Source organism: Folsomia candida, unplaced genomic scaffold (genome assembly GCF_002217175.1).
Source record: "Folsomia candida strain VU population unplaced genomic scaffold, ASM221717v1 Fcan01_Sc004, whole genome shotgun sequence".
Classification (NCBI taxonomy): Eukaryota; Metazoa; Arthropoda; class Collembola; order Entomobryomorpha; family Isotomidae; genus Folsomia; species Folsomia candida.
Window position 1 is genome coordinate 2,982,678 of NW_019091196.1, and position 57,238 is coordinate 3,039,915.

At 36.9% G+C, this 57,238-nt stretch overlaps 4 protein-coding genes and 2 long non-coding RNA genes across 6 annotated transcripts; 2 read left to right on the forward strand and 4 right to left on the reverse strand.

Annotated features, from left to right (window-relative positions):
* Positions 1–9,778: 9,778 nt before the first annotated feature.
* Positions 9,779–11,443, forward strand: LOC110848907. The gene is made up of 2 exons (XM_022096257.2): positions 9,779–10,031; positions 10,896–11,443. Exons 1-2 carry the CDS (start codon positions 9,808–9,810, stop codon positions 11,353–11,355), a joined length of 684 nt encoding a protein of 227 aa, XP_021951949.2. The 5' UTR covers positions 9,779–9,807; the 3' UTR covers positions 11,356–11,443.
* A 4,999-nt stretch (positions 11,444–16,442) lies between these two features.
* Positions 16,443–18,994, reverse strand: LOC110848346 (maltase-glucoamylase, intestinal). The gene is made up of 9 exons (XM_035851555.1): positions 18,883–18,994; positions 18,671–18,795; positions 18,458–18,589; positions 18,137–18,364; positions 17,974–18,061; positions 17,773–17,890; positions 17,404–17,689; positions 16,828–17,332; positions 16,443–16,744 (listed from the first exon to the last, which is right to left on the reverse strand). The coding sequence occupies exons 2-9, from the start codon at positions 18,692–18,694 to the stop codon at positions 16,479–16,481; spliced, it is 1,647 nt and encodes a 548-aa protein (XP_035707448.1). The 5' UTR covers positions 18,695–18,795; positions 18,883–18,994; the 3' UTR covers positions 16,443–16,478.
* Positions 18,995–26,159: 7,165 nt separating this feature from the next.
* On the reverse strand, positions 26,160–29,887 carry LOC118435464. Its single transcript, XR_004834767.1, has 3 exons — positions 29,648–29,887; positions 26,469–26,520; positions 26,160–26,385 (listed from the first exon to the last, which is right to left on the reverse strand). It is a non-coding gene; the product is annotated as an uncharacterized LOC118435464 (long non-coding RNA).
* A 545-nt stretch (positions 29,888–30,432) lies between these two features.
* Positions 30,433–31,536, forward strand: LOC110848349 (chymotrypsin B). Its single transcript, XM_035850967.1, has 3 exons — positions 30,433–30,609; positions 30,657–31,042; positions 31,122–31,536. Exons 1-3 carry the CDS (start codon positions 30,433–30,435, stop codon positions 31,375–31,377), a joined length of 819 nt encoding a protein of 272 aa, XP_035706860.1. The 3' UTR covers positions 31,378–31,536.
* Positions 31,537–34,555: 3,019 nt separating this feature from the next.
* Positions 34,556–35,383, reverse strand: LOC110848351 (protein ALP1-like). The gene has a single exon (XM_022095546.1). It carries the CDS (start codon positions 35,381–35,383, stop codon positions 34,556–34,558), a length of 828 nt encoding a protein of 275 aa, XP_021951238.1.
* A 6,602-nt stretch (positions 35,384–41,985) lies between these two features.
* Positions 41,986–44,103, reverse strand: LOC118435360. Its single transcript, XR_004834728.1, has 2 exons — positions 43,801–44,103; positions 41,986–42,243 (listed from the first exon to the last, which is right to left on the reverse strand). It is a non-coding gene; the product is annotated as an uncharacterized LOC118435360 (long non-coding RNA).
* Positions 44,104–57,238: the final 13,135 nt, after the last annotated feature.

Here is a 57,238-nt window from a genome sequence, read left to right on the forward strand (position 1 = left end):
AAGCCACCCTGAGGTCGGTTACCACGCCGACTCTGGGGGAGGAGGCGGGACTGAGAGTTACGAGCAGTGCTTGTTTATGTGGTCGGTCCGTGGGCCTTGGACTGAGTCCTCACCCCCTGATATAAATACACACGTTGTGGTGGATAACGTGGCGTAGTTGAGTCCATTATTGGTGGGGGCTCTGCTGCACGGTGGTGTGGCCCGGGGGACTTTCTCTGGTGGGGCTGAGACCCACTGAGTTTCTCAGTAGTTGGTCTCAGCGTAGGTGAACCACTGGGGGAGTTTTTCCTTGGGCCTGTCATCGTGCGGTGGAGGATTCACTACCGTAGTTGGACCATCACTCTGGGAGGCGTAGCAATACGCCACCAGTACTTCGTCGTTTGGTGGAGCGACCAGGTCTCTTTCTGGTCCTGACTCAATTCATAGTCAGGCCGGAGGATTTTTAAGTCAAGGGGGACTTATCTGTCTTAGGGGAGGTTTGGAATCAGCACATTAAGGCACGTGCCGTGTATTGGGGAGACTGCAATAAGCAGCATTTGCTTTCGCAGCTGATTAGTCCTGTCCAACAATGGCAGGATCGTCACCCCACCAAATACATACAGGTACATACAAATATAAAGGATTATACAATTCTATTTGCCCATATATTGGAGTTTATTGTTGTCAGTTCAAGTAAGTTAAAACTACGGGGCAAAGGTGGGACTACTACGGTGATTGAACGTGACTGTGGAGCATGTGTAAAAGAGTGTTTATGGATGGCAAACTTAATTAGGGTTTTATACCCTTGGAGTCAAGACTGTTCAAGGTGGGCAGTCAGTTTCATAGGTCAAAATTAAATAAGATCAGAACATTTAGGAATTAGTCAAATACATAAATACAGGATATAATGAACATAATTGAATTATTTAATTAGTCCACTCTAAAAAAATCAAGTAAAATTTGCACGGATCCGAGTAAAAAAGGGGATGACACAACGGTTGGAGTAAAATTCACTCAACTAGGTAGAAAATCTGCCCAAAGTTGAGTGTAGTTTCTGAAAATTTGGGTGAATTTTACTCCAACTGTTGTGTGATCCTCTTTTTTACTCAACTTTATTTAGCGTGTCTGGACATTAAATTAAGGTAAAACAAAGATAAAACCAACAATGCAATATGTAAGATTAAACCGAGACACTATGGGGCGTTAATTTTACATAGTTAATTCTGCACACTTTTCAATCACGAGGCCATAAATTTGCCGCCATGTTTCCCAACCTGCACAATTTTTGGATGAATAAACTTAGAGAACCGAGTACGTCCAAGCCTAAATATCAAACACGATCAGTTACCCGCGATAATAGACAATGACTATCATGAAAATTATAGCACAATAAATCCGGCAAAAGTAGTTAAGCCCGTAACCCAATTGTACACTCTCCGAAATGTGGTATTGAATTTTTTGGGATCGTTACCGCTCGGAGTATCTTTGTGACTCTACCGGGCTTCGTAATAACCATCGTTACTGATTAGTAATTAAAAATTTACCAATCATAAAAAATCATTACTGCTCCCGTAGTAAATCATTACCAGTTTGATACCAACACGGAGTATCTATGTGACTCTACCAGACTTTTAACAGTGTAGGGTTTATTCAATTTGTAACTTTTTCTAGGTTTAGTTTTCGAAAGAGAATTACTTATTTACAATCTGTAGAGCAAAACCTGCTTCCAATTAAACAGTGTTGCCAAACTTTTAAAGGGAAATATGATCATAGATCTAGATTTGTGTATAAAGCAAGAACGTTAAAAAAAGTGTCACAAGGCAATGAAATCATTCAACAAACAACTTTTTGCCCGTCTTTACCATTCACAAACGTATTTGGATTGGTGGTAAAAAGTTCATTTTTCCCACTTGCCAAAGAAACCTTGACAACTTACGGGAGACATGGGTAACAACTAACAAGACACAAAAAATATTATGTGGAAGGGTATATAAAATATTAAATAAGTGTAAAAAACTTCATATCAGAGCAGAGCAATCACACTGCAAATAATTTGGTGTAAATCCCGCGGGGTGAAGCCACATAGTCACCCCGAGCGGTGTAAATAGAGTAAATTTACACCGCTCGGGGTGACTATGTGGCTACTCCGCGCGGTATTTACACCAGATTATTTCCAGTGCATGTCTAAATAATTGTGAATGATTCGTATCCTTATCGAATCTCTCGCGTTCGGAAAAGTCTTCACCAACCGATCCAATAAAGCAGTCCGAGCTTCCATGTGATCCTTCCTTTCCACATCGTAGGGAATATTCATCTCAACTTTTTTCGTAGACCCGACCCCTCCAGAACCTTCTTTACCCATCGGAACCAGAAATCCATTTCCTCCATTTCCCATAACCTAACCTAACCTGGAAAAACCCTGCCATGAGGTCGAAATCACATGTAAACTTTCCAAGACCGGGAAACACTTGGTGTAATCAATCCGACCAAACTTTCCAGATCCACAGCAACCCATCTCAAATTTAACCCTGTTATTCATCCCACACTCGATGTGGATCCGTTTCATGGCCTTGAATATTAGGAATTTCCATTCCATCACCTTTATCCAAGGCCGTAGGGAATTGGACCGTTAAACTTTCCAGGGTGGGGGAATACGTCCTCAGCAAAGTGTAGAGATTCTCTTGCAGGTAGTCGCCATTTTGGAACTAGGCATCGCACTGAATCTCAAACTCTAGGTTTCTCAATGAGGTAATTCTAAGGAATTACCTCTTTTACAATATAAAATTTCATTTAAAAAATTTTTTTTAAATTAAAATCTTTACCCAAATTTTGAATTTTGAAAAATAGCAGCTCTTACAAAAATTGTAATTTTTAAAAAATTTTAAAAATGAAATTTTATATTATAAAGGAAGTAATTCTAAGCATATATGGTTTTAGTTTTTTAATTCGCGCTAAAATTCAAAAAGTTACAGCCATTTTAAAATCGGACATTTTGGCTGAAAGAATATTTGAACTTCCCGCCACGCGCTCAAATGCGCGCATTAAGAAAAAAGCAAAAATACGGGTCTGCTTATTTTTGGGTAGGAACAAGTTAAAATTAGTCCCATCAAGATCCCAGTATTACATGAGAAAACCCTGCATTGTGAGTTAGTCATTGGTGAGGAAATCGTTAAGGATTTGGAGGGATTTTTAATTGAAATTTTTGATTAGTTACATAGTTGGAATACATCATTCAATGTGTTAATATTAACATACAGTCTGGCAATTCAAATACTGGCGTACTAATTCTGAAATGTCATATCTAAATGCAGTCGTGTCCCATATGCTTCTTGTGTATACGCGTCACTTCAGTGATAAAAATCTTGTTGCAAAATTATTTTATGATATGCATAAATCTAACTACAACTTAACTTTGTCATGAATTAGGTTACAAGTATTTCAGATGAAGTATGTAGTTTAAAATCATACTTACTAGGTATACTCGCGAGGTGTCGTCTGGACCTAGCTATCCCACTATGATTTTTTAGAATCTACTTAGGTCCCATATGAAGGATCCAATCTTATTTCCGCGCAAAATTCATATTTGGCGCCGTGGTGTGGACAAGCAAAGTTAAAGGTATGAATAGATTCATTATTCATGAATAGATTCATCCAATATTAGTAGATTCATTATTTGCAAAATTATGTATATGCACGAGATAAATATGAAGAATTTGAGTGAAAGGGTAGGATGATGAGTGTATTAATTCAGTATTGGCATTTAGCGGAGGAATGAAGCTGGATGTTTCCTACCTCCGTCTCCTACATGCATTTGTTTGATTTTTACCTGGTTTAAATTTTGGTATTCCAGCAACAACAAACGCAAAATTGTGTCGTCTTCAGTAGCAGGAAGAAGGAAGTGTAACTGGTAGCATTGATAAATATGTGAGTTTGTTTACTAACTCCTTCACCACGTACATAAGTTAGCACATTCGCAAAATTATGTACATTTACATATATACAGATACATAAATAAGTAGAACCCCAAGTTCAAGGTTGATCCAAGGCCATGGTAGGGAGAACTAGTGACTGCAACGTCATATATAGTTGACCTTTGTGTTAGACAATTTAATTTGTATGTATATACTTAAAAATTACACTGCTAATAATATTGATACCATTTTTAGAGTCATATACGTTACGAATTTTGGTACTAACGTGATACATATTGGTAATTTTTATAACCAACTCGGTGAAATTTATAACCAATTTGGCCAAGTTTATAACCGGTTTGGTAAAAATTATTACCAAATCCGTACCATATTGTAGTACGTGTTACTACCATATGGCAGAGTCATATACGTTACGAATTTGTAGGAAATCATTACCAAATTATTAGCAGTGTAGTCATCCAACAATAATGAGTCTCAAGTCTCACGGTAACTTGGACAAATCTCTTACGTACAAATCTCTTATGTATGTACATACATTTTCATGTATGTACATAAGAGATACTGTACTGATAAGACATACTGTTGCTCTGGAAAGAGACCTATTGTAAAATGCATAATCAGTTAATTCTTTTGTTCTTCCACTCCAAACATTTACATATGTATACTCGAAAAATAAAGTAAAACAAAATTACGACCATTATTATTTAATTTGGGAATCTCTGAAGGATATCAATTCTCAAAATTTAATTCACTAATTCCTACTGTCCACATCAACTCATTGAGGGAATCTTTAAAGAGAACTTATTAAAGAGGTTGATTGTGTGATTATACACCATTTCGTTGGCACTACCTCCATGAACAAAATCAATATGGGAAAACGTTGGACTAGGAATTGTGTAATAATCGATCATATTTGGCAGAACATTTACAAGCCTTTGATACCCAACAGAATTGGCGAACCTGTAATTTCTAGCAACGACCAAACTGATTGGAGCTGTTATTAATTTTAAATTATACATATTCTGGAGGGTTCATGTTTCCATAAATTTGTAGGTTTTGTGTCTCCCCGTAATCGTAACAACCAAATCGATCCGTGATCATAAACTGGTTCAGGTGGAGGAGCTGGGTGTCATCAAGTGGCCAAGGACGCTTGGGGTTTGTTGCTACATGGGTTTAAATTATTAGTTATGAAAGCAAATATGTAAATAAGTGCTAGAAAAAGGTTAAATTAAAGTGTGAGGTGTTTGTACATGTCATATACTAACCACACGTCTCACTTCTCCCCATCTTAAGAAACCAGCAAAAAAGCAAAATGCTGTGAATTTTTGCTTGGGAGTACACTGATTCATTGTTATAATAATAATAATCCGATTGATTCAGATACATAGATACATAGATCGGATATTTTGCGTACTCCGTACTCCGGGAAATCTCGCGTACTCCGTACTCCGTACTTCGGCAAATCTCGTGTACTCCGTACTTCGGCAAATCTCGTGTACTCCGTACTCCGGAGTACTCCGGCAAATCTCGCGTACTCCGAGTACTCCGAGTACTCCGTACTCCGAGTACTCCGTACTCCGTACTTCGGCAAATCTCGTGTACTCCGTACTTCGGCAAATCTCGTGTACTCCGTACTCCGGAGTACTCCGGCAAATCTCGCGTACTCCGAGTACTCCGAGTACTCCGTACTCCGAGTACTCCGTACTCCGAGTACTCCGTACTCCGAGTACTCCGGCAAATCTCGCGTACTCGGTACTCCGAGTACTCCGGCAAATCTCGCGTACTCGGTACTCCGAGTACTCCGGCAAATCTCGCGTACTCCGTACTTCGGCAAATCTCGTGTACTCCGTACTCCGGAGTACTCCGGCAAATCTCGCGTACTCCGAGTACTCCGAGTACTCCGTACTCCGAGTACTCCGTACTCCGAGTACTCCGGCAAATCTCGCGTACTCGGTACTCCGAGTACTCCGGCAAATCTCGCGTACTCGGTACTCCGAGTACTCCGGCAAATCTCGCGTACTCGGTACTCCGAGTACTCCGGCAAATCTCGCGTACTCGGTACTCCGAGTACTCCGTACTCCGAGTACTCCGGCAAACCTCGCGTACTCCGTACTCCGGAGTACTCCGGCAAATCTCGCGTACTCCGAGTACTCCGGCAAATCTCGCGTACTCCGAGTACTCCGGCAAATCTCGCGTACTCCGTACTCCGAGTACTCCGGCAAATCTCGCGTACTCCGTACTCCGAGTACTCCGGCAAATCTCGCGTACTCCGTACTCCGAGTACTCCGGCAAATCTCGCGTACTCCGTACTCCGAGTACTCCGGCAAATCTCGCGTACTCCGTACTCCGAGTACTCCGGCAAATCTCGCGTACTCCGTACTCCGAGTACTCCGGCAAGTCTCGCGTACTCCGTACTCCGAGTACTCCGGCAAATCTCGCGTACTCCGTACTCCGAGTACTCCGGCAAATCTCGGGTACTCCGTACTCCGAGTACTCCGGCAAATCTCGCGTACTCCGTACTCCGAGTACTCCGGCAAATCTCGCGTACTCCGTACTCCGAGTACTCCGTACTCCGGCAAATCTCGTGTACTCCGTACTCCGTAGTACACATGTATAATACATGATAGATTGTGTGTACTCCGTACTCCGAGTACTCTGGCAAATCTCTTGTACTCCGTACTCCGGAGTACGGAGTACGTACTCCAAGCCCGGAGTACGCACTCCAAGCCCGGAGTACGTACTCCCAGCCCGGAGTACGTACTCCCAGCTCGGAGTACTCCGACCTATGCAGATAGATCCAATTTGATTACATATATACACCGGGCAGTAATTATTTTATACCACTTTTGCGAAAAACTCGGCCGTGTTTGGCCGGTGATAAAGTTTAAAAAAAACGGTACAACTAAGTTCTGTTAATTCGGCCAGTTTTAGAATTTAACCTTCTTCTTTTGTTGTAGCTTCGTTGATACTGTTTCGGGTGAGCCATGTAAAACCCTCGTGCAACTGTGCGTATTCCAGTTGCAGCAATAACTCTCAAGTTTAATATGCTGTGCATAAGCAGACTGAATGATGACCATAATGCATTTCCCGTGGACCACATACAAGACAACTATAATATATTTTTCTTTGTTCATCGTTTTGTTCAGTTTTACATAGATCCACCAACCTGCATAGGAAGATGAAACTTTACCACCCACGTTTGCGAGCTAGTCAACCCACCCACAACTCCAAGTTCCAGCACGTCATGTCTTCATGATTAAATTCCATATTTCTTATCTATGCAAAAGTGTTTAATGTTTTTCAAGTCATATTTCTCGGAGTTATTTCATTTTTCCATTTCATGACTTTCTCATCAAAATTTCTCATCAAAATTTTAATTGTCAAAATTTGTAGTTTGCTGACCTACCTACTCTTTCTGATTATTTTTCAGGGGAAAAAGTTTTTGTCAGAGGGTATAGTTAGGTATATGTATGCATAGAATAATAAGACTGTAATCACTCATTTGTACAAGACTCCATCTCCAGCTCTCTTACTATTCACACTATAAAATGGTGTAAATTTCCTTACCGACTTGTTGAACTACCTTTGTATAATAGACAGTTAGCGCAACGACATATCGCATAGGGAATAACGACTTATGACTTAACTCGGGCCCGATAATCCTTAAGTCTGACTTAAGTCGCACACCAATAAGTCATGCATAACAAGAGAGCGATATGTTGACGTATCCCGTCTCACTCATCCCGCGTCTCAAAATCTCAAGAGAAATGGAAGGGGAAAGTGAGATGCCGTTTATGCCTTATGTCAAGTGCGCAAGCTGTTTGACGTAAAACATATGCGTACGACTTATCCCGCACAATAAGTTATATGTCAGGGGAGGATATGTAACTTGCGCTAACTATCTAATAATTAGAATAATTTGTATAATAATTTGACTAATTTGTTTTATAATTTTCATATTTTCAATAATTAACTAAAAACTTCAACTTTCTTTAATATTTTGCGGTACTCAAATTGTCGGACAAAGATTGGAGCTGTAAATGCGGAATAAAATTGCGAAACTTTTTTTTAATCAGAAGTACATAACGTATGTTCTATGTTACGATATTAGTATGGAGAAGTGGATAGGGTGAGGCACATATTGACGCATGCAATGAGTGTGCAATCTCATCCTCAGCGCACGAATTACGGGATCTTGCATAACGTACGTGATGGATGAAGTTGTAGACACAGTATAGTTTACCATGTTATAGCAAATTATGTATGTATCTTATTCTGGTCACTTTTGAAATGTGTGGAAGATGGTTGAAATCCGTCACATGAGGTATAAACTAATCTATGTATTTCAGACTGATTTAAGCGGAGACAACGATTTCTATAAATGTATTTAATACACCTGGAAATTGTTTGGTGTATGTCAGGTGGCTAACACGAAACATAACGTAGACTTATCATGTCATGGTTATTGTTGGGTATTATACATACATACCGTGCAGTCGAGGATTTATTCCGAAACAGAGTTGGGACAATCCCCAATTAGGATTAGTTGATTAGGGATTAGGGATTGCTAATCACTAATCCCCAACCCCACAAATTTGGACTTGTAAAACTAATCCCTAATCCCCAATCCCATATTCCCAGCTAATCCCCAATCCAACGTGGATTTGTTTCGGGATTAGTTTCCTAGCTTCTGTTGATGAAGTAACTTAAGACCAGCAAAAATTAAAATCTATTGGCAATTCTATGCTCCGATTAAACAAAAGTCATTTAAAAGAGATCTTGCTTAAAATTAATTTCTATTCCCAAATCTAATCCGGATTGGTTATATTCTAATCCCTAATCCCTAATCTAATCCAGATTTTATTATATTCTAATCCTTAATCCCCAATCCCGACATATTTAATAAATAACTAATCGAGAAATAATCTAATCCCGCGAATTTAACTAATCCCAATCCTTAATCCCAAACTGGTCTAATCTCCCAACTCTGTTCCGAAATGACATATGTGCACAAGAATATGTACCATGCAAGGAAAACCATTGTATTAAAATGGTTGCGCCCAGATATTCCTCTTTCTCGACTACCTATCAATGCCCCGTGACCAATATTTTATCTTTCTACATACTTGTATAGAATTCATTGCATTCAGTTTGTACACAAATTATATAAACTTAAATTCCATGCTTGATAAAAAAAATTAATGTTGGCGTTTGAGACGTTGTCATTGATATCAGCGAAAAACAGCTCTATCCAATATAAAGTATGTATACAGATAGGTAATTCCATCGTAAAATGGTCCATGTACGTGTCTGATTTCTGTCAGTTCAATCAATTCCACTTGATAAACTTCAGGCTCTCTCTAATCTATTGTAAATTTAATATTGGTATAAGCTCAACTGCGAATGAATGTTATATAATGGCGCGTTGAGTGTTTTCAGATAAATACAAATGATCAGGGTGTAGCGAATATTTGTCTTGTGTTGCTATTAGATTTGTTAACAAAATATTTATCTACGAATTTAGAAATCAGCGTTTTTAACTTCTTGACAATATAAGACTGACATATTGCATAATTCGAATTGTCAGCTTTATGCGATAATTGATTCGTAATAAAATAATGTCTAAATTACGATTTTTATGATTTATCAGGGCACCTTGTAACAATAAATAAGATTTATCAGAAGGCAACCTTGAATTTATCCAGTAAAGTAGATACTTGGAAAACCCAACAATAAATTATTCTGTCATATTTTAATTAAAAAGCACAATCAGCACTTGACATCAAGATTTATCTGACCAAGGACATATTTATTTATATAATTGCGAATAATTTCGCCGAATTTTATGCCAATGACGAAACCAAGCATAAGCATAAAATGCAACCCGTTCTTGAAAATGTCATCATTTAAGTTTCGGACAAGCGTTATTGAAATGTTGCTGCCACTACTTTGGTTGGCCGCCTGTTTGAATTTTGCGGTCGGTTACGTGCAGGAGATAACACTCTACACGGAACCTAACCAGGAAGGGAATGCGTTTCGATTCCGTACAAAAGAGCCAGACCTCTCGCCACATTACTCGGTCCTGTTGGGAGAAGTGAAATCACATTGCTATATGGGATTGTAAGGATTATTTATAAATAAATACATTATGTGTTTCTTATACTTGCATAAACATAAAGTATGGGCCTGCCCGAATTGTGTACCAGCTTTTGTCAATATGAACAACAATTCTATAAACTATGAAAAGTTATTCCGTAAACTTGCTCGAATTCTACTCCCGTTATGTAATATGCAGGTCAACGTGTGTGATTTTCACAACAGAACATATAAATGACATATTGTGTGAACTGAATAATAAGTTTGGTATAGGATAACAACATCAATGATACGCATGATACACGTTAATGAAACAGAATGTTAACTCTATTTTCCCAATGTTGTTTGGATATGTATCCGTCTTATATCGGCGTATTTTATTTTATTATTCTATTATTATTTTATTACCTTTTTAATCAACTACGATATACTGCTTGTAATGGTTTAGTATTAGTATATTTTATTGAAATATTTTTTTTGCATCACTGCAAAAAAATTTGCAAAAAAATTTTGTGGAAGAGCATTTGTCATTTATGACTATGAACTTGCTAGACACTTGAATAAGGCTTAATCAATCAATCAATATTGTTAATACAGAGGTCGGTGGTGGGATAGGATAGGTGTACGATGTCGGTATTTTTGTAAGGTAGCGAGGGTGGAGGTTATATTTTACCGAAATAATTTTGGTCGAAATTACCATCCACATGCTTACGTCTGGGTTTGCATACATATTAAAACGGCATCATGCAAAGGCCATAAGGATGACACAAAATGTTCCCGTTTAACTAAGTCAACTATATTAACTAACTTGTTTTATATGATAAACTGATTATTCATTCTCAAGATACATTATGTTGTCATGATACAATTTGTTTAACATTTATACAGTTGGCGAGCATTTGAGCAAAGAAATTACACTAGTTCATTTACGTTTGGCGGCGGTATCGCAAATGCCCAACCCCGGTGCGGGAATATTGCATTGGCAACCACATTATCTTTGAGGTATATGGGACCCCTGGAAACAACAACACCGTCCGTTTCAATATACAGTGGACCTACTCCTGGTGCTCAGCTGGATGGGATCGAGCTTACTTATACATCCTTGGCAGCGACAAACTTTGGATTTATTCCTACCAATTTGGTTCTCACAGGTAGATCGAGCTGGACAGGCTTTGTGAATGACGATTTTACTGGAAATTCGACATGTTTCTCAACCACAGAACTTATACGATACACAAATTTAGCAGGAAAGGAAATAAGGTCTCTAATCCAAGGATGTAACGCACGATACAATAGCGAATACTATGATATCGATAAGTTTTCTGGACAAAATATGTTGAACGAATGAAACTCATTTGTTGATAGCTAGTATTGTTTAAGACATATGTATGCATTCAATGAAAATCATGAGTAAATAAAATCCGGCATGTTAATAATTGCTTGAAGTATTTACTTGTTAAAAACACCAACAAACTAAAAAGAAATGTATGCAGTTACATATGTAGCCTGCTCAAAAACCCCATCCTCCTTGAATATTTGACTTCACTAAGTACGCCAAAACATATTCTATAAACATAAAAATAATATATTATGAATGGTCTTAGGGGGGGAGCTTCACCACCTGCCAATCACCGATCCCGTTGCCCTTTGGATATGTTGCAGTACCCGATGAGTGTACTAAAACCCCCAAGTGGTTTTATTCCATAGCGCCATTTGCGCCCGCCACACCCACTGAAAGGGGCGAAAATACTAAAATCGCCATATTCAAATACCTGCCAAAAATTCAATTTTGGTCCGATTTGGATAATTTTTGCATTTTCATGATCCCAGATAGTTGTTCTGTCATATCCAACATCAAACTCAAGTTTTTAAAAACTTTGCATATTTTTGATATTTTCCTGAGCAGGGGTATGTGTTCGAAAAAATGAAAATTTCAAAAAAGTTGAGCTTGATATTGGATTCGATAAAGCAACTATCTGGGATCACGAAATTGCAAAAATTTTCCAAATTGGTTCAAAACTGGATTTTTGGCGAAGGTTGAAACCACTAAAAACAGGGCATTTTAAGTGTTTTTCGCCTATGCCAGTGGGTGTGGCGGGTGCAAATGGGGCTATGGAATAAAACCACTTGGGGGTTTTAATACACTCATCGGGTACTGCAACATATGCAAAGGGCAACGGGATCGGTGATTGGCAGATGGTGAAGCTCCCCTCCTTAGTCCAACCAACACACCGACCTGCGCCCCATTGAGGCCGAGTTGTTTAAAATGTAAGGCCGAAAATGGAAATAATGAACCAAACGCCGCATAGAAGAGGAAAAAGAATAACTGCAAGATTCCGGAAGAAATTTTTTAGTTAACTTATTGCGCTTTTATTTAAAGAAGTAAATATGTATAAACATCACTACCTTAAACACAACAAACTCAGAGTTCATTCCATCCGCTGCAGTTTGTAATAAGTTATTAATTGTAGAAACTCTAGGGTTGGAATCTTTCAGTTCCGAAAGGATCCCGTCTTGACTGTACGGGTTAAGGTAAACAGTGGTTTTGGTGATCCATCTAAAATTTTCAACTCGGAGTAAAAATGAGGTGTGTCCCAGAATTTGGATGGCGTCCAAGAGAAGATGAGAATGACACAATTTACCACGACCACCTCCCACAAGGCGATGGATGAGGTATCAACTCCCTCAGATCATAGGCCTATTTACAAGTAAAGCGACCTTATTGCACTTTTTGATTTTCTACAAACGGCCAGGGGTAGACAAGATACTTTGTCCATAAGATACAAGATACAAAATGAAGATATTTTTTCCGACGAGATAAAAGATACAAGATATAAGATACTTCTTGTTTACGTACACAAGATAAAAGATACAAGATACTTTTCTCCAGATGAAGTAGTTAAGATACAAGATACAAGATATGTATCTTAAGATACTTTTAATATTTGACAAGATACTTGCAGTTTTTCAACATGTACATAAGGTGGAACAATCGAACCCTCAAATAAATTTAATGCAATTCGAATGTAAAATTCAAAATATTTAGTAATCACAGTTAAAACTTCAAATTTTTTGAATCAAAAAATTTTTTAAATTTCGACTGCCTATATTTACATAGATGTACTTGAGGAGTGCATAATGTTTTTTGCCACATCCTACTCTTAGATTGTGGACCTGCGTAGTATTATGTAACATTTTTGCATAAATTGGCAACTATTATTTGTATGTATATATGTACACACTATGCATGCATGCATATATGCATTTGTATTGTAATGTTTGCAAAATAATAGTATTATGTACATGTGTGTAAACGAATACTTCAATTATATGTTCTTATTCAATAGCAAATACAAAATTTTGGGTAGATAACATTACTTTAAGTTGGCTGACCATTAGTTGTCGTGAGAAAAAACTTAATTTATCGAATAAATTCCATAAATTCAACAATTTTCACACATTTTTGAAAAAAGTATCTTGTATCTTGTAAAGTATCTTAAGATACATTTCTGTCGGGCTTCATGTAGATAAGATAGTTACAGACGATACTTTTCATCTGCAACAAGATACAAGATAAAAGATACAAGATACTTTTCGATCAGGTGGTCAAGATACAAAATAAAGATACTATCTTGTATCTTCTATCTTTTATCTTGTATCCATGTTGTTTTAACCAATGTTTTCACAAACTTTTAATTTAAAATTATTGTCTTCCGATAAGTCTACTCTTAAAATTGTTAAAAAATTGTAAACGTGCGAAAATGCCTTCACAAAAATCACAAACTGAGATATTCATCCGGAAGCAGTTCAGACGACTCAGAAGATTTTCAACCCCGACCAGTTAGAAAAAGAAAAATCGTAACTTGGAGAGTAGAGGAAGTTTTTGATTGCAAAGACGACGCTGCAAAATTTGTAAAGTCAAAAAATACCTGGGTGTATAAATCAAAGTATGAGGCAGTGCACAGTATAATATTTACGTATGTTTGCCGAGATAAGGATTCTTGCACAAGTAAATGCCGAATCATGTTGCCATTGAACAATTCAAACGCAATAGTAGAAAGTACATCTGGAGAACATGACCATGCTCCTAAGGACAAATGTGGCGAGTTTCTTCGGTTAAGACAGTAAAAAAACCTATTCTACTTATCGGCTATTTATTTGCTAGGAATTTACAGTGGAATAAAATTTGAAATAAGCAAGCTTCTGCGAAGTGGGATTAACCAGCCAAAAATGATTCGACAAGCTCTAATAGATAACAGCATCAATCCTCCAACCAAAACACAATTAGCAAATTTTTAGCCAAACACCGAAAAGTGCATTGTCCAACCATTGTTTCAATTGGTCTTTGGAAGCAGAATCCACCAAACTGTCAACGCCTCCTGATGACCAAGATAAAGCATTCGTAGTCGCCAGTAGTTTTGATTATGAAGACAAGTGGTTCGGCGTCTTAATGTCAAAGCCTCGTTCGCTACAACTGTTGAGTTAATCTACTGGTATTCATTATGAGACGACCTACAAACTTTGCTGGGAAGGATTTCCCCTAAACGTCATTGGAATATCTGACAAGGACAAAAAGTTCCATCCTATATTCTTTGGTGTAGCGAAAGGAGAAACTCAACAGGATTATGCATTTAATTTTAGTGCAATCAAAACCACCTTGCCCGGCTACACCCCCAACGTACTTATCACTGATTCTGCTGTAGCTATTACGTCAGGGTTTGAAGAAGCATAAGGCTCAGAATATATCAGAGTACACTGTTGGTTTCACTTACAGAAGAATGTAGTTTCAAAACAAAATCTTGTACGAGATAAAGAACTATGGAGAAACATGAAGAATGATATTACGCAGTTACAATTAGCAAGGTCAAGCAAAGATTTCGAAGCTGCCAAGTAGTTATGGATAAAGAAATATGAGTCTATTGCGGGAGGTTTTGTATCATATTTTAACGACGAGCACCTACAACAAAGGAGTGGCGGGTACGAGGGAAGAGCAATTGGGCATCCATCTACCAACAATGGACATGATGCTACCAACCGATGGATAAAACAACAGGGTACATTTCGATAGCGTCTACCTATGGGCCAATTGTTTCAAGTCATGTTAAAGCAATGCCGAAATTGGTCACTAGAAAGGTCCCCGGAATTACCGGATTGCAAATTATTTTCAAAAACTGTGACCATCAATTTAGCAATTCAGACGGCTGCATTTAATTGGCTTCTAAAAAAGCCCGATATTAAATTTCTTAGTACTGATGATAACATAGTCCACTTTATATCCTCCATTGGTCAGCCAAAGTTAAAGGAATGTGACATATATAAGTATCATCGAATGATAGAACGATGCTCTTGGAAAAGTTTTAACACGCATACCGAGACTATGAACCGGCTCTGGATGCTAAAATTTCAACCAAATTCTTGGGAAGAATCTATATGTAGCTGCCCGTTCTTTCTAAAATCATATAGTTGCAAACATATTGTAGGACTCGCTTCAAAATTAAATCTTTTCGAATTGTCTGCGAAAGCCAAAACTGTGCCCCTAGGAGAAAGAAGAAACCGAGGAAGACCAGCAAAGTGTTCAAAAACCCTCCTTACTGTCTAAAATTGAAATTGATTATGAGTGTTTTATATATTTTACTATTTTCATTTAAATAAAAGCTAGATGTACATAAATGTTAATCAGTGGCTAGTTATTTATTTAAGGGGAATCACTTAATTATTATGGGGTAAAAAAATATTATTTTGGGGCAAAAAGTATATAGGGCAAAACACATATTTTTATGGGGCAAAAGGCATCTCTTTATGCGGTCGAAAATTTAATTCCTATACTATCCCTATGGAATTTAAGTATACGTATTAATGCAGAATATTATGTTTAAGGTCATTCCCCTAAAATTCGTAAATTTGAAGATTTTTGTCAATCGGTCGTTTTCCCAAATTGCCGATACAGCACTTTGAATTGAAATAACTTTACATGCTTGTAGTTCACTGATTAAGGTGAAATAAGTACCTGATGTAAATCATAACCTTGATGAGTTTTCAGATTGGCGCAGACAACTCGGCCGACTGGCGACTGAACAGAGTGGCAGGAACGCAATATTGGACAGTTTCCAACCCTTTTACCGCTCATCTTCCGAATGATACAGTTCAATACACCGGGTATGTGAATAAATATGTACCGATTTTGAGCTAAGGAATAAAATAATGAAACATGTCGTTTTTCTAAAAGTGTTGAGAATGATATCGGAATCGATTTGCTGATTGTTCACTTGAATGAGCAGGACACGGCCCTATAGTGGGAAATCAGTCTATGCTGAGCATCGCATCAAAATTGATTGTCCTAACCCCTTCAACATTTGTGAATGTTAAAATACTTACAACTTATCAATAATTTTATGAGTGTGTGAATAAAGATGAAAATAAATGAGCAAATCAATGATTTATTAAAATGATTTATTATGTATGCTTAATGATTCATGACATCTCTACAATAAAATCTTCATTAGCCACCAAAGCCAGGTTGTAAATGTTAAGTTGACTTTCTGGTGTCATGAAAAATTCAGTGTGATCAACACCATTCACACGGATATTAGTCCTTGCAGGGCCACCATTCACGGTTATATTTCCCATAACTTGACGATTCATATCCGCATAACCATTTACGGTTACGGTGTAATTTAGGACAACAAATCGATCCTGCGTAATTTCGGCCCAGAAATATTCTCCAGAACCGATCGGATCTAAAAAAATATTTGAGCATTGTTTTATAACATTCCCGCCAAAATGTCAAGTTACACGTGATCCGAGTAAACTCAAATATTACCTAAATTGTCTCCCGCGTCATAGTAAAAGCTTCCTTTTGCTTCCATCAGGTCGTCCAAGGCAACAATTAAACCCAGCTCATTTTGCCGGGCAAGATTTGTATTTACAGCAGGACCTTGCGTGGGAAGAATAGATCCACCGCGGATGTCCAAAGCAATTGTTTCCGGGGTAATAGGAAATTCATCCCATGCTTTCCTAACCGGGACTTCCCAACCCGTGAAGTAATCAAAGAAACGGGCATCAGGGATATATATTCGTAGTGTGGTTGCACCTTCATCTAGCACAGGAGTTATAAGTAGACCGGAACCCCACATGAATTGTCGATCTATCCCAGCTGTTTCAGGATCGGTAGGAAATTCCGCCCAAAGGGCGCGTGCCACTGTGCCGCCTATCATGGAATGTTGGGCGAGAAGGGTGTACAAATATGGGAGGAGGTGGTAACGGATGGACATTGCTGTTTTCGAAATTTCAATGATGCTGCCGTTAAATGCCGCCGGGTCTTGGTCCTAGACTCGATAAATTGAAAACTTAGAATTTAAATTCAGCGCTTAAATGCAAACTGATTTGAATTTCGTACCAATTTTCCATACGCGTTATGATTTCTTGAGAAGGGATAAAAAGCACCAAGCTGCATCCATCTTCCACACAGTTCTGCTGTAGCATCCAATTGATGGCCACATATATCTGGGCCATTAAATGGTATCCTGAACAGATTGAACTGTAACATTCCTATGATGGAGAAGTGCAGATTGTCCCAACTGCTCCAATTGTCTCCTAACCAGTGCGTTACCCAACGGCCGGAACCAAGGAAGGTGGCTCGCGAAAGGGCAAACGTCCTTTTTCCTACGGCTTGCGTAGTTGCACTGGTAGAATGAATTAAAAAGTAATAATTTGGTATATGTATTTAATTTTCAGCCGTGGTGAAGTTTAAATTTTGGTTATTTACGTAGCTGTGGGTTCCGACTCTGACCAACCGTACAGATTGTGCGTGTTGTAGTGAATACCGGCAGAATCAATGTGGTCAGGGCAAAGGGTGTGATCATACAGTGAATTTTGCCGAACTCCTTCAAATTGAATGAGTTAGATAGAAGTGTATTATAGTTCGGTTATCAATATTTAACAACTTTGCAGGTCGCCTAATACTTACGAGGTAGGTATGGAGGTTGATTTATAGAATTGGTGGGGCAACCTTGCACAATATCGCCGTTAACAAAATTACCGGGTTCATTCATATCCTAGAAATATCCGAAATTTCAAATATGGAGGAAATTTGATAAAATACTTTTACACAGGCAATCCTGAAATCTTACAATCCATAATGAATCAAAGTCCAATTCCTCGTGAAACTGTTTAATCAAGTAAATCCACCACTCTCTAGTGGCATTTTTATGGAAGTCGGGAAAATATACGTGGTCTTCAGGCCAAACTCGACCCCGCATCGGGGTTCCATCCGACTTTTTGATCCAGACGTCCATTTCCTGACCAAGATCGAATGCTGGGTAAGTACCGGCGGGTTCTCCAACACTGATGGCGGGATCCTAATATTTTGAATGTCAGTGGTTGTATTCCATTCGGATCCCAAATGACGAAATATATATATGCGGAAAAAGTTTATTTTTAGTCCTCCATACCAAAATAGTCATGAACTTAATCCCTCTTGTTCTCAATTCCGTCACGTATTCGGCAAGCCCTGCAAAATTAATGGGGTCGACGGTGAAATCTAATCGTCTATCCATAATGCCAATGTCGCCATATTGTACGTCCTAGAATTTAAAATAACAATTGTTAATCATAGCAACGTTTCTATTTACTTTGTATTATCAATCACTTTTTTTTTTACTCACGTAAGGAATTTCGGAAGCGATCATCCGATCCACGACGGTTCTTAGGTTATCAATGTGATCATATCCAAAACGACAGAGCTGAAATCCAAGAGACCAATACGGTGGGAGGGGAAATCTTTCGACCGCTTTGAATGTACAGTGGAGCATGAAAATTTGGTCAAATGCTTATGCCGACCTATACAAGACATGTGTAGTCTAAATTGATCAAATACCTCGGTATACTGTTCCACTGTATTTTCTGGAGTGGGTCCCAGAAACATGTATATGTCGAAAATACCACCTATCGTCCTATACACAATTCCGGGATGTGGGTGCATCACAAACTCTGGAAGAAGTATGAAAATTAACATTGTTTAGTTTAACGACAATATTTTACCAGAATAACATACTAGCTCAAGAATAATTTGAGGAAACCTTACCTTGAGCATTGCTATTGACGATGACAACAGAGTGAGCATTTCCATCCTCTTCCAGAACCGTGTAGTGGGGATGAACTCCGTAGAGAGAGGCATCATACTAGATACCGAAACCATAACCTGTATTCAAATTTAAAATCTACTGTTTATAAAATAGTCGAAATATTTACCGAAGGTGGAAGACCCTTAGCCCAAAGGACCCATCTCGGCCACTTTTCGAAAGAATGTCGGAAAGTGGGTTGTTCATTTTCCCCAATTCCATACACATTTCGAGACGGGAGTTTAATTCCCATTTGAAGAAACTGATCCGCAAATGTGAATCCTCCCAGCGAAGTGTCAAACAAAGTTGTGCCTGTTGCTCGACGCAAAATTTTAAAAGAAAACGCGGGGATATTAGTGAATCGAATGCCATAAAGGGGATTTTGGTTTCCACCAGATGGTGGATCTATCCGAAGTGGAACTTCCCAACGGGGAGTTCCATCCGTTATCTGGAGACAGGGGGAACATGTAAGTTAATACGGATAAACGGATAACCCGCTAAAACCACATATATGAAAGATAACCTTAATGCGTAGTCTGTAATCCGACTGGAATTCAGCGATGAGAGTGAGGTTGGCAGAGTCACCCCCGAACATGGTGTCCGTCGATCTTCGAACAAGATTCACTCTGAAAGCGAATTTAATAATACGATTTGTGATGAAATATATCGTTTGTAGGTATTCACTGAGGGCAATTCTGGACATAGTCAATGAGTTTGATTACCTGAACCCGTCTTCAATTTGTTCCGGCAATCCCACCATAAAGTAGCTGTAGTCTCGTGGGAGATAGCAGATTGGAACGTTTTGGTTAGGGACATGAGCATCACAGTAAATGCAACCTCGGGCAGCGCACCGTTCCGGTGTGTCACCCATGTCGGGATGACAATCGATTCGTTCCTCGTCTGGGTAGCATTCTTGGGCGAGACCTGAAAAAAAATTATTTTTTTTTGTATTTCTAACGTTTTCCAGGAATTGGCCAACGCAAATTGAATTCATGTGTTACCCATTGACGACAAAAGTAAGAAACCAAAAAATTTCTGACACTTCATTTTACAAAGTTATTTAACAATGCTGACATAAAGTTGGGTAAATATTAAAAAACGACATCAAAAATCGTACTAATGCAATCTGCTTCAAGTACAACTGTCCAGGTTGTACCCAATTTTAGGCTATTTATTGTTCAAGAGCTGCCTGGCTTTAGTGAAAATAGAGATTGCAATGTTGTCAGTGGGATTATTGTCATTAGTGGCGCTCGCATTGTGCTGATGCCACGGTAGACAAATTACTTAATTGAGGCTATCTCTTGCATGTTAAATGTTAGTTGTAAATGGGTACACGATTGATTACGGGGAAATCCAACTAATCATTTAAATCTCGCCTCGTTTGTAAAAGGTGAGTTCCAGCTTAACAAGGCATTCTGTAATAAATGATTAAACGAGCTTTAATCCCGTTATCAACTCCATTGTCAAGAAGGCTTTGGAAATTTTGATAATAGTTAATGGGTTGAATCGAAAATATGTGACTCACCGATCTAAATATGTATACTCGTACATTTGCACAGAGATGGGTAATATCAACAAATGTAAAAAATCGATATTCTTTCCCGGGCCCAATTTCCATCGACATCCATATTCTTAGGTAAAATGGATTGACATCGGTATCAATAAGCTGTGCGGAGCATTGTTCCTTAAATTCTCGATTTTGAGTAGCAAGCGAATTCCTTGTAACGCCCCCTGTCTTTTTATGGGGTTGCAGGTCTCTGATTCACACCCACTTTTGCGGATGCCCCTTATTTTGTGACTTTTATGCAATAAATCGCAGATTATTGGGTTTAATTTAAAGAAAAGTATAGAAATATTTATTTACATCATTACCGACAGGAAAATAATGATTTATCTAATACCTGAGTTACATACCCATGCAACGTACTGTTATCCCTGAGATAACCTCAAGATGTAATGTCCGGGATCTAAGTTGGTACCAGGGATGTCAGAATCATGACATGTTTTGTCCAAACTCGATCCATAGGAGCTCCCTATTTCGCGTTAGAAGGAGTAGCAGTGGAGGATCCACCAGACGTCCACTGGTTGTCCATAAATTTAAAAAAAGCCAGACGTGGACTTCCTGGGGATATCATGTGGATATTTGAGAAGACATGCTCTGGAGGAATAAATGTCGCAGTTTTTAGTCACATTATGGAATTTCATATTTATTGTCAACGAATTCAATTTTTTTAGATTTACAAATCAGTACACATAATTATTATTTATGCTTCTTCTGCTTCTCCTTCTTCTCCAATTCTGCTTTAAGACGATCTCCAGAATGACGCAACCATTCACCAATTGCGTGTTCCACTTTCTGCTCCGTAACGTCAATTCCGGATAACAACATGCACCCTTCTGTAAATAAACAAGACGATTACAATGAATTAAAAACAAATTTGAATTATCAAATTCATCCTTTACCTTTGATGCACTTCATCATATTCGTGGTAGAGAAATTGAAGTTGTTCTTCCCCATTCCTTTTAGAGAAATTTTAGTTCCGAGTTCATTCGTCACAATTTTCTGCATAATTCTTCCAACTGCATCTGTAACTGATGTTCCACCGCAGCCTTTGAATTTAATGACCTAAAAATACACCAAATATTTGAATGGACAATTAATATTCAATTAATCAATATTTTCCATACAAATAATGTACCATTAAATTATGCTGATCTTCATCTATGGTTGAATCAAATTCAACAAACGTTTCCAAATTAAGCAATTGAGATGGCGGTGGATTTGGTACGTGCATTTTTGACGCCTTCATAGCTTCTATGTGATCCATTTTATTTTCCAAATTCGCCATCATCCCCTTAACAATGACCGTCACCCGTCAACCACTTTTCTGGAAATGCTTCTACGTAGACTCCATTCCTCTCGTGAAATTTCCCGATACAATACATTATTCTCTAAAACTAATGTAGTAGAGGAAATGCAGCCAATCCTTCTCCAGTATCAAACACTTGGACTTTGGAATAAATATCTGAGAAACGAACCACCTCAACTGGCGACGAGTCTATAATATAATCAAATAAATAAATGTTGAGTTTTCCCGACTCACAGGGGCAATTGAAGAAATCACTTTTGTTTAATTGACGCTTCACTAATAATACTTGTTCTTTACAAGTATTACAATAACAAATAGTTAGAACCGTAGCAATTGATATATCTTTGGTTAAAATATAACTGTCTTTGCTGTCTGATTTTAACGTAAACTGTCCATTCACTACAAGCTGACGGAATTGAGGGTTAGATGTGCCATCAATAAGTGGACCGGAAGTATGTTCCACCATGGGTAAAAATTCTGGACAAATGTATTCTTCATTAATTTCCGCAATTTCGGCTTCACATAGTCTGTTAATGACTTGCTGAAGAGGCATGTAAGAGTTTCTAAGCAATTTTTTAAGACTTCCAAGTTTTGACTCGTATTGAAATGCACCAAATGAATCTAAGGGCCCGAGCCTTCTCCCATCCTCAGCCAGGTGTAAAACACAATGGATATTGTAGGAGATGTTTTTTTTCCCAAATAAACTTTCAAATTTTTTTACAAAATAAGAAAGGAGATCTTTGGCGTAATTATTCAACCTTAGATGAAATTCTTTTGATGCAAGTATCCTGATTGCAACGGAAAGTGACATATAAATAATTGATAACTATCTGGCGAAACCACGTTTCTGAGAACAACTGGTCCAGTGTAAAGAAGGAACTGACGAAATTCTGTGGCTTTGTACCTCGCTAGATCATCGAGCGATCGAGGTTTTCTTGAAAATTGACATAAAACTTTATTTTTAAGATTATCTAGCCGGTCGGAAATTAACGAGATTTCTGAAGCTCTGAGTTTTTCATGTGACGCTTTACCAGATATCCATAGATGAAGCAATTTTTTTACTACACCAAGGCAAATTAGATGCATATAGTCCTGAGGGAAGCCCAAAACAAGGTCAAGTGAAGGGATATTTTTTAAAACTGTTTCTCGAACATGATCGTCTTCGTCTTGTCTATTTCGAAAAGTCTGATTGCTTCTTAAATTTTTAACTTCACTACAAAATGTCATACAATGTTCAATATTTTCACCCTCCACATCACACCGGTCACACCCGTGATATCCCGTGTGACCTTTGACACCTTTGACGAATGATCTGGCAGGAGCATCACAAACAATAGAATGAAATTTAATATTATAAACTGACGAGTTGTTGATGCGATTAAATTCTTCTACAAATTCTTCAAGCATATGATCACTTAGTTCTGGTTTCTTTTTTCCTCCAAATATTGCGATGACAAATGGGGTTTTACTTATCCCAACGAAACTTCCAAGAATGGGCCAAAACTGTTGTGAACTACTTTTAAATAATGGGAACCCATCAATATTAATTTGGAGGCTAAGTTCCTTCGGGGCGTTGATTAAATTTATTTGTCTTTGCAAACCAAAATACACAAATTCGCCCGGTGGCATTGGCTTAATTGTTGGCTTATCTCGAACAACTAACAAGTTACGGCAGTCAGAAGGAAACTTTTCAAAGCACGCATGAACTTTTAATATTTTTAACAGAGATGTGAATTGCGCATTATTAACTTTAAATTTTACACTCCACGATTTTAGTGCTTCCAAAACTGAAAATTCCTCTGGCGTTGGAACTGAATGAGATTCGGGGGGCAGGACGCTATTTACGGTGTGATAATCTGTTTCACTATCGACATGGTCATGCTGCTCATCGTCCGAGGATGTAAAATGCTGAACTTCGTCGCACTGATCAATATTTACTTCGTAAACTTCCGGTTCAGGTTGAAAATGTTCAGAATGTTGATATTGTTGTCTAGCTTCTTCCTTAGCAATTTGCTGCAGCCGACGCTTCCCAAGAATGGTTTTTCTCATTTTATTATAATTATTAAAACTGGCAAATTATTTAGTGAAATCGTAGAACTTAAATTTTATATATTCAAATTCAGAAGTACCAAAGTAACTAAGGATTTACCTTGCTTTCCAGAATTATGACGTTATCCTGAAATTATCTTAAATTGTTAAATAGTTGACTTTGGACTATTTCAATTTAATTGAAGTAAAACTATAAATCAAGATGACAAGAGTATGTCTCTCGGTCAAAAATGTGTGATTGAAATGAAACGTGGGCTTGATGAGGACAGCAGGAATTAAAGGGTGGCGCTGCCCACTGTCAGTGATGGACAGGAAAATTACATCCTCAGGATGTGCAACTTTGTCATGCTTAGGAAGCCTAGATTATCCAAAAAAGAGTTCCAAGGGATGTCCCTTGGAAAGCTTCATTTGGATCATCCAGAACCTCCAAGTATGGAGCTAAATATTACAGCAACGGGATAAATCGCGTTGCATGGGTAATAACTATGTTAATTTTTTCTACTATGGCTTTTATAACTTATCTTGATTATACGGCCTTGTATCATCATATGCTTTGCTGACTTTAATTTTGTGCCTCTTAAGACATTCATGTATTTCCTGTTTACAAGGTATGAATGCTCTCATTTAATATGTAATATTCAAAAATGCTGGGAATAAACTATTAAAAATTAAATGCAACCAATTGTTTGCAAAATTGTTGTATATAGGCTATATACATACAACAATTTTATGCACATGTAATATATTTAGTATAGCTGCATAAAAATAATTTTACCATCAAGTACATAATGGACTGGCATCATCATGTATGTCACGTATTTTTAGTTGGGATATAAAATCAGTCAATTATAAATATATTAATTTAATCCCTATACTTTATTACGAGCAGTAAAAAAATTATTTTGTATTTCCAAACCGAATAATATAACAAAGAATGTTTGCAGCACCAATTTTTCCTCGGATTTGCTGTTGTGTTTACCAAGGTAAAGGCAGTGATAGAATTTCATGTAGCCAAAATTAGTCCTGCATATCTGCAAAATGTCACATTTTTTAAATTTAACTTTTACTTTGCTTCATATTCTGGAGATTGAATTTAGCCATAAATCAACAATGTGATATTTTGCAGTCATCACTTATTTCATGATAAATCACCACTACTTTTGCCATAATTATCCTATGCATTTTAATTTATCGCGTAATAATCTGTAGCTTGGTAACTTAATGGACTCACTTAGTTATTGTTGTATTTTACATTTTGTATAATAAAGAGGATTATTTATTAGTATGTGATCGAACCTGCGTGGATTCAAGGTATACTTACTCACAAATAAATTAGTAAATACATTACCGTGGGACAACTCACGTTAAGTTTGTAACCTATTCACCATACATAACTTGTATCATTTATAAGTCTGCAAACGTTTGACATAATATGTAAAAAAAACAGTAAGCATTTTCTGTATTATTTTAATAAAAGTTTTTTATTTATTTCGCATAAGTAAATTGCATATCGCAGAGTTTCCCTTATTGGCATTACACAAAATTATTGATAAAAAAAGCTGACTACACAGGAGTCGTACATTTATGACCCTAACCTTAGAAAAACCTCAAAAATAATTAGTCTGCGAGAAAATACTACGAGAAAATCGTAGCAAAATCCATAGGAAAAAATCGCATTATTATTGTATTATTTTTATACTTGGTTGGAAGATTTTCAGAGTGGTTGTCATAGTGACAAGTTGTCACTTATAGGGTTGCCGTTTCTACGAAGTAGATTTATCCTATCGGATACCAATATTTTTTTATCCTATCCGATCGGACTCTAGTCATTGACGAGATATGTATCAGGCACTTAAATATGTAAATTTCCGAACGAAAACCATGCTGCTGTTGAAGTCCGTACATTTCGTACGACTTGGAAAGTCTATTTTGCAATAAAAATATAATATAAACTTTTTACGAGTTCGCCAACTATATGAACATGGTAAACTTTGCCACCAAACAGCATGCTTGTTCAGAAGAGCATCAAGTATTTTATTAAACACGAACAATGCTAAACTACAAAATTACGCAAGGTTAATATTTATGTTATCATTTTCATAATTAGGATTGTGACTTTATTTATGTACGTAAATAAATAAATATTTACAGTTGAGATTATCCTGTCGATAATTTATTATCTTGAGGAGTTCAAGATTTCTAATTCTGCTGATAAGGACGATGATGAAGACTTGAGGTGATCAGATCAAGTACACTCGGCTTGCGGTTTAACTCAAAATCAGCCTCTGTGAACTGTAGTGGTTTTTCCCATTCATCATATTGGTCAGGGTTAATTATGTTCTAGAGTTAAAAAGAGGACAAAATTCACTCATAAACACAACTTGTAAGCAGGTATTCATACATACATACATAAATACACTTACAACGGTCTCAGCAACGCCTGGAATTTCTTCAGTAAATCGCGGCCTGGCTGAACTATAAGAAAGGAAAGTATCGTTATAAATTTCACTTTTTAGTATTATTGGAGCTTCATATAATTATTTATTTAACAAGAAACGGGAGGATTTAAGAATGTATGTGAAAATATAAATTTTAGAAATGATGTTAATCGGTAGTCATATGTAATAGTAGTCATAGTTAGTAGTAGTAACAATGCGATGACGCCAGCGGTCTCGCTCCAATTTTGATGAAACTACATAATTATGTAGCTTTACATAATTATGATTACATTAGACGAGTAGATTTGCCTCCCCCGGAGGATTTCCCAATCCCATTAAACTCCGCGGGTGAGGTGGATTTTCCCCTGAAACTGACCTCAGGGGTTAATTCCCTCGTGGGCTTGTCATGAAGTCGAATTTTTTAAATAATTTCCTAAAAATTATTTAATGCGCCTTTTTTTACCGATTTTTTATTTTTCTTTATTCTCAAGTAGATTAGCTTTAAACGCACCATATTTACTAATATTCTTTTAGAGCAATGATAGAAACATGCTGTGATTCCTATGTTTTTAGTCATAGTTATAGTTTTGGAATCCGGTGTGTAAAAAAAATTTTTACTGAAAATAAAGGGTTGCAAGTCCCTAAATGATTAACACGTGAAAAAAAAAATTTGCATAAATAATTAGACACATGTTTCGGGTTTTTTCATAATGCTTAATTTAAACAAAGTTATAATGGAATAAGTGAGCGAAAATTGACATTTTTCCCCCTGGCAAATGCGTTGACCTTTGCTGTCATTTCTCCTCCTTTTTTCTTAATTTCGCAACTTTGACTTTGGGAATATTTTTTTTGAAATTCGAGTTAAAAATATAAATATGTAAAATAAATATATAACTGAAATTAGAAAAATAGAGGTATGTAAAATTAACGTTGATCCTTATTTTATTCAATAAATTATTGCCGTTGAGAATATTTTTTCCTTCTAATATAAAAAAAATTTCACAGGGTTTAAATTTAATAATTTGTTAAATAAAATGACGATTATATCGTTAATTTTACATACCTCTATGTTTTTCTAATTTCAGTTATATATTTATTTTATATATTTATACTTTTAATTCGAATTAAAAAAAATATTATCAAAGTCAATGTTGCGAGAAGCGAAATTGAGTAAAAACGGAGGAAAAATGAAAGTAAAGGTCAACGCATTTGCCAGGGAGAAAATTGTCAATATTCGCCACTTATACCACCATAACTTTGCTTAAACTGAGCATTATGAAAAAACCAGAAATATGTGTCCAATTATTTGTGTGAATCTACATAATTACGTAGTTTCATCAAAATCGGAGCGAGACCGCTGGCGTCATCGCATTGTTAGTAGTAATACTTTAAATTTAATGGTTTTGTCTAAGTTTTGCTTAAGGTTAATTAATAATTAATAATCCATTTATAAAATTAACTAGTTGTATTTACCAGAGAGAGAGAGAGAGATGGGACCTAGTTTTTAATTCTAGATGTGTCAAAACTTCCGTGTAAAAATGGCATTTGGGCACGTCACGTGCCGCACGTGGTGACGACTTTTCGGTCAATTACGCCCGATTTTCAATATCGTAGGCACACGGTGTGCCTACGTGAGGAGCGTAGGTGTGCGGCACACCTACGATCCTCCCTCACTCATCTCACTCTCACATTACTTCTTATGTGTCTCATCTACCTTAATCTCATCTCATCTCATATTGCAACATTTTGGTGGATTAATACAATATCTTATTTCATTTAGCCCCAATCCCATCTCATCTGATCTAAAACTCATCAGACGATCTCATCTCATCTCATTGGAAACACTTCGTAGTTGTCATGAATTATTTTTTTTCCAATCATGTGTCCTACCCTGCCCTTCATTAGGTCGACGAAGTAAGTAAATATGTACACATTCACAGGCTGAGTGTGTTTTGAAAATTGTAAAAATCCATGAGAAATTTTTCCCATTGTGGCAACCCGTAGATTTAAAAAAATACATGTTGTTCCGTTAAGTGAAAATAATATGTACATATGTACATACTACTTTTCAAGAGGTAAAGTAAAGTTTCGAGTTTGCGATTCTCCAATAGTCCCGAATCAAACACACCGACGAATTGAGAATTAATGTTACGAGGTACTCACTAGGTATACTCGCGACCTGTCGTCTGGACCTAGCCATCCCACTATGTTTTTTAGGATCTACTTACGTCCCATATGAAGGATCCAATCTTGTTTCCGTGTAAAATTCATATTTGGCGCCAAATTCGCCAAATTTGCGTGTTTTTAATTTTCAAATCGTCATAACTTTTGAGATTCTGGATGGATTTTCAAAATTTTGGTACCAAAATGATCACAAATTGTTAAATTTTCACACAAGAACAAAAATTTATTTTTTTCAAAATTTTCGAAAATTTCGAAAATATTCCGATCGAGGAATCGGGCGAAAAAAGTTAAAAAATTATTCAAAAATTGGAAATTTTCGTTTTTCAATTATTTCGTAAAATTCCGATTTTTGTGATCATTTTGATCCAAAAATTTTGAAAATCCCGCTTAAACTTCAAAAGTTATGGAGGTTTGAAATTGGTCAAATATCCATCTTTTTAAGTTTTGCGCTACGCCACGTCGCCAAATATGAATTTTACACGGAAATAAGATTGGATCCTTCATATGAGACTTAAGTGGATTATAAAAAACATAGTGGGATAGCTAGGTCCAGACGACACCTCGCGAGTATACCTAGTCAGATAACTATATAAATGACGGTTTTCACGAACTTGGTAACTGTGGGTTCGTACATAAATATTCGTAAATCTACGCTATCTGTAACGCGTTCACCTGAACGACCCTCGTAAATAAATCCGCACGTGTACAGTTTCTACAATCCAATCGAAATAGATGAAATCACCATGGAGATTTGTACAACGAAACTTTTTACAAAAAAACTGGGCTGTTATTATTTTTTTACCCAGGAAATGGACGTCCCATAAATTTACGAAGCTTCATGAGCATATTTAGGATTTTTGTTAATATTGTAAATTTATGTTATTTACGAATTTTGCGATGGCGACGTGAAACCCCTCAAAAAATTAAAATATTATAAAATTTTATAGAACTTTACTAAATAACTTGAAGTGAAAACTTACCACTTGTATTTTTCCATACTTGTTCCACATGATTTCTGCAAAGTAGTGACTTTCCTTTACGTTGTCTTGTAACCTTGGGTATTTTGAATATTGGGGTGTTGGGGTTTCTGCTCCCAATAACAGGTTACTCGGGAACCCTGTGCCTAGCAATTTCAGAAAACATTACCCAAGATTATTCAGTTCGCTTAATACCTTGCTTCTTAACTACTCTGTACAACGTCTAAGTCCTGTTACACTAATAGTAAGAGGCACACATCGTCTACTGTGCAGGATCCGATTTTATAGACATTTGGATATGTTGTAGTACCACATGATCACAATTAAATCCCCGCAGGATTTAGGTATGTGGCCCTATTTCCGTCGGCGGCGCTCACTAAAATATGCCAAAAATGGGGGAAACCCTGTTTAATTTCTGCTATATGTATCTTGACCAAAAATCCAGTTTCGCTTGGACACTGAAAATTTTGCCACTGATGTAACGCCACTGTAGTTTCTTCATCAGTTGTAGTTGTATCAATTCCTTTCAGAGGGTTTAGCCGGGGCAGATGAGGCCATGCAATAAAATCTTCTAGGAGATGGAATGTGTTCATGTGGTACTGCAACGGGCAGAGACATCGGATACTAACGATAAACGAGGATTCCTCCTTATCAAATAATTTCTCGTTAGTGGCTTCAAACTACTATATGTGGTCAAACTTATTGACCCTTCGCAAGGTGATTTGGAATCTGAAGATGACCGAATTTGTGGTCGTTCAACATATGACTCCCAATCAACTACAACAGCCATGCCAGCCATGGCTGTTAGGACTGGTCAGAACTCAGAAAGAGTTAACTCTGTGGGGAACAAGAGTCGCATAGTTGGCAACAACCCAGCCGAGCCACACACTTACCCCTGGATGGTTGCATTACTGTATGACAATAAGGTTTACTGTGGAGGGAGTATCATTGATGCTAACCACATTGTAACAGCGGGTAAATACTTAATAAATAGTTGAAAACTAAATTCCAGTTGGCATATAAATCATGCCTTGTTGTTCCTCCAGCCAAGTGTGTTGTCTATTCAGACAGCGTCACCCTATTGATAGGGGGTCATAACATAAACGCGTCGAATGAAGACGAACCTGGTCGTATTATACTGAATGTAACTCGACAATATATCTTCGCTCATCCCAAGTGGGGAGTTGTCCCTGTATCTCATGACATTGCGATCATTCGCCTACCTGCAAAACTCACATTTTCAAACAATATCCGCCCCATTTGCCTACAGCAGTGGACACGTCTAGCAGAGACTTTTGAGAACCAGGTGATGGTCGATCTATACTTTAGATTTGTGCAAGCTGTAGGAAATAAATTCTATTTGAAATCACACACTGTCCGCCTTTGTGACGGGATGGGGTGAAAACAGTGACACAGGCAGCTCAAGCCCAGTTCTCCAGAAGGCAAATTTGATCATAGTGAATAACTCGGTGTGCAGCCCATTACATAATCCCGACAAGTGGGTTTTCACTGGAAATAATATGTGCGCCAAGCCGGCACCTAAACAATCTCCTTGTCGTTGTGATGTTGGGGGTCCGTTAATGATACGTGAAGGTGTGGATCCACACTACACTCTTGTGGGAATTGTTTCTTCCTCGGTGAATCCATTTTGTGAAGACGGAAATCCTGTAGTGTTCACGAGGATAACAGCCGTCTTAGATTTTATATATGAAATTACTGGGAGAAATGTGTAAATTTTTTTTGCTAATTTGTGTAAAGTTAAGGGAAACATTTTAGGTTTTAGTTGATTATACCAGAGTTTTACAATTTGTTGCTACAGTACCTCGATACACCCAGACATTTCTAGCGGTTCGCCAAGTCTTAATCCTTGCTTACACCAAATGGATTTAAGAAAACTACATACAGTATCATGCATATATCTTGATACACATAAAAATTTGCCTGATCTTCAAAATTGGTGGACATAGGCATTTGAAATTTTGCAGGTTTGTAGTTTGGAAAGACTGAGGAGGAAGGCCGGTCCCATTTTCGAAATATGTGAAAAAGGTCAAAGGTCATATTTTTTTCAAAAAAAGCTCACTTTTCTGCTACCACAAACAATTTTTTTCCTTGGTGGTTTTATTTTTATATCGAAAGTAGACGTAATTCTGAAAAGATTGACATGTCATACACCTCCGTGCCATTTTTTTAACGCCCACAGTAATTCGGTGAAAAGTGCAGTTTTGAAAAGTTATAACATTGCGCTTATGGGGCAAAATCTCAATCTTTTCAGAATTACGTCTACTTTCGATATAAAAATAAAACCACCAAGGAGAAAAATTGTTTGTGGTAGCTGAAAAGTGAGCTTTTTTTGAACAAATTATGACCTTTGACCTTTTTCACATATTTCGCGAATGGGACCGGCATTCCTCCTCAATCTTTCCAAACTACAAACCTGCAAAATTTTAAATGACTATGTCCACCAAGTTGGAAGATAAGGCAAATTTTTATGTGTATCAAGATATGCATGATAGTGTAATTTAGCGATCAGATGGTTGGACCACGAAAACAGTTTCCCCGCATTTCGAATGTTATCTTTGTATTTTTGAAAAGAGAATTTCCTACTCGCACTTTTCTAAATTTTAGTGACAACAATACAGAAAGCTAGATTATGACTAGTCCTAATTCATGACAATAAATCATTATTAAAAAAACAATATTCGGTGAGCTGATGCACCTGCCGAATTAAAAACTTAAGCAAGTAGGGTTATTTTTTAAATTGTCAGAAATTGGAAGCCATTTGGTATTTTTTAGTGATAATAATTGTGTAACTTGCGTAATAAACTCACCTACTTATCATTTCTTAAACATACATAAGAGATTCTACAACTTTAAATGTAAATCTTAACAAGGTTCAAACAAGGTTTTGTAGTAGTTTTATATGTACATATGTACATCATAAACTTTAATTAAATAGAATAAAGATGGCAATAGTTATACGATCATGCATATTTAAAATACTAACAAAGGATTAAATGTATGCACACAAAGCACTTGGTACAACGTGGGTGCAGTGTCTATATACTCGTATTTTTACAAACTAACCTACATTCGTCTCCAAAGGTTGTACAGATGCAATAATTTTAAGCACGAGTTTCGTTGGCCTCCCTGCTTTTAGTACGCGAATTAGTTCTGATGAGGATCGGTATGGAATACTGGCCTTTCCTATCGAAATTAATACAAGAACATCAATCACGGTTGCCATAAAAACGGTGGGTATATAAAGGATGACGTGCAAGTTCATTGGAAGTTCATTGGATTCCGTGCAAGTGCAAGAAACGAACCTAATCGTCCCATAATTCTAAAGAATTTTATTTTGAAGGAATGAAGCAACTGAGACACATGATTGAGTGTTGCGTTCAACAAGGGGGAGACAATGTTGAAAAACTATAAAATGAATTTAAGTAGATACTTCTGATTTTGCTGGAATAAATAAGTTCTTGGTATTTACTGACAGGCCCTCGTACAGTGCTGGCCACTAAATTACGACACTAACATTTTTATGATTATTTTACAAAACTGTTACCCAGGAAATCTAAAATTTTAGGAAACCATATATTTTACCTTGAGATTGGCTTTAGAGGTCAGCTATTTTTTACAAATTGCAATCTTTAGAATTAAGCCGGCTCCATAGTCACGTAATTTCACGTAATTTCACGTAATGTCATGCCACCCTCCGATCCATAGTTTTTTTCTGTATCATGACATTTCCTTCCGTTGTCATGTGAAGAAAGTTTCATGTGATGAGAAATCATCCATACTTTGCATCATGGGCTATTTCATGTCAACATCATGTCGTCAAGTGAAAGTTGATCACCGATCTACTTTTGATCACATGAAGACAAAACTCTCGGAAATATATTTGCCAAAAATTTATTTTAATCGTGATATTACCACAAAATGGATTCTACAAGTGGACAAAAACTGAGGGATCATCAGGAATTGTGGGAAAAAAGACACCCTGACGTTATGAACGCAAATAAGAAAAACAAAGTGTGGATGGAAATCGGAGCAGAATTGGGACTCAATGGTACTTGATAAAAATCAATATCTCTATTTACTTAATTTAATTTCTATATTATATGGTATAGTTAAAATTATAAAAAAGACGTGGCAAGGCTTGCGGTCTCAGTTTATGGCATTTATGAAAAAATTGAACAAGTCGTCAGGATCAGACGGAAAACAACCTTTCTTTAGCCATGAAATTGGAGTGGGGTTTCTAAAAGGCTGCGAAGCTGGTGACATTAAGTAAGAGTTTGTATATTAAAAAGTATTTGTGAAAAATTACATATTTATGCCGTCCTTAGAACAATTTCAAACCTTGATTCACAAAACGGGGACGAAAATGTCGAAATTCATGTCATAGATGTGTCACAATTACAAGATGTTGAAGACGTTGAACATGTCACAGTACCAGAAGAGAATATTGCTTCGAACCTTGTGAGCCTATTAAAAGCGTTACCACCATCTCGAAGTCATTCGAAATTCGGGAGGAAGGTAATGATAAATAAATATTAATCCTAATATTAATGAAGAACGTTAACATTTTAATTACAATTAAAATTTTAGCGAAAGATAGACGAGTTTGATTCCGAAATACTTACCATGATGAAAGAGGAAGATGACGAGTTCGACACTTTTGGAAAACTAATTTCTTCGAAAATGAGACGAATATATGAAGTTTCGAGGAAATTATTTTTGGAGTATCAAATGAAAGCAGTTGAGCTCATACACGAAATGGAAGTTACAGCATTAGATTATTTAATTTAATTTCTGTGGAGTATTTTATGAAGTTATTTTTTTATTTTCTCAATATAAACTTGTAAATGAAATGCAAACATTGTGTACATGTAATATTTCGGCTCAAAACAATTAAATTCTATCATTTTGCCAACTTACAGCTCCATCATTATTAAAGTAATTGCAAAACTCTTTTCGAACTTCACTTGCGGATACGGTATAATTATTTGTTCCTTGTCGTTGAATGTTTTGCAACCCAGAATCATTTTCCACTGAATCTCTCCAGTTTCCTCTTTCGCCATTGGGTCCATCCATAGTAATGTTACACATATCTTGCTTTGAAATTAAGTAATTGTGCAAAATTACACATGTTTGTATGATCAAACGAGTCAAGTCCAGGTCAGCAGTGATGGCTGTGTGGCATATCCTCCAGCGTGCTGCTAGTACTCCAAACGCGTTCTCGACAACCATTCTCCCACGACTTAATCGGTAGTTGAAAATTCGTCTTTCAACTGGGAGAAAGGATCCGGGGTATGGTTTCATCATATTTTGTTTTAAAGAGAAAGCGTCATCGCACAAAATGACGTGCGGGAGGATCTTGTTCCCAACATTTCTTGGCGGTGGAAATCCTATCGAACCATCGTCACTTGCTTTTCCCATCGCGGACCGTGACAAGACCCCTCCATCCGACTGTGATCCACTTGCCCCAATATCCACCAGCGTAAATTTGTAGAATGGATCCACAACTCCGAGCAGAACAATTGAATGAAAGTGCTTATAATTGTAATAAGTAGAACCGGCAAATTTTGGAGCCCGAATCTTTACATGTTTGCCATCAATGGCCCCAATGGCGTTGGGATAATTCCAGCGTGTGCGAAACCCCTGCTCGTTATTTTCCCAATCACTTGTGGTCGGACGCTTGAGATACAGAGGTCCCAGAAATTTGCATATTGATGTCATTACTTCTCGAACGATGACAGAAACAGATTGAGGCGATACTCGGAAATTAAATGCCAATGAAATCTGAGAATTTCCACTCGCTAAATATCTGTGCAAAGATTTCAAGAATAATTTTGTGAAAAACTCTGCACTTGCTCTATTTACTTAATTATGTATGTACCTCAGAGTTATTGCTAGCTTTTCCAAAGGTGTAATTGGTCTGCGATGGTTAGATTTCCCAGCTAATATCAGCTTTAATAAGTTCGAATAACTCCTCAAAATGCTCCTTTGTCATTCTAATAATTATTTATCCAAATAATTCAAAATATACATACAAATACGTATGAATAAAAAATTACCGGAAGTATTTAAAATGATACTCCGGATCTTCGCTGAGCTCCCTGACAAGGTTCATTTCGCCTTGCTCTCCACGCTTTTCGAAGATATCTCGAATATATATCGTCCTTTGTGGTTTTCTTCGTCGTTGTATAACTCGACGAAACAAAATCAACTTCAATACTTTTTTTCGATTTCGGAGCGGCATGTTAAAAAAGTCTATACTTCATGTCATGATGATAAGTATGGTGACATGAAGATGAGAGGAAATTTCATGATGCTCGTAAAACTATGGATGATATCGGATGACATGATCATGGCGTTATGGTAACAGGTCGTGACAATGCCACGAACTCTGGAGCAAGCTTTATAAGTGAAAGTGCAGTTTTAAGGCGAGACACGAAATTACGACACTTGAAACCGGCTCAGCTGCACAATACTTTTTTGTGAAATTTCCAATGAAATTGAATATGTGAGTATTTTTTATAAAACTGTGACCCATATTAAGTATTATAATGCATATTTTAATGCTTTGTTTACATTTGTTAATATTTAGTAGACCATGGGAAAGAAACCCTCCCTCACCGTAAAGGAAAGAGTCAAAACTGACATGTTGCAGGCCCAGGGGAAGAACTTACAACAAATTTCAGACGCCACTAGAAGGTCTCGTTGTGTGATTCGAAGCTACCTGGAATTAGGCGAAGATTATGGCGTCCGGCTGTGCAAAAAGAGGAAGGGATCGGTTACCGACCGTGAAAAATGACGAATTCTGCGTGAAGCCAGCAATGCCTCGACCTCAGCAAAACAAAAATAACGACAAATTAGGACTTGCGGTCCCCCGTAGGACTGTTTCTAGGGTTATGACATCGTCGACAAATTTGTCGTACTCAAAGGTGAAGGTAAAACCACCCCTGACCGAGAAGCTGGAGTGGGCCAAGAATCTTATGTCATGGACCGAAAAAGGTCATCTTCAGTGATGAGAAGAAATGGAATTTGGACGGTCCAGATGGATTCCGAAATTACTGGAATGATTTAAGGCAAGAGCCTAGGTTTTTTTCTAAGCGCCGAAGTGGAGGAGGATCCGTCATGATCTGGTCAGCATTTGGGTCAAAGGGTAAAGTAATTTGGCGTTTATTGAGAATACCGTGAACTCGCAAGGGTATGTGGATATTCTGCAAAATAATTTGTTGCGACATGGTTGCAAAATCGCGGGAAGAAGTTGGATTTTTCAACAGGACAACGCGTCGATTAATGCGTCAAGGCACACAAATCAGTGGTTTTCTGAGAAGAAAGTCAATGTTTTGCTATGGCCCTCAAAAAGTTCTGACCTCAACCCGATTGAGAAGTTCTGGGGCATATTGGTGCGGCGTGTATACGCCAATGGTCGTCAGTTCCAATCTAAACAAGAGTTGAAAGACGCCATAAAACTAGAATGGGACAAGATTACGGTTGGCGAGTTGAAAAACTTGATCACATCAATGCCAAATAGAGTCTTTGAAGTCGTGCAGAGAAATGGTGAAGCCACAAAGTATTAATATTTCATTTGAAATTTTGGGTTTCTTGTTAATGAAATTAAGGCGTATTAATAAAATTAAGTGTCGTAATTTCGTGACCAGCTATAAATTCACTTATTTTTGCACTATTATTTTGACACTGAATATTAATTAATGGTAATGTACGGGACATTTTACGGGATTTGAAAATTTATGGACGAGTTGGAGATCGGCGCGCCTAGGCGCGCCGCCGCTGACCCTCCGTTCGGCGCGCTGCGGCGCGCCGCCGCCGCCGAGTAGTTTTACAGCTCGCGCTGCCGCCGCCGTAATTAGGGTCGGCGTGGAGCTCTGTCTCAGATACTCGCGACCGCAGCATTGGAAGTTGAATATATACGGCAACAGTGATTCTCCTCCTGCAGACCTATGACTTCACAAAAACGTGACCACTGTTTAGTGGTCACGTAGTGGTGGCCTTAACGAAAAATGTTTACCAAAATGTACTTGGTAAATGAGAGCGGTATGCGTCGCGTGGAAAATTTTATGATAGGTAATGATTATGATTTGCATTGGTGTAATATTTTTCAGGTTCACCTACACGACGAACCCTTTGTATGTACGCCATGTTAAAGTAGAGACGAGGTGGAGTCTAGAAAATCTATTTTTAGCCGTAAAAACGTGAAATGCCCCTAACTTGACCAGTATATTTAAGTTGGCTTTGTCATACTTCTACGACACCGATATAGGAACTGCTCTGGAGGAAAGCCACTACAACCGATATTATGGCCCAATAATGCCCGACCGAACGGATTGTGCTGAATTTTATTGATTAAGATGATGTTAAATATTTATTTATTTTCCCAAATGAAAGAGAAGCGTTCCAATTTTGAAAAAGTTGTTCCACTTGTATTTGTTTTCCAAAGGTGCTGTCTACATGGGAGCGCCATCGTAATATTTCCATGTCCAACTCTCATTTGTAGTGATTTGGAGGCAACTGCCGCCACCAGTTTTCCTACAGCAGTCACAAAAACCCCAATAATCCATTTGATTGCTTTGACACCAATATGTGACATCTGCCACTCGGGAGGCACATTGGGCGCCAGGATTTTTCCGGTCGTGACCAGCCTTCTCTCCACAAGGGGCAGTGAACGACTTGCCGTTTGCGCATCTTTTCAAATTGACGGCACTTGAGTCGACTGATGGCAGGAGTACGGCGACGAGGAGGGACAAGATGAGAATCGTTAGGGGCCGCTGCATGGTATTGAAGATTGGCGCTGTAATGTCATGAAATATGTATTTATTAGTGTTGGTGTTAACAGGGCGCGAAATTTAATTATTTAAATAATTTGGTTTACGAAGTATTATGTGGAGCGAAATGTTTTATATGGATTTATGGATATTTGTAGGGATGCTATTGGGCAAAATATATATTTTTTAAACTGGCTTACAATACGAAATATTAAAAATTGGACATATTAAAAAGTTAAACTAAAAATAAATAAAAGTTTGTTTAACAACATTTTTATGAATGCACAATCCATCATACTATTAAGAGAGAACACCTCATGTTTGGTTGTTTGTGTATTTGGTTGCCTTCAACGTTGCCAGCTTGTGCAGTGCGCTGCTCACACTACTCAGTTTTGCCTTTCTCTTTTTGACTGAGCGAGGCAACGCAGTAATGTGTGCAAACGGAGCAATGCGACACGTCACGCCGCATTTTTCATTTTATTAACACCTATTCTCAAACTTGACTGATTTCAAAACCCCGCCACCGTAAAGGTCACTGCGCCAGGTCTTAGGTCACAGTATTTTGAGAAACCAAGACGCCATGAGGAGAGTCCAATTATTAGGAGTTTGGAAGTAGCATCGAATGGAATAGGTAATTTTGACAATCGAACGACCAAATGACCGCGACACGAGGTCACAGGGAAAAAATGTCGAAATTTTATTTCCACGGGTTATAAAAGGTACTTGAGGTGGGGATTTATGAAATCGTTGTCATTTCAACGTACGATTTCTCCGTGGCCGTGTAGACGAGGTCAAATGTAAAAATGTCGAAATTATTGTTTTGCATGCTACATTTAGAAATTGCTATCAATCACCCGATTGGTGGGGGAGGGGGTTTAACGGCGCGAATCGCCCCGGAATGTGTATCGCACGGTTGGTGGGGGGAGGAGGTTTAGAGGCGCGAAGCGCCGAGGGGAAGGCTAGTTTCCTAACTAAAAACCAGTTGCACGAAACGAGGACAAGAGAGGCCCGAATTTCCGTCACTTATACATAGATCTCTTATTCAGAACAGTAGGACAAAAAAAGTTATCTGTAGTTTTATTTTACGTTTTTTGAAAAGCTGTATCCAATTTTGAATATTTCACAAAAAACAAATGTACTTTTAGTGTATCTCAGCTTACCAATCTATAGATGATAATGTTCAAATTCGAGCTCTCTTATATTTTTCGCCTGTTTTCTCGACAAGAATAATATTAACAGTGGGAGACCAAACCGTCCACGGGAAGCAGTAGAGGCGGAATTGGAGCATTAAAATTTTAAACAATAGTCAGGCAGGATGTGACGACTGTTCAAATTTGCAAACAACGAAATGTTTAATTCCAATCTGCGTCATATTTACGCAACTCAGTAGTTAATTCTTTCATAATACATAAGATTTCCTGCCGAGTTTATTTTTTTTCTGTTGAGAACATTAATTATTGTGGGGATGCACATATGCAACTTAAGATCGCGTGATGTCATCACATGTTGACGTGATCATTGGAACGGGAGGTTTGTCGCGATACGCTAATAGTTTGCATTTGGCAGTCGTATGGTTGGAGGGGATAAAATTTATATTTAGGGACGCGGAGATGGACTTAAATACATAGTTATAATATATTTCACAATCTCGAAGGATTGGAAATTATTACATAAATAATGATTTTATACCTACTATTCAATGTATTAATTTATGAATACTTAATGATTTTATTTGATTAAAAATTGTACTGGGTTTTAAATTATTTTACGTAACTCCTATTATGATTTGTTGCTGTTGCACAGTACACCTTTATCCGAAACAATAGTAAAAAGTTGTTAATTTAAAATTAATCAATAATTTCATTTTTGTTTGCGAGCCAATTCGGACATTCTAAACATTCTGGACATAATTATTCTGATTAACTCAATAAGCATCAAAGATAAAGTGATTTTTGGCATCTTGTAGGGAAAATGTATATGAAGAATAATATAAGAGAAATTGAATGCTAAAAACATAGGGAAAATACATGGGATGAATGGATGCAGTACCCACGGAAGCGTGGGGACAATGTGGGGACTTTTCAATGTCCCCAAAATCGGCGCATGTTACAAAAAACGACAAAAGTTTATCTACGTATGTATGAAAGTGAAGATTTTGATTATCAAACTTCTGCGCTGTATATTGGACTGGGAAGTTTGTCATATCAACAAATAAAGTTTTAACCAGTTAGATATTCATTGTACTGTACTCATAAGAGGATTAATTTAAACACTACTAATGCTTCTTGCACGCCAGGTTACAGTTCTGTGGCGCTTTACGACAACCTCTCATTCTAATTAAGGTTTGTTTATGTGTGCATTACTTTCAATTCGGCGAGACCATAACTCGTCAAGATAGGAGTAAACCACCGAATAAAATATAAACTGACGCGTGGACATATTTTACGCATCAGCGAATACAGCATAGCTTTATTCTAAGTATGTAATACGTAATAATTTAATACGTAATTTAATACGTAATAAGTCTGTAGGTACCAAAGTGTTATAACTTGTCACCAACGGAGTGGTATGCGTCCTTAATATATGTACTAGTGTTTTTCTAAGAACCTTGTAGATATACATGCGCCCCTTTGTAAAAGGGCCTTGTAGTACATATATCCATAACAATGGCGTGTTAACATTTACATTAATCAGTTATAGTATCACACTAGATACACACCAGAGGAGTTACTACATGTGTAAATTTTCAGGTTGAAATTTCACTATGGGTGTAGTCACTTCAAAACGTTAAAATGTGTAACAAATTAATAAATTAACTCGTGAAATAAGACCATTTTATCGAAATTCTCGGAAGCGGCTTAATTGAACTTGTAAAAAGTTACCATTTTTCACGTTATCGCCGCACAGTGACCACGAGAACATCCCAATTTGTGTTTTCTTCCATTTTTGAGGAACATATTGGATGGTGGGTGTTGCAAACTTTGTTCTGGAAACAATTTTGTGGTATCCCAGTCCTTTATTATGGAGACTTATGGCGTTGTCTCGTTGCTCAATGCACAATCGCTTTGCACCCAATTTACACGACTATTAGAAGTAAGCAAAGCCAAAAAAATGAAAACTTTGTAATAATTTTACGTAGGCTGATACTTAGAAGAGAATTATTATTTTTGAATCTGTCCAAAAAATGATGTTCAGATTCATATTCTTAAAAACGATAAGGGTATGATTTAATTTTTTGCGATGAATTTCAACTTCCCTCCACTTTTTACTGAATATTTCAAAATTGGTAATGGTAAATAAAAATTGGGTATTATTTATGAAATCTAAATTAAATTTGCTAAAAAATAGGCATATTGCATAGCGCAGTCTCATTTCCAGAAAGCAGAAAATCACAGATGCATGTCGACATAGCAAAAGGTATGATTTAATTTTTTGCTTACTGTAGGTAGCACATCACATGTTTGTGACGCAAGAATTGAGGAATTATGCAAAAAAAAGTATTACAAAAAGTATCGCAGAAAAAACTGACTACGCAGGAGTCGTACAATATAGATTGTGACGCAAGACTTAATTTAAATGTTTTTATTGATCATAGAGTAAGTTGTGTTCGCAGAGTATTCAGTAAGAATTGAGGAATTATGCAAAAAAAAGTATTACAAAAAGTATCGCAGAAATGGCGCAAGTAATATTGCCATGGAAACGGAGGAGAAACATCACTGCTCGCAAGTTGCATACATACCCAGTTGAACCAGAAAAAGTGAGGTTTAGTATTAGTTACGTGAATTCCAGTCCATTACAATTCCCATTCTGCAAATTTATCATTGGAGTATGAAATACGCGTATTTCATACTCAAAGACTCATAGAAACTCATAGACAAAATGTACGATATGCATATCGTACCTGGTCCCGTCATAAGTTGTGTCCACTACTGTCCGCTCAAAAAAAAAAACATATTGGCAATTGTTGTGGTAAGTTAATATATTTTTTTTCTGATTCTCCATGCAATTTTGTATAAGATAACACGTTTCAATATTTTTTTAAAAATTAGTGTATCAGAATGATTGATCTTCAAACAAAGCGTGCTGCAATTCTTCACCAACATCTGAGTGGAAAAAAAAATTCCGAGATTTTCCGTTCAGTCAAACAAACTGGTATTGATTGCAAATTGGTCGAACAAACCGTAAAACGTTACATTGACACTGGCAGTGTTGAGGACCGACCCAGAAGTGGGAGGACAAGGTCACAACGGTCACCAAAATTCCTCAAGGCACTGAAGAACCGAATTCGTCGGAATCCTCGCCGGACGCAAAGGAAAATGGCCATACACATGAACGTGTCAAGTAAACCTATATCCAGGGCCCTTAAAGTGGACCTTGGACTTAAGGCTTTAAAACGTGGAAAGCAACACATGCTCACTGCACGGTAAGTTAAAAATAGATTGGCCAGGAGCCGGGCGCTGATCAAGCGGTACGCGGGTGAAAAATGGAAACGGATTCTTTTCACGGATGAGAAGATTTTCACGGTCGAGGCCAAATACAATAAACAAAATGACCGGGTCTACGCCCAATCAGTCCAGGCTATTCCCAAAAATTTGAAAAAAGTCAATCGGTCACACCATCCTGCTTCTGTTATGGTTTGGTTGGGTGCAAGTTGGGATGTGACGACAAAAGTGAATTTTGTCCCTCAGGGGGTGAAGGTTCGTGCCCAAAATTATTTGAGGGATGTTCTCAAACCAATTGTGGAACCACTGAACCACACCCTATTCAAAAATAAGGACTGGACGTCCCAGCAGGATACAGCTCCAGCTCATAAGACTAAAATCGTACAGAGGTGGCTGAAGTCCAAAATTCCTGACTTCATTTCTGATCAAGAATGGCCTGCATCATCACCGGACCTGAATCCGCTGGACTATGAGATATGATCCAAATTGGAGCTGGATGTATGTTCTAAACCCCATACAAGTTTGAAATCCCTAAAAAAATCCATCGTCAAGAAATGGGATGACTACCCCTTGGAGCGTGTGCGTACTGCGATCGAGAGCTGGATGCCAAAACTTCGGGCTTGTGTCGCAGCAAATGGTTTACATTTTGAAAGCTAGTTAATCTATTTAGTAGAGAATTTTATGGGCTTTCGAATACAATTGTTCATTTTTCAAAATTCAATAACCTATTTGTTCCACATTCATTTATGCATTGGACAGAACTTATGACAGGACTAGGTACAATTCTAACACAAGTTATCTCGAGCTTCTGAGAATCTGTGAGACAGCCACAATGAAAATGCTACAATACCTAATGTTACAAATACAATACAATAAATAAAAATTCCAAAACACAATCCACAATGCAATGCCGTAAATTTACCATCCAGAGAATGAGTTAGCACCAGCCACATGTTCACTTATTGAATTTTGTACACAATCATGGATACCAAATATAAGGTTCACTTGCACACCAAAAATATGGATGAAGGTCTGAATTTAGCAACGCTCTGACATCACAATTAAGTTTTAATAACATTGTGTGATTTGGTTATAAAACTGCTGACTTGAATATTAAACGAGGAAGTTTTTCATATCAACAAATAAATATTTAATTAGCTAGATATTCATTGTACTGCACTAGCAAAAGGATGAATTTAATCACCAGCAATACTTCTTGCCTCAACAGACACGAAGCTTAGAGTTGTTTGACGCTTTACGAAAACTTCATTCTAATTAAGGATTCTTTGCGTGTGCATTGCTTTCTATTCAGCGAGACCATGACTCGTCTGGGTAGGAGTAAACATTCCAACAAAATAGGAATTGACGCGTAGACAAAAATATTTTGCGCATCTCAGGTTTTAAATTGCGCACCTTATGCACTATAGTTATTCTATGTAATACAAAATTTACAAGGTGTTATAACTTCCCACCAACGGAGTGATATGCGTCCATAATATACTGGTTTTTAAATATTAGAGATATGTATATATACATTGCATAATTTTGCAAAATGTCCTTGCAGTAGCTTCATAACAATGGCGTGTTAACATTAACATCAATCAGTTATAGTATCACATTGCTGCATCAATTATTAACACATTCCCGCTACCAGGCCTAAATCCGCCATTTCTTTGTCCGCTAAAATCTTTTAGCCGATATCACCACGAGGCTACGTTCAAACACGCTAAACAAACATTTTATATAAATGAAATTTTTAGTGCCTGTAGGTACATTTTAGAAGAGCGACTCTAAACGAAGTGACACAAGGATCGTAGTTTGTCCGGAAATTCCAAAACCTTAGTTCAAAATGAAGAAAGAAAAATATCAAACATTATTCATTTCATACACTATTTTTACAGCGGCAAACGTGGTCAAAGGAAATGACGGGTGTCTGATAGAAAACTTGGTCGATATTAATTCAAATTGCGATTTGCAATTTGTTGACGATGGCAATAAGTTTGAAATTAATTTATACCATTGTCACAAAGAAAAAGATCTACTGCTTCCTACCACAATAATTACAAATTACAGAGCCCCGTCAAACTTTCCAGGTCTAAATATTCACAACGGGCGCATTGCTAAATGCAAACTCGTCTTGATGTTTTTGATTCACCTGCAAATTGTTTATACTAAGTTCCAGGGCATTGCAGCTAAATCTGAATGGTTATCAGAATATTTTTTAGCGTCAGGCAATACAAAGTGGACGCGGCTGAAGAAATTATTCCTATTATTCATTGCCAACGGAGCTGTACAAACCATTGGGTCATATTCACCCGAGGTTGTTGTGTTGCATTATTTTTCTGTACAATTAAGGTTTGGTAGTTTAGATTACATTGGGATTGCTCATTTCGCAATCAGAAATTTAATTCAATTATGTATTTATCCGTTTGGGCTTGGGTTTGAGCATCAACACAGTCCAGAAGAAACAATTTGTATGAAGACAGCATCCAATGTCGAAAAACTTATTTCTATTGCATCCCCGCCAAAATTTTGGCTTGTTTTTAATTCAGTCTATCGAGTGGTATACCTACCGAATGTTCCAAGGAATCCATTCATACCAACCGCAAACTATTCATACATCACATACCTGTATTCTGCTGTATTCGAACGTATTAATGGCACAAAAATTCCAGCCGATAAGGAGCACGTCAAACATATAGATATGAAACGGACCGCTTATATATATCACGAAGTACCAATGCGTTTTGGGTCTGATGGCTACTCTGAAACTTTAGTTGTCACTAAGTACAGTGCCATAGAGTTTCTATCTTGTTACACAGAAAAATTTATAACATTTCAATTTTATATTACACCATTTCAGCCTGAATTATGGTGGGCTGTTGGAATTGGGATAGTTCTTCTTTGTATAATCCTTTCCATTTATTTGTATTTTGCAAAGTTATACAGATTTCCGGTGTGGCTATTATTACTGGCAACTATGTTCGAGGAGGGGTTTCCCGTTCCACCCAGTGTTGAAAAAAACGCATTCTGTCGCATGATTTTGGGGACGTGGTGTCTAATGTCAGTTATCTTAACGAATTGCTACAATGGAATAATGACCTCAGAACTTAATGCCCCATTGCAGGGTAGACATCCCATAACGTTTCATGATTTGGTGTGCTCAAAAATAAAACGTTCGAACCAAAATCTTGACTACGTCTTAAGTATTGGAGGAAATATATCTGTCCTTAATACATCCATTCATGCAGAATACCACAGTCAGATCCGCCAGCTTTTGTGGAACCGGCCATCCAATATCTCCATGTTCGATCCATTAAAATCTTTTGATTGTTTTAAATTACTGTCAAAGGTAGTCAATGTTTCCCTTGATCAACGACAAATTCCTCAATTTCTAGACTTGCTTTACGATATTCATGCCTCTCTGCTAGATCCAGATTATCGAGGTGTTAGGAAAACGTTATCGGAGCACTTCATTAGTCCAGTTTTTACTTTGATGTTTAATTTGCTTAATCCAATGCATACCCATATTCCAGCTTCAGTAAACTATTCAACATACACGGTACAAAGCGTGCGAAAATTGGTGGAGAATGAAATTACGTCGTGTGGCAAGGCTGTGTTTGCGGGAACGTCAGAATCGGTACATTCAGAGTTAGTGTTTCTGCAGAAGAACTATCCTTGGACAAATTTCTACAAAGGGGAACCCATATTCGCGTCACCATTTGCATTACTTTTTACTAACGAAGGAATTTCAAAAGTTCCAACATATTTCAAGTTTATGCTGGAATCTGGCATATATCACAGGTTGGAAATGGAACAATTGAATAATGAATATGTAGGCAGGAAGGCAATTGTGAAGAGAAATAATTATCAACATGGTGCAATGCCAGTTTCAATGGCCGGATCGCTTTTAACAGCCTTCATATTGTGCGGATGTTCCATTACCTTAGCAACCATTTACTTTGTCGTGGAGTGTCGGTTAAAGCTTTTGATGTACCTCAAGCGCTGGATAATTTTAGAATATTTTAAAATTAAGCATCTGATTTCTTATAAGAAATAGCCTAAAACAGAGAAATTTATTCGGAATGTTTGATGTACAACCTAAATTATGCACTTGATAGATTCCACGCGATTTCTAATCTAATTTTAATATTTTTACCAAATGACCAGACCTTCATTAGTTTTGAATGCCTGTTCACATTGTGAAGATTTTTAAGCTAAGTGTAAATGGTGACTGGTTTGAGGATGAATAGTAGGTATTGAGGTTGAGCTACTATTATGCAATGTGTAATTATGCAAAATTGAGTTTCCCATAATTGACAATTATGTAAAATAGTAGTTATGTAAAGTAGTACTTATGCAAAAGATTTTATGTAAAGTGACCATACACCATCTGGAGTGGTAAGTTGCTTTTATGTATTGTATATTATGGCATTCTGTTTAATGTAAAATTTTGTAAGTAATTCTTACCCTTGTCAGATGTGAAATTATGTACGTAATATAAACTAAATGATTTTTGGAACCAATCACACAAACACATAATATTTCGGGTTTCTCTGGAGGGTAATGTAAACCTAAGTTATTCATCTTACTCCTACACATTCTATTGGGGTGAAGAGATGATGTGTTCAAATACTCTCATCTCCAGGGTAGCCGTTTTGTATTTCTTAGTAAATAGTACCAGGGCAAGCTTATCATTGACTGACAAGCTCACCTCTTTGCACCAATTACTAACGAGATTTACTGCACTCTGCACATGACTCCCCACTATACCCAGGTCAATACCCCGTCCCACTGTTGTGAGATCGTCGGCAAAGCAATGTGAGTACAGTTGAGGGAACTGATGATGCAGTTTTTCCAGAATTTCACTTACGACCAGATCCCAGAGAAGCGGTGAGAGGACACCCCCCTGAGGGCACCCTCCCAATCTCGTGAGTAGAGTCTGTTACCCAAGTGGTTCGTGTCCGAAGCATATGCTCAATACATCTAACACATACTTCGTTGACGCCAAACCTCCTAAGGCTACGGATAATGGAATCAGATCTAACCTCATTAAAAGCGCCCTTGACGTCCAGCATCACTGCAGCGCAGTACTCGCCAGAGTCAATCGTCAGCCTCAACAAGGCTAACGATCTGATGAAGGGCAGCTTCCGTGGAGACACCCTTCATATAGGCGTACTGACTGTGTCTCTGCAGCCTATCAACAAGATCAGGCGTGCGGACCCAGCCATCTACCAGTTTCTCAAGTGTTTTTAGCAGGAAGGATGTTAAGCAGATGGGCCTCCAAGCGGACGCCCTTTCGTAACTCTCCTTTCCTGGCTTTGGTAAGAATACCACTCTGGACTCTCTCCACTTCAGAGGTGTGTAACCGAAGGTCAGGCACCCCCTCATTAGAGGAACCAGATACGGAATTAACTCGGCTAGCCCATGCTGTAAAAGGGCTGAAAAAATACCATCCTTTCCAGCCGCTTTTAGTGGGCCAAACGAGTTAATAATGTTGCTGATTTTTGAAGATGTAACCATCAGATTTATGGATTCATCATCTACTTTACTATGGTCAGGTTCCCATGGAACCCGTTGAGGGTCCCTCGGGAACGACTGATCCAGTAATAGTTCGTAGGTTTCAGAAAGGGTTCTGGTGTAAACACCATCACCCTTATCCAGTGATCCCAGTTTGATTGTGAATCCAAACCATACTGTAAACTGATTTCTATTAACACAGAAGTAAAGGACGAATTGAATTGAACTTTTTGTCTACACTGCAGCATATATATATTAGGGAGGTTGAGCAAGCGTCAAATATTGTGATTCCACTGTAAATTTGATTGTAGAAGTACAGCACTTCCTATCCCTACAATGAAAATTACAGTCACAATCACAAAATTTGCCTCTTGCTCAACCTCCCTATTATTTGGTCGAGATATACATATATAGCTAGATATGTTAAGGTTTTTGTAATCGATAGATGTAAAACAATTATTGGCATTTCCTTTGGGAAAGGAAGGACTGGCTATGCCAGTCCACACGTGAGTGCAGTTTTGTTGCATTCATTCAACAACTTTACTCTACTTTAATACTTTAATATCAACCAAATTGTTATAATTACAAAGTTTACATAGACGTCCAAAACATATGGTATCGCATATGGTATCGCAAACTATTAGCAGATGGTTGGTTGAAATATTAAGCATAGTTGGCATTGATACAAATAATTTTAAAGGTCATAGCTTTAGACACGCTTCAACCTCCAAAGCTGCAAGGAGCGGAGTTTGTGTAGACACTATATTACTAAGAGTTGGATGGTCAAAAAAATTCTACAGTTTTTGCACGATATTATAATAGACCGATATTAAATGAATCAAATTTTGCTAACAATGTACTTCAAATTAAATAGGTAAAGTTGTAAAATTTTAAATCATAATTTACCGAAGGTATGAAATAAATGTCTATGTATGAATAAATGAATGAATCTTTAGAAATGACCGTTACTTATTTTGCTCATCGACTTAGCTTTGAATAACTACCAACTGTCTCTCCGTGATGTCGACGGAGAGGAAGGTGAAATAAAATTGCAGATTTTGCGAGCCCGGCGTAGCCGGGTGAAGCAAAATCCTAATTTTGTGAGTCTTCCGAACCCGGAAGACATCACGGCCCACCGACCCACCCCCTTTCTTCACATAAGTCGACTCGCTTTTTGAATACTGTGATGAGGCATGGGCAGGACCGGCGTGAGTTGGATGCACCGGGATTTTTGAATCTTTGTTCTATGAATGGGGCAAAGAGTTGCTGTCTCCCTGATACCTGGTTCAGCAACTACCAACTGTCTCTCCGTGATGTCTTCCGGGTTCGGAAGACTCACAAAATTAGGATTTTGCTTCACCCGGCTACGCCGGGCTCGCAAAATCTGCAATTTTACTCCCAACTCAAAAAGAGTAATGTGAAAGAGTTTCTATACCTAAAACGTATTTTATTTTATCCCATTTCGAAATACTCACAAATGACGTTAAACAGATACATGTTAAATATGAAATTTACATTCTTCAATGCAATAACCGAATTAAATTACGGAAATTAAAGCCAATTTATAAAAGAATTTTTCTTCGAATTTTTAAAAATTGCATGCTTGTCAAAGTTTGTATCTGTGAAAATTTCGGATGCAAATGAGATGAGTAAAGTTTAAAAGTTTTCAATAATTTTGAACCACATGTAAAAAGTTGGTCAAATCATTTTTTAAAATTAAACTCATATTCGAAATTCGAATAACAGAAAAGTAAAACCTAAATATCATTTTCGTATATCCCAACATTTCGAAAAGCTCACAAATGACGTTTAACAGATCCACTTCAACTATAAAATTTGCATTCTTTAATACGATGCCATACTTAAATTGTGAAACGAATACTGAGAAGTTCTAGAAACAATTATTGGCCATTAACTGTGCAAAGTAAATAAGATTGAAGAAAAATTCATTCTGTGCAACACAAATGTGCGAAAGGTTCTTCTTTTTTCGAAATTTTCCAGAATGATATATTACCCAACGCTTACAATGGAGGTCTCCCAACGTATGCTCATGGATTTGGACCAAACTAGCGTCAATCGATCACAAATATAATTAAAATGAAATTTGCAAATGGCACTATCTGCCAATGCAAAAGCTTCGAGGAGATATTTGTATAAAAATAGGAGAAAATGCACCCTAAAGGCTGGCAAATTTTTAATTTTCCATATTTGCTGCGTATTTTCCCCTCTTTGGATGCAAATATCTCCACCAAACCTGAGCATTGGCAGATACTGTCATTTGCAAATGTCATACTAATCATATTTGTGATTGATTGACGCTAGTTTGGTCAAAATCTATGAGCATACGTTGGGAGACCTCCATTGTTAGTTATTCGTCTTCTCTTCGAAGCAACGTAAATCTCAATTTTCCAAGGAGAAAGTTTTGATTGACGACTAACTAGTCGCGACAATGTAAATTTTGTGCTTGTGAAAATTTGATTTAAATTATGTAAGTTTACAAATTTTCAATTTTTGTTTTATTAAAAAGTTTTATATATTTTAGACATATTCAAAAGATGATATACATATTTCCATTCGTTCTTTCAACCTGCACAAACAAAGAATAAACCCCTGTTTGGAACCTGTATATATACACAAACAAAACTTGAACACAATTTGTTTTTAATTTTTCTAAAATTTTTTCAAAATTGCATACTTGGGCAAATTTCAAATGTTGATAGGTGGGCATCTTTAGAAATTTCAAAAATTTAGAACGACATGTAACAAATTCGTCAAAAATCGATTTAGAAATTTTACTCGACATGTGAATGGAGGAAGCATCTGAACATCAATTTTGCATATCGCAACATTTCGAAAAACTCACAAATGACGTTGAACAGATTACAAAAGTATTTCATATATACATAAAATTTTCAATTTTTTCCGAATGATACGCATTAATAATTGCAGCAAATTAGCGAATCAGCAACTTTACGCGAGTTGAGAAAAATGAACAAATGAAGATTTATTCAAGGTGAAAGTGAGACGAAAAAGAGCTGATTTTCTTACGATCAGAGACTAACAAACAAGCTCTCATTCTCAGATTTTAATGCTTATCGGACTCTTTGTACAAAGGTCCCTGATCAAAAAGCGTGTTACGCAGGTGACAAATGTCGGTCCATGAACATTATCAGTTTGAAAAGAAAGACCAAATTGTGTTGACTGCAGAGAAGGAAGTTGTCGTTAAAGGGGTTGAAATGTCAAATCTTACGAAAGTACAGTAGCTGCAATAAGTTAGGCTATGGTATGAACAGGCTAAGTTCAGGTCCATTTATTTTGTGCAAGTTAAGCTACCAAATACATATAATACATATATTTTGAAGGAAATTTATCAAGGAATCGGAATATGAGAACGATTTTCAAAAATCTCAAAAACTGGCTGCACAATTTTAGGAGGGAGCGGGAAATCTGTAAATCGGGGGCAAAAAAAGTTAGCATATGGTTAAGGATTTTTCAATGTGGAGTTGGATTCTTAGATTTTCGTCTATCATTTTTTTTGGTAAGTGAATTCCCAACTATATATACTGTAATACAACTACCAGCTAAATCAATAATTCATTTTGTGAAACTAAAATTAGGTGAAAATGCGAGGAAAAGAGTTATCGCTGGAGCAACGGGGGAAAATTATTTCCTTGCATCAGAAGGGTCTCAGATACATAAAAATCTCTCAGAAAACAAAATTCAAGGTGCCAGCTATTCAAAGAATAATCCAGAAATGGAAATCAACAGGATCTGTGGCAAATAAACGGCGAACCGGACGTAAGAGGAAAACGACTCCGCGGATTGATCGACAAATTTTAAAGAAAATAAATTCCAACCGATTTTTATCTGCCCCAAAAATTGTTGAAGAAATTCAAAGCCAACACGGGGTCTCCATTTCTAACCAAACAGTCCGAAATCGCATCAAAGAACAAGGTTATAAGGGTGCTGTCGCGCGGAAGAAACCTTTCATCTCCAAGCGCAATCAACTTAAGCGGCTCCAGTGGGCAAAAGATCACGCAGCGTGGACCACTGATGATTGGAAACGCGTTCTATGGACTGATGAAAGCAAGTTCAACATGTTCGGGACCGACGGTGTGACCACAGTCTGGCGTAAGGTCGGCGAAAGTCTTAAGCCCAACTGCCTAAGAAAAACCGTCAAACACGGAGGTGGTTCTATTATGGTATGGGGGTCAATGAGTACAAATGGTGTAGGAAAATTGCATTTCATTGACGGAATTATGAACAAGGATGTCTACCAATCCATCCTACAGAAAAATTTACTTCCATCAGTCCGGAAATTAAGAATCAGAGGGGACTATTTCTTTCAACAGGACAACGATCCCAAACATACGGCCAAATCAACCAAGGAATGGTTCGCCAAAAATCAAATAAAAGTTCTTCCATGGGCTGCCCAATCACCGGATCTTAATCCCATAGAACATTTATGGGCAGAATTGGAGAGAAAAATTGCAAATCGGAATCCTAGCAACAAGGAAGACTTAAAACGGATCCTGGCAGAAGCATGGGAAGATATTGACCCAGATTTCACCAAGAAATTAGTGGACTCTATGCCACGACGTATACAAGCAGTAATTGAAGCCAAGGGAGGACCAACACGTTACTAGGTTATGATTTTACAAAATAGCAGATCAAAAATCATAACCATGTGCTAACTTTTTTTGCATCCAATTCACAGGTTTCCCTCTTCCTCGCAGGATTGGAGTCCAAGCTTTAGAGATTTTTGAAAATCGTTCTCATAATCCGATTCCTTGATAAATTTCCTTCAAAATATATGTATTATATGTATTTGGTAGCTTAACTTGCACAAAATAAAGGAACATGAACTTAGCTTGTCCATACCATAGCCTAACTTACTGTAGCTACTGTATGAAACACAATGAACTAATTTGACGTGAGATAATAAAGTTTTTGGTAGAACTGTTACGCAAATGATTAAAACATTGACGTGACTAATGGCTGAAGAGAATAGTGTAATTTAGCCTAGAGTGAGAGGACGTATGTAAATACGTACACTATTAGAAATCCAGTATTAAAATAATACCAAGATCAATTCATTTATGCATGACGCTTCACTCAAAATCAGGTAGTAATGAATCATTACCATGCGGAATGACTATGTGTCTCTACCACGTCGGTTACGATTTGTCGTAGAAATGATAATAATAACTTCAGAGAAATTCAAATTCATTACCAAATATGAAGGAAGTGAATACCATTATATATTAAATTTAAATTTCCCTGAACTTATTATTACCATCTCTACGACAAATCGTAACCGACATGGTAGAGCCACATAGTCATTCCGCTTGGTAATGATTCATTACAACCTTATTTTGAGTGTACGAAAGTGGTATTGATAAGTAATACCGTGTAGTAATGGCCAACACGGTAATAAAATTTGTACGGACCAGTGTAATTCTAATACCAACCGGTTGCAGCTTTAATACACACAAATTTCTAACAGTAAGAATAAAAGTAACAAAACTCCCATTGTCGTGATAAAATGGGAAGACAACTTGAGAAATTGTCCCAATTTTCAAACCCCACCCATTACATCTCACTGCTTGATCGACTCTAGAAACTTGACCGAATCAAGTCATCGACGATAACGACAACACAATAAGAAAGACGACATTTCGCATTAATTTCAAGTCCGCAACCCCTCCCACTCATGAAAACAGAAATAAATCTCACTTTATTGTTGTACTCTTCTGGTCTAAAAATAAGCCTGGACACCTCCCTCTCTTCGTTGGCAAGTATTTATTGCAATCCCATCCGGGTGGACAAATGACGAGATGATGGGCGGAAGACGGGTGAAAAATGTGCAAAATTTATCCACTCTCACTTGATCACATTTGATAAGCAATCTCATTGTGGGGGACATACTTTCTTGTTTTCAGGTGATGTCGTATTTGTTTATGTATGCATGTCCATCGTTTACACTTTTGGATAGTTGAACGGTTTTTGGACCGGTCAGGAGCTGGAACATTTATTGGATTTTGAATTTATTCTTGGAAGACGGGAAAATATTGTTATTATTTGTGAGTCGTCCTCACGTTCTTGTCGTGAATAATGTCAAACCAGACCAGAATTACGTGTCAATTTTCGAAGACAGCTACCTGAAAGTTTTTACAATCGAACTCTAAATGGTTTGAGATATGTCTTATGTCGTCAAAATCATACAAAAATTGTTGTCGAATTAAAAGTTGTATTGTTTGTTAAAAAACGCCTCAGAATACGCTTTAACTGTAAAGAGTTCCAAAACCATAAAACATATTTTTGCATTTTATGTATTAACTATGTATTCGAAGACTCGTCGCTAATATGGTAAAAATCAGCAATTTTTAAGCATTTCTCCGTTTTTTGGAATTTATCTTAAAATTTTGAACGATAAATTTGTATCGGTGAATTGATTGATGGAATGGCGGTGAGTTTTTTAAGCGAGTTTTGATGAGTTCCTACTTTTCTGGAGGCTTCTCAAACTTGAAATTTCTTCCTTCAAAAAGTGTCAAAATCTGAAATCTAATTAAATTATAAAATTGCGCATTACAAGGTGAGCATATCAAATATGTATCGATCGACAATGTGCATGAAATTGTCCTAGCATGAAAAATATGTATATCGAAATGCAACTTGATGCAGTTACCTGATAAATAATAGCACCACTAATTATCATGCATTTAAATTGAATCTAGTTTAATGAACGGTTTTAATTATAACTTTCATATAAAATTGGATAGAATGATCAATTAAGCTTGCATGTTATCAATGCATATTAATTGTTTTGTACAAATAATTGTTGGTTTTTATGTTTTAATTGGTGCCACCCTACTCATTAGTGGTTTGAATAATATGTATTGAATTAAGGACACACGCATCTTCACATTTTGTGCGTATGTAAATAATGTTATTTATGAAATAATAAACTATAATTTGTTTTTATCTATTTGATTAAATTTAACTGCTCTTCTCACGAATGGGACTTGATTAACCTATTTTATTTATAACGTTAATTAATATCTGTGAAAAAAATTGCAAAATTATTAACATTTTATTTTATCATTTTAAAGTTGGGATAAGGATAAATGTCAGGGTTAAATTTTAATTTTACACGAAGACTTTGCACGAAAATTAGTCGTACAATATAATAAAAATATTTAGATATGTATGTATTTACAGTATTACAAGTATTATTACAGTATTTACAGTAAGATATTTAGCAGAAAAACGAATGAGTGTCGAAATTTTTGCAAATGAACTATGAACTGTTCGATGAAGGACTTAAACACCGATATTAAATTATCTATGGATATTATTTTAGGGCTATAATTAGCACTAGGTATTTAGGTCAGACATTATTTGGTCCAATTTAAGGCTAATCTTGATTGACTTATTTAATTTGGAAGGTAATAACTGTAAAATTAAATTGCTAAAATGTCAATTTATCATTTTAAAGTTGGGATAAATTTTACGGTTAAATTTTAATTTTACACGAAGATTTTGCACGAAAAGTAGTCACCTAAGATAAGAAAAGTATTTATTTTCCGTTAAGATATTCTGTAGAGAAAAATTAGCGGATTAGGAGTTTTGAAATTTTTGCAATAATTTTTTCAGTAAAATATCGATTAATTATAAACTGTATGAATGAGTTAAGCACCGATATTAAATTATGGATATTATTTTGGTACTATAATTTACAAAAGATTTTTTTACATACAACTCCATCCACTGTCCAGTTTAGGACTAGGAATTGCTTAACGTGTTTTATTTACAAGGTTAATTAATATGTATAAAATTCCGATATTACGAAAATGTTGGTTTATCATTTTAAATATAGTTGGTTAGAGTTAAATTTTAATCTTACGCACAAGACTTTGGACGAAAAGAAATACTTCTGTCCCGTTAAGATATTATTTTATACATAAAAATAAGCGAATTATTAGTGTGCAATTTTTGCAACAATATTTTATTCGGCAAAATATCCAATAACTATGAAGGGGTAAAGCACCGATATTAAATTATGGATATTATTTTGGTGCCACAATTTACACAAGATGCATTTTCTACAAATAAATATTATCTAGGCCGCCTTAGGACTTGGACTTGATTAACCTATTAAGTTTTTAAAGGTTAATATATATGTGTGAAAATTAATCTGCAAAATTACTGCAAAATATCAGTTTATCATTTTAAAGTTGGGATAAATGTCAGGGTTAAAGTTTAATTTGACATGAAGACTTGACGAAAAGTAGTCACACAAGGTAAGAAAAATATTTATGTATGCATGTATTTACAGTTTAGATATTTAGCAGAAAAACGAATACTTAATGAATGTCGAATTTTTTTCAACAATTTTTTAAGGAAAATATGCACAATAACTTATGCATTGCACGATGAAGGACTTAAACACCGAGATTAAATTATCTACCGATATTATTTTAGGGATATGATTAACATTAGATGGTTTAGTGGTATTATAATGAGGGTATTCGTTATTTCTTCGTATCCGTAGTATCGTAAAATAGTTTACGAAGATAAAACAAGGGGCCAGGTTTCGTAAAAATCGTAAGCGTAGTAACGCGATTTTCGATGACAAAATCTTACGACGCTTACAAAATCTAGTAAGCTTCGTAAGTTATTTTACGATACGAAGAATACTTAGGATACGAAGAAATAATGAATACCCTCAATAATACTTTAATAATAATATATTGAACGAATAATACTATTATTCGGTCCAGTTAGGGCTAGGTCTTTATTAGCTTACTTAATTCTAAAGGTAACATATGTAAAATTAA

Excerpts from the sequence above, each read along its gene's own strand:
- LOC110848907 (XM_022096257.2), top strand. The coding sequence starts at position 9,808 with ATGTCATCATTTAAGTTTCGGACAAGCGTTATTGAAATGTTGCTGCCA. Across the intron at positions 10,032-10,895 it reads TCACATTGCTATATGGGATT|TTGGCGAGCATTTGAGCAAA; the intron begins GTAAGGATTATT and ends ACATTTATACAG.
- LOC110848346 (XM_035851555.1), bottom strand. The coding sequence starts at position 18,694 with ATGATCGCTTCCGAAATTCCTTAC. Across the intron at positions 17,333-17,403 it reads ATAACGCGTATGGAAAATTG|GACCAAGACCCGGCGGCATT; the intron begins GTACGAAATTCA and ends TATCGAGTCTAG. Across the intron at positions 16,745-16,827 it reads TGACGCGGGAGACAATTTAG|ATCCGATCGGTTCTGGAGAA; the intron begins GTAATATTTGAG and ends ATATTTTTTTAG.
- LOC110848349 (XM_035850967.1), top strand. The coding sequence starts at position 30,433 with ATGCCAGCCATGGCTGTTAGGACTGGTCAGAACTCAGAAAGAGTTAAC. Across the intron at positions 30,610-30,656 it reads TCATTGATGCTAACCACATT|TTGGCATATAAATCATGCCT; the intron begins GTAACAGCGGGT and ends ACTAAATTCCAG. Across the intron at positions 31,043-31,121 it reads CGCCTTTGTGACGGGATGGG|CCCATTACATAATCCCGACA; the intron begins GTGAAAACAGTG and ends CTCGGTGTGCAG.
- LOC110848351 (XM_022095546.1), bottom strand. The coding sequence starts at position 35,383 with ATGACATCAATATGCAAATTTCTGGGACCTCTGTATCTCAAGCGTCCG.